General features: G+C 44.2%; 1 protein-coding gene and 1 long non-coding RNA gene across 13 annotated transcripts; both read left to right on the top strand.

The window, feature by feature from the left end:
- The first annotated feature begins 9691 nt into the window (after positions 1 to 9691).
- LOC147601098 (uncharacterized) lies at positions 9692 to 11593 on the top strand. Its single transcript, XR_015258295.1, has 3 exons — positions 9692 to 9774; positions 10057 to 10179; positions 11288 to 11593. It is a non-coding gene; the product is annotated as an uncharacterized LOC147601098 (long non-coding RNA).
- Positions 11594 to 18759: 7166 nt separating this feature from the next.
- Positions 18760 to 28613, top strand: LOC147601097 (uncharacterized). Of its 12 annotated transcripts, none has more exons than XM_086745205.1 (9): positions 18766 to 18834; positions 19259 to 19617; positions 19707 to 19808; positions 20556 to 20615; positions 21636 to 21716; positions 23231 to 23285; positions 23382 to 23603; positions 23775 to 23875; positions 28407 to 28613. In XM_086745205.1, exons 2-7 carry the CDS (start codon positions 19599 to 19601, stop codon positions 23539 to 23541), a joined length of 477 nt encoding a protein of 158 aa, XP_086601331.1. In that variant the 5' UTR covers positions 18766 to 18834; positions 19259 to 19598; the 3' UTR covers positions 23542 to 23603; positions 23775 to 23875; positions 28407 to 28613. The 12 variants fall into 12 exon arrangements, 6 of the variants coding, with proteins under 6 accessions (XP_086601327.1, XP_086601331.1, XP_086601330.1 ...); XM_086745204.1 differs by having other exon boundaries at positions 23382 to 23662; XM_086745202.1 differs by lacking the exon at positions 28407 to 28613 and adding an exon at positions 27435 to 27993 and having other exon boundaries at positions 23382 to 23662.
- Positions 28614 to 60948: the final 32335 nt, after the last annotated feature.

Here is a 60948-nt window from a genome sequence, read left to right as displayed (position 1 = left end):
CTGCCCGTGTGGCCTTGCCCTTGGAGACACATGTGTGTGCCCCTACCCCCTTTTCTAATTGTCCCTTGATCAGTGACAAGACATGGGCAGACAACCCTCTGACCAGCAATCTGTTTACATGTGAATGGAGCCCTTTATCCCCTTATCCTTCTATTTTCCAAGGCTTGTTCCTCCCCAAGGCGCTCTTACACCATGCGTTCCCCATCTTTAGTTCCTCCAGTAAATGTACTGTCATGGTTTAACCCCAGTTGACAACTAGGCACCACACAGCCACTCGCTCACTCCTCCCTTCAGTGGGTGGGGGAGAGAATCAGGAGGGTAGAAGTGAGAAAACTCCTGTGTTGAGATAAAGACAGTTTAATAGGTAAAGCACAAGCCGTGCAGGCAAGCAAAGCACAAGGGATTTTTTCACTCTTCCTCGTTGGCGGGCAGGTGTTCAGCCATCTCTAGGAAAGCAGGGCTCTGTCACACGTCATCGTTACTTGGGAAGACAAAATGCTTAACTCCAAACGTCCCCCACTTCCTTCTTCATCCCCCAGGTTTATTGCTGAGCACGATGTCATATGGTCTGGGAAATCCCTCTGGTCAGCTGCAGTCAGCTGTCCCGGCTGTGTCCCCTCCCAGCTCCTTGTGTACCTGCAGCTCAGTCACTGGAGGGGTGGGGTGAGGAGCAGAGAAGGCCCTGACTCTGTGAGCACTGCTCAGCAGTAACTAAATCATCCCTGTGTTACCAACGCTGTTTTCAGCACAGATCCAAAACGTAGCCCTGTATTAGCTATTATGGAAAAAGATAACTCTATCCCAGCCAAAAGCAGTACACATACCATAATAAGTTCTGTGCAATCCCTAAATGCTCTCCTCTGTATCTCATATTGTGTCCCACAGCCCTTTGGCCACAACCTCCTTGCATTCTGTAAGGTGATCTAGAGAACTTTTCGTGCTGGCTTACTGTGATGGGTGTAACCCTGGACTGTGGGGCTGATGGCTCTCGAGGGACCGCCCCTGGAAAAGCCAATACAGGGACTCCATTCACTGGTGTTCCCTCACCTGCTAGTGCCTTTGCTCGAATTTCTGGGGATGAGCTTTTTATTACATAATCTACCAGGGAACCAGGGTTAAAGCTGCACAAAAATGCTCTAAAACTAGAATAATCCAAAGAGTTTTCAGTAGTTTGATTCATTTGCAGGAAAATCTTTTGAGGGCCAGCAACCTGAAGAGAAGCCACTCTGCCCGTTTGGTTGATTTCAGTCGTGTTTTAAGGAAGCATGTGCAGAAGGGGCCTAAGAGAAGGAGCAGCTCTGTGCTCCCCACCCCACTCTGTAGCCTGGAGCATTTGAAATTTTCTTTCTCCATCTCTCTTGTCTGGCTCCTGTTTTTTAATTCCTCCCTCTCTGCCCTGTAGCCCATGCGATCTTTTGCCTTTCTCTGTCTCTCTCTGGATGGCTCTCTGTCGCTATTGATTAATTCCTCCCTCTCTGCCCTGTAGCCTGTTGCTTTTGTCCTTTCTCCATCTCTGGAGATGGCTCTGGCTCTGGCTCCCCGATGACCCTATTTTAGAGTTCCCTCCCCTCTTTTTTCTGTACACATTGCTATTTTTTTTCCCTCCAACTCTTTTCCAGCTCATTGTCCGTATTTCTTAATTCTTCTCCCTCTGCCCTCCAGCATGTAGCTAAGTGATTTGGTTTGTGTTGTTTCCTCCACTTTGCTCCTTCCCTCCATGCTTTGTTGTCCCAGCTCCCTGTCCTTGTTGTTTCATTCCTCCCTCTCTGCCTGTTCTTGTTGCTATTTTGTCTTTCTCCATCTCTCTTGGTCTAGCTTCCTGCTCCTGTTCTTCTTTCCTCCCCCTCTGTCATGCTGCCTGTCCCTGCATCTCCATCCTGCTCCCCGCTCCAGCGCCTCCCCTGAAGCCTGTCCCATAGCCCAAGGCCGCCCCAAAGCCCTGTCGTGAAGGCCAGAAGCCCCTGTGGAACGAGGGGCTCCAGCCAGGCGCGATCTATGGTAACAACGGTTGCTGCTCTCCCAGAGTCCCTGCTGAGGACGCGGCTGTCCGTTCCTCCCCTGGGGGTGCCGTCGACTGCCCCCGCCTCAGGCTTGTGTGCGCTGTCTCTGCCTGGCCTCACTCTCCTCATGGCGTGGGGGTGAGGAGGACAGACAGAGCACTCACTGGCTGTGGAGAGGAGCTGCTGTGGCTGAAGCTGGAGAGACCAGAGAAAGGTAAAGAAGAAACCGAGGGCCGTCTGGCTGGCAGCTGCCTCCCACTGCAGGCGAGAGAGAGCCTGCCTCTCCGTGTGAGGAAGGATCCCTCTTCATAGTCTGCAGCAGGCCAGACCGGCAACGGGCACCACGGCGTCTGTATGCGTAACTCAAAGCGTGGTATGGCTGCGTACCACACGAGCAAGAGAGGCTATGTGTCTAGGAAGCTTTCTCTTGTAAGAGCTGAGAGACACCCATGTATTCTCTTGGTGGAGGACAGCCAAGTGACTGGAGTTACAGAAGAAGAAGGGAGAGATAAGGACAAAGAAGCATCTGATCTGTCAAAGCCTCCCACCTGAGGGCTTCTGAGTGTGCGGGGGATGGTGGCCTGGAGAATGTCTGTGCTGAGTGGTGTCTGCTTGTAGGAACCTTGCTGAAAATCAGCACTAGGCCTTCTAAATAAATACTTGCAGTTTTTCTTTGCTACAAATCTTGCCGTTGCCCATTTGGGCTTTTTGCTATTTTCAAAACTATGAAGAGGAACAAGATAAATTTAAGTATGGCTTGGAGCCACTCATAACTAGTATGGCTGCGCTCCCGATTCACACATCAGGTACCAGACCTTTTATTATTTGAAATGCGGGATCTTTATTTTTGTTTGCCTTTACTTCGAGCCAAGAGAAGAGCTGTGCTGTCTGTGATGCAGATCTCGGGTCTCTGACAAATAGTTCTGTTTCAAAAGCAAACTTTGACAAAGAGCAAAGAGGAAGAAAATGGACTTTTAAGTGTGGTATTACCTCAGGAAAGCCTTGGTGTCTTCATTTGACTAAGTATTTCACTTGACAAGATCTACTTCAGTAAAAGTGGCAGGTAGCTCCTGAAATCAGCGATGATGCAGCAAGCATAAATTTGATCCTTGTAATATGTATTTTCAAATTTTTTTTTAATAGTGTTTTACTTAGATGATTTACATCTGGAGCTAAATTTTTTAAATTATGAGTCTGCTCCAAAGATTGATGTCAGGAGGCTCTGAATGAGCTTTAGACTTTTACAAGTACAACTTTCATATGAGAAAACACTGTTTCTAGGCGTACCATGGGCAAATGAAAGTGTGTTTGGTGTTTCTGGAAACAGTGCATCTTTATAGATCACTGATTCGTCAGGCTAGCCGTCAAGTGAAAAGCAAAGTTTGCTGGGAAGACAAAGATCTTTCCAGAAAGCTGAAAGGAGCAGTAGTGTTATTGCTCTGTAATCTCAAACTGTTTGATTCCTGTCTGCAAGGAAAAATATTATATATGATTACATGTTATGTATTATATTTGATATATTATATATTACTGTGTTTGATACTGTCGTGTTTGTTCTGCTTCAAAATGTGAACTCCGCAGCAGCAAGGCACAACTTGAAGCCCCATGTTTTCAAGGTTCTGCTCCTCCCTACTTTGTGGTGATAAATGTCTGATCCCTTTCTTGTCAAGGGACAGCACTGCAAATGGAAAGGTTAAAATCAGGAAAATTGTTGTGCTTTGTGGGCTTATTGCTGCCACAGCCGTTTGCAGACAGGACAGTGGGAAGTATAGGCCATAGGCCTTGTGTCATATGACTGTACAGCTGCTTCTTTCAGAACATGCTGTCCAGGAGAGAACAGAAAGTGAGAACTGAGTTGCCTTGGAGTTATTTCAGCACCTTCTCCCTTTTATTGTGAGGAGGCACTGGAATGCTTCTTGCCTCTGTCTGCCAGGGCATCCTTCCTGCACCTTCCTGCTTCTGCGGGCTGTCTGCTGGAACGTCCCTCTGCAGAAGCTTTGAGGGTCTTTGGGCAGCTTGGAGGAGTTGAAATGTAAATGTTTAAGGCAATGCTTATTTTCTGAAGTATGCATGCGTATACACTTCAGAATATATTTTGGTGTATGCAGTACTGAGAAATTAAATTCTTCTGGAACTGCCAATCACAGGCTTCAACAAGTGTCAGCGCTCCTGAGAGCCGTGCCTGGTGCTGATCTGCTGAGGCAGGAGTGAGATGCCCAAGTTTGAGAGACCCTTCTGGCTTACTTCATGTTCTCTGGCCTTGGCCTATCACCGTAAGAGGCTAGACAGACATTTTCCTTCCCCGGGTAACATACATGTTGTCTAGCTGATATCTAATTTCAGATGTCATCATAGGCCTTTGGTAGAGCCATAGACAGTGACACACAGGTCCCTATTCTGCATGAAGTACACTGATTTGACACGTTAATGTGCGAGTTGTTTAAGTTCTCCTTTGCCGTGCAGCTGTACTTGTGATGAACTTCATTACCAGCATGCTGCCTTGTCCTTTTAGCTGCCAGATGCCAAGGTGTGTCCTGGAAATTGAAGCAAGAGGTAAAGTGAGGAAGAAAAAAATCAGAGAAGAAAAGGCCAGATTTGCAATGTGAACTATGTTATCTAGCATTTCCATTTTTATCTCTTGAGGACAGCAAACCAGAACAGAATCGTGGCTTTGTTAGGAGCTGTACTGGCCAGTGACAGCAAAGTACTAAAGTTTCCTCCCTTGTTTACTGTTGTCTGGTCACTGTACATGATTGAGGCACCTTCCAGTGGCATGGTAAAAGGGATTAGCTTAAGCCATGTCACTTGAGGTTCAACTAGAACATGTTCTCCTCCACTTGTGAGGTAGACTGACAGCTGCTGTGAGACAGCTGTAACAGCTGGATTGCCTCAGATATCAGTATCTTCATAATGCTTATTAAAATAGGGCACAGGTAAGGCAAAAAAAACCAGACTCGAGGGGAAAGATCTTCCTTAACAGATGTTAACAGAAGGGGCAGGTACCTCCTGTGCTGTGGCCTTCTGCACCCACAAGAGGCGGGGAACAGACCTCACCAGGAGCCTGAGCAAGGGATAGCAGGGGATGCTATAAGAATATATAAGGAGATGGCATGCCTGGCATGAGATGAGGGGGAAAATGCCGCGGAGCAGAGGCAGGCTGGGTTGGTGAAGCTGACAGCCAGCTGCAAAAGCACAGGTTGAAAGGAAAGAATGGAGTTCTCTCATCTTGATTTCCCAAGGTTTGTGGTTGTCAGGTGTGCATTTCTGTACTTTGGCACAACCGTTTTGTTTTCTCCTGTCCTCTATTATTGATATTGCTGTGAAGAAGAAGAAACTGGAAAATTAAACTTAGAAGGTGCTTTGTTCTGTTCTCAGTGGTTCTGGTCTGGCAGGAGGACTTGGAAAGATCATAAAGCAGCTCCAAAGAAGGACATCAGCTCTTAGGAATTTGCTGAGTAACCTCAAGTTTCCTTATGAAATAGTGACGCTTGTTTTTATCTCTACATTTTTTTTTGTCTGTTTATGATGTTTAATAGGAAGTTTTTTTTTTTATCTGCTTGGAGTAAACGTTCAGGGTTTTAGTGGGTCACAGGCTAGGATGAGTCAACTTTCCTGTGCTGTTAGAAGGAAAAAAACAAAAAAGCCCATGTGAAGTTGTTTCAAAACAATGTTATAGTTTACCTGTCCAATTAAATGACAGAGACTGGCCAATTCCAAAATTTGGTTTATTAAAGCAAGCGACAAGTAAGCAAAACAGCGCTGGGTGGCCGGGGAGTCTCCTGCTCCGCCAACGGCGCACGCCGAGGTTGCAAACCGTCCCATTCTTATACAGTAAAACAATGAATATTTCGTTGACGCTTATACATATTCATTACCTAAACCCGCCTACTCTCGCTTCGTGTGTTAATTAGCTTATCAGTCCTTCGCGCTTGCGCAAATTCTTCCAGGAATTGTGGGCGAGGGTCTGCGGGGGTCTTTTGGGAGGAAGGCCGTAGGTCTTCTTCATGGTGTACTTTTCACCTTTGCTTGGAATGTGCTGATCCTACAAGTTGGCAGTGTCCTTATCAGTCTGGGCCGATTCATGTCCTTGTTAACCACCTGTTTTCCTTGAGGAAGGAGATTTATGTGATGGATGCCATCATATTTTCGAATCCTTGCTCCTCTTAATCACTCCCTCGAGATAATGTGAGACTGTTTCTCACTCCTCATGAAAACAACTTCTCCCTTCCACTAATTGCTTATTCAAACTATATGGTTAGAAAGTTACTGGTTTTATACCCTTCGTCTTCATGAGCCGCCCCCCACCTCCTTTCGCAGTCCTGCATGCCGTGTTTACATAGCTGGATGCCTGTGGCCGACCTTGCGTATTTCATATAACTTTCCATTGTTCTGACAAAGTTTGATGAACAAACAGTTCACAGTTTTATTACAACAATATGCCTTGTAAGGCACAAGAAGTCATGCTTCTGCTCTCAGTTCTGCTCGCACGGTAATTTGCCTGGAGTAGTGGTCTCTTGTGTGGGAAACCTCAACCGGAGAAAAGTAAAGACCAATCTAGTCATTACTACCTAGTCCAGACAAACTATGAAAATCTTTATTTGAAAATCCTGCCAGGAGAAGTTGAATGAGCTGATTTTATTCTTGGAAAGAATAGATGTGGTCATGTCTTAGTATTGCAGCACTCAGCTGGAGAAGGCACTGCTCTTCAAGATATTGCTCGTACATGGTAAATATTTGATTCTAAAGATTATTTCAGTAGTGCTGCTCTTCATTTTAAATCCATATCAGATTTTCTCAGTATCCTCTTTTTTAATTTAAAAAAGTAAATACCATACGCAGCCATGCAGCAAAGCCACAGATAGATAGTGCATAGCCATGCATAAAGTGACTTTATTAATTGTGTCTGCCCTAAGGCATGAGTTGCTTTGTTTATGCCAGGATCAATGCATGCTCTCAAGCTGTTTACACAAGGTAGCAACTTTTGTAAATATAGACGGAGCTAATTTTCTAATCCAGTCCTTAAAATCCTATCCACTGTCTATAAAATTGGCAGGTGCAGCGGACTGCCAGGAGGAGAGCTGACAAGCACCAGGTTCTCCGGGGGCTCAAGTGCATAGTTTCCTCGTTGGAGCAGAAATAGACCGTTACATCCTTAAGGTGAAACCTTCATTTGCTTAGCTTACTCAGGACCAAAGTAGGAGGGTTTTTTTTCTGTATTTTTCAGAAGTAAAAGGTTGAAAAGTAAGTTGTTTGGTTAAAGCCTTTCCCTAAGTGCTGAAGTTCCTGTCAGATCTAGACTTTCTAATAGAACGGTTAGACAAGCAGGCAGCCTTTAGTGACAATAATACGGATGGGAAGTTTTGCCGTAGTTGAAAATTGATGCGCAGAGTGAGGGGCACCTCTGCCGCGAGAGCGTCGCTCGCTCGGTAGCGGCGAGGGGCGGGGCGGGGCAAGGGCAGAAGGGCGCTGCCCCGGGATTTGCCGGGCGTTCTGGGGCCAAGCCCATGTCCGGCCGGGGGGAGCGTGGGCGGCCTCATCCGGCTCTCGGCTGCTCCTCGCGGGGGCCGGGCAGCCTCTGCCGCTCTAGGCGCGGGTCGGGCAGCGGCGGCTCGGGGGGCTCCTGCGGCGGCGGGCGCGTCCCGGTGCCCGCCCGGACGGGGAAGGGCCCGGGCTGCCGCCGGGGGTTCCCGGGGGGGAGCTTCGGCGTGGGGGATTTGAGGTGCGGGCCCGGCGGTGCTGGTGGGGCCGGAGAAATAAGGGTTGGAACGGCGATAAGGAAGCGATGCCCCGCCTGTGCTGGGCCCCCCGCAGAGCCGTGGGGCCGGCCCCTCCGCAGCTCCAGAGCGCTCCCCAGTCTGCACGTGGGGCCCTGGGGGTGCAGGGCGGTGGGGTGCCTGCACCCCTCGGCATCACAGATGGGGACAGAAAGCAGGCAGGGTGAGCTGGTTTGGGGCCTGAAAATGGAGACCAGGTTTTGTGTTCCTGGGGCTTGAAAAGAGGCTCATGTGGGTGATTTTGGGGCTCAGAGAGAGATGGCATTGTGTGTTTTCAGGACCTGACAGAGGGGACTAAGTTGTGTGACTTTGGGCTGAGGAACAGAGGTCAAAAGTGCTGCATTGTTGGGGCTTGAGAACAGGCTCAGCAGCAGGGCTCACACATGGGCACTAAGTGGGCTGGTTTGGGGGCCAAAATCAGAAGTCAGTTGGTCTGGTTTTGCAAGGGGGTTGGGAGGGCACTGGGGGCAGTGGGGGAAAGCGGGAGGTGGGTGGGGTGCGTGGATCCTCCCCAGAGGTGGGGGGTCTGGTCGCGTCGGACCTCAGAGTTCTGGAGGCCTGCATGCACCCAGCTGAACTCGACGTCCAAGGTGGTTTCTGAGTGGAAAGGCACTTTCCAGACCCCGTATGCTGTCTTCTGGTCCAGCTTTTCTTTGCATGCTGCTTAGAATAGTTATTAGGTAATTAAATGTACTAACTAATTAATTAATCAATATTTATACGATGTACAGCTATGATGTTTAATAGTGATACTGAAGTTTTGGCAGCGATTGATTTATGACCTTGTCAAAAACCCAGACTGTTGCAAATAACTGGACCTTGTAAGGAGAAGGAGATGGAAAAAAATCTGGAGTTTCAGTGCAGAGCTGCAGCTTCAGTTAGACAGAACTGTAGCAAGCGGGAGCTGGAATGAGACAGTGTCCACTGTTGAGAGCATGCATGAGCCAGAGCCAAAATTAATTGCAGCTGTAATGAGCAGGAGCTGCAATTAGCTGGAGCATCTATTTCCTGGAACATCCATCCGCTGGACTGTGCTCCCAGTAAGGCAGAAGAGCGGCCAGGTGCAAGCAGGGCTGGCCCCAGCAAGTAGCTGCAAGCAGCACGGAGGTGAGTTGTCCTTCTGCCAGCGAGAGCCTGGCCTCTTTCCTCGGGGACTAAATCCATGCTACTTGTCTCTATTTGCATGGATCGTCTCTTCTGTTCCCAAGGGCAGAAGTGAGGTGGGGGTCCCCTGGGTCTCATGGGGCAGCCCTGCTGCGAGGGGACATGGGCGAGGCGGCAGCAGGAAGCATTGGCATCCCCCTGATACCTGGCGAAGGGGAGAGAAGCGGGCTGGTCAGAGCTCCCAGGGTACGTGGTCTGGCCTCACTTGACCCATCTGGTAGAATCCTCCGCTGTTTTCACCGTTGGCCAGGTGTGACAAACAGGATCAATTTTGGTCTCCTCTTTTCCCAGTGTCACCTTCTGCATCGTGAAAAAATTCTATGTGGTTGATTCTGCTTGCTGCCTAGGTAGTCCCACGTATGGGGCTCGAGGAGTGGGGAGAAACATTTATGTTTAAGGACACTACAGATTCCACATCAAACACAGACAAAAAGGCAAATTTGTTGCCAGTGCAGAAAAACTGATGAAAACCGGCAGTTAACCCAGGGTGTCTCGTTCCTGAGTTGGTCCCTTGGTAGTTGTGTTTTCCTAAAGCTACTGTTACCTTCTTTAGGGTCAAGTGTTTATCTTCTGGTTGTTCATACTGATTTTACGGGCAAGTTGGAAATGGACTTTTCTATTTACATGCATAACTCAATTTTTAGTAATATCTTGTGCCAGTATAGTTAAATTTTGAGCACCTGGATGTCAGTAGAAATGTAATGACTGAAACATTATGGGAAGTCATGTTTAACCTTAATTTTTATTCCTTTTTTTTCATTAGAGCATTGATGACCTGTTATCCTGTGGTCTCAATCCAGTTCTGTTCAGTGGAGCTTTCAATCTAGGACTTCTAGGTAAGAAAGTTTGTCCTTCCAAAAAAAGGACTAATCATTTGTAGAATTGAGACTTGGAGTTGCTTAAGTATGTGATCAGAATTAAAGCCAAATGTTACTGCTGTCGATCTTTGTTTTCATTAACTTGCCCACTGCTCCCTTGTGATTTGGAGCTGATTCATCTTTTTTTTTTTACTCAAGGAAAGGCTACATATTAAAGTTAATTACTTTCCTCAGAAATGCCTAAGTTGGTTAAATTGAGTTAGGGTTGTTAAAACCATAAAAATGGCACCAGTCTTACAGGTTGGGACTGTTTCTGAATGCGTATTCATCATGTGTAAATGCCATTGGGGTACAGGTAATTTGGACTCCATGCTTTGACAAGACGATGTGCTGACACGGGGATGAGCTTCAAAAGAAAAAAAGGTAAAATGTCATGGTTTTGTTTTGTTGTTGTTTGATTTTTATCTGTGTGTTTTTTTTTTTTTTTTCTTTTTTAAAGAGTTCACTGTTGACTGGTGCTAGCCCGCAGAGCTCTCTTGCTCCCTGACCTCTCCATTTCTTTTCTTTCACTCCTCTCTTATGGCTATAATTTTCATTTGGGTTATTTTAGAAGAGCAATTAAGTTAGATGCCTGTGTAAATGTGCTGGTAATAGGAGGTCAATGCTTGAACCAGTAGGAAACAACTTGGTTACAAGTAGAACTTCTGAAGGAAGAACAACTGTAACAGAAAGCAAATAACAAGTTACCCAAAACTTGTGTATGTCAAATACATGTTTGGCAATACGTTCCAAATGGCTGGTTTGGTAAACATAAATTTTCAGGGAATTCAGGGTTGTGTGCAGTAAAACATGTCCCTGTGTTTCTGTGTCCTGCCATATAAATGTCCTGTGGCAGGGCTCTTGTTCCTTACTCTGAATGTTGCCACAGTAGCAGTGTGATATTTTGACCTAACGAATGGCTTTAGGAACAGAAGGAGAATGCCTGTTCTCTGTAAGGGTTATGAATGCAGACCCTTTTCTCTGTCTGCTGCTTTCCTGTGCAAATGTCTCCATTTTTCCTAAGGGACTTGTAGTATGAACTTTAAAGCTAACATTAGCAATGTGCCAACTCTGCTCCTATAGTTTTCCTATGAAATGTTTTAACACAAACACTAAATAAATAAGGTGTACATTGAAGCGTGTTATGCCCGTGGAAACCTGACTTCCCTCTGTTTGCTTTCTCATTCTGGAAGCATAATCTTCTGTTTTTGAGTGCTTATACTAAATGATCCTGTGAAAGTAACTTTGTATTAAAAGAGGAAATGAACTGTTTGTAAGAGGTAAGAAGAAACAGACTTTGCTTTCATGATAAAAGCTTTGTTTTTCCAGTCAGTAAGTTTTTCCAGTATCTCATTGTGGTGGTTTAGCCACACCCTCTCATTCACCCTCCCCCTACCCAGTGGGATGGGGGAGAGAAATTGAGAAGAAAGGAAAACTCGTGGGTTGAGATAAAAACAGTTTACTAAAAAAATGAAAAACTAAAAAGATGCAGCCCGTCCTGAGCAGCGATCAAGGAAATGACACCGAACAGCAAGCAAAGGGGCGAGAGCAAGATAGCAAGGTGGAGGGAATTATGCCAGCAAGCAAGAGAGAAGAAAAGGATGCCAAGGGTGCCCAAATGGGTGCCCAAATGGAATGGATGCCCCCTCCCATGGGCAACCCCCACTTGCATACTGAGCATGACATTTATGGCATAGAATACTCTCTTTGGCCAATTTGGGTCAATTATTCTGTCTGTCTTTTGCCCAGCTTCTCGCATCTGCACATCAACGAGACTTTAACGAGACTTGGAAAACCAGTGTCCTTGGTTTCATTAACAACAACTCTTATCATCAGAGTGTTTTTATCAACGTTTTTCACACACAAAATCCAAAACACACCGGCTACTGAGAGGAAAATTAACTTCATCCCTGCTGAAACCGGGACACTCATAATAGTGGTCAAAAACTTCACTGAGATACTAGCATCTATACTGAAAGCAATCAAGGTCAAAGAGGAGACATGGACAAAACAGGATAAATCGATGTTGCTTACATGTGTTTTTCCAGGATTTCCCAAGGAGCAGTAGCAGCCTTGTAATGAGTGACAACAGTGAGTCCCGATGGGGATTTGGTGAGTTATTGCTTCCATGATGTCCTTTTTCCTTAACCTACGGTGTGTAATGTTTGACTTGAATTGGAAAAAGATTTTCCAGAATGGGTATCTTTCTCATGCAAAGAATTTGCATTTTATGAAAAACTCGCCATCAGAGCAGATCTTCAGAGAGGATGTACTTGGCAGTAGAAGTCATCGGCAGCAAGACTTTTCACTCTCCTTTTTGGTAGCCTTCTGTATTGCAGATCTGGGGATTTGGTGGGTTTTTGTGTTTTGTGGGGTTTTTTTTTTTGGTTTTTTTTTTTTGTTGTTGTTTTTTTAAAGTAAAACCATACAGGCATCTTTTATCTTGCTGAGTTTTCTATCATAAATGAAAATTATTAAAAAGTTAAAATAGTATGATTTACAAAGTGACTTACGTTATTAAAGCTGTAACTACCAAATAGCTGTAGAGTACAACCTAATAGGTGTATTTAAACAGTTGAGTATTTCTTCAAAGCCTTTAAAAGGAGAGGCAACTGAATGGTATGGGGTTTTTTCCAATATTTTGATGGAGTGCTCTGCAGTACTTATTCTGTCACGCTTTCGATAGCGCGTTTCCATGGCGGTTCAGTAGCACCGCTCGGGCAGTGCAGCCGGCCAGATGTCCCTCTAATAACGTAGCGTGGAAAAAAAACCCTAGTCAAGTTATAACTGTATTTTGGAGACAGATAATTTAATGGTATCAGTTCACTGCTATGCAAGTTAAATTCATGCGAAAGGAACATCACATACTTTTGATAGTATAAACATTTTTATTTGATTTATGTGCACATAAACACACCTTGACGGCATAAAGTGAATTACTGAGATGTGTTCTTTAGTTTTAACTCCTTAGCGTTTTACACTTTACTTCCAGCTTTATTGACCAAGCAGACAAGAGGTGCAGCAGCAGCAGTGCGAGGACCGTAGCTGTTGCGGTGGATCCGTAAGCGTATGTTCTGATTATGGTACGCCCTTGTCCTGCAGCCTCGCAGAGGTGAGGCTCCCCTGCAGTGGTGACGTAAGGAAGGAGAAGACATTTTCCAACACAAGCAAGAGTGTTTACTTTTATACTGAGAGTATGTTCAAAACCATCTCAATTAGTCGTAATACTAATTTTAAGTGTTCAGGTGGTTCTAGCTTTTAAAGGATGTGCTGTATTTCAAGCTGACTCATTTACCTAGAATCCTCCTGTGGTAGTTTAGCCCTCTTCACAGTTTCTCGCTCACCCTCCCCCTACCCAGGGAGGGAAAGAAATTGGGAAGAGAGAAATTGGGAAGAAAGGAAAACTCGTGGGTTGAGATAAAAACGGTTTACTAAAATAGCAAAGGAAAACTACAAAAATAACAGAATATGAGGATATTAATATATACAAAATATACAAAATGAACAATGTACAATTTCTCACCACTTGATGTCCGAATGACTGACACAGCCCATCCTGAGCAGTGATCACAGAAGTGACACCGAGCAGCAAGCAAAGGAGGGAGAGTGAGCCAGCAAGGTAGAGGAAACGATGCCAGCAAGCAAGAGGAAGAAAAGGTGGCATATGGATGCCAAGGATGCCCAAATGGATGCCCCCTCCCATGGGCAGCTCCCACTTACATACTGAGCATGACATTTATGGCATGGAATACTCTCTTCGGCCAGTTTGGGTCATATAATTCTGTCTGTTTTTCACCTAGCTTCCTGCATCTGCACATTAATGAGACGTTAACAAGACTTGGAAAACCAGACAGTGTCCTTGGTTTCATTAACAACAACTCTTATCATCAGAGTGTTTTTAGAATCATAGAATGGTTTGGGTTGGAAGGGACCTTTAAAGCCCACCCAGTCCAACCCCCCTGCCAGGAGCAGGGACATCTCCAGCCAGATGAGGTTGCTCAGAGCCCCGGCCAACCTCGCCTTGGATGTTTCCAGGGATGGGGCATCCACCACCTCTCTGGGCAAACTGGGCCAGTGTTCTACAACCCTGAGTGTAAAAAATTTTTCCCTAATATCTAACCTAAATCTATCTACATTGTTCACATATGAAATCCAAAACACACTGGCTACTGAGACAAAAATTAACTCCATCCCTGCTGAAACCAGGGCACCTCCTTTAGCTCAGCCTACTGTCCTATCCCTTGTTCAGACTGAATTCCTCTTTCTTCTGTGCTATTTTTTACATTTGCTGAAATACAATCTGGGATTTTTGTTTTTCAGGCATCTGGTTGTCAGCGTCTCGTGGTGCTTGGTAAATCCCTCCCAGCGCAGATTTGTCTCCTGGTCACTCAGCGTGCGGAGAGTGAGGGCCCAGCCCTGTGTCTGGAGGCTCCCGGCTCTGTCTCCTGCGGGTGCAGCAGCAAGGCCTGGCTGCTGGGGAGAGCCTGGGGGCGGCTGGTGCCCTGGGGAGTCTGACACGGCATGGGGACAGAGGGGGAAGGTGGTAGAGCAGAGCCTGAGCAAGAGATGTGGCATTATCCCTGGGCACCCCCCACCTCTGTGGGGCAGAGGCCAGGGGGGCTGGAACATTTTGGGGGGCTGCCTCCTATTATTTTCCAGGTGGAGCTCCCTTTTTGGGGGAGTTTACTTATGTAGATGGCATTATTAAATTTATGAGCTGCTGGTCCGGGCAGTTTCCCTCACTTTGTGCCCTTTCTGGGGGTGAATTAAAAGAGGGTGGTTGGGAGGTGATGCTGTCATTTGGGGTACCTCAGTGTCACTGGAGGAGTGATGATGCAGTGGAGGAGCAGGTGAGTGTGGGATTGGGAGGTCATGGGGGTTCCCCCTAAAAAAAAGAGGGTCACAGCCCAAAAGTGCCTGAAAATTCATGGAAGCGGATTAAAAAAAGCCAAAAACCTGTAAATGTGGCTGTGAGGTGTTGAACTAAAGAAAAATCTTCTCATTTTCATATATGTAGAAAAATAATATTTTATATTAATGGATTTCAAGATAAAAACCTGTCTATTATATAAAGGATTTTACAATATTAAAAAAATAGAAGTAGAGATATATAGAGTTTGAAAAAGGCCAAAATAACTCTTTGTATATAAATTTAAAAATAAAGGTCTTAAAAAAATGCAAATGATGATACATAGGAAGGAATTGGAAGTAGAAAAAAGTCTGAATGGATAGAGCTACCTCTACTTACTCTGTGTGACGTAGTAAGTCTAAGTAGATGTTATATGTAATCTAAAGAGAGATTGTGTATGTGTTAATAGATAACAAAGTCTAAATATATGTAATTGCCAGTAGGTATCTAAGTCATAATAGAAAAGTCTAAAAAGGTGTTGCAGTGTCAACATAAGTCTAAATAGATAGCAAAATAGATGCATATAATAAGAGTTAATATATTCTAAATAAATATATTAAGTGTAAGTAGATGTTCTATATGAGTCTAAATAGACATAAAATATATCAGTGTCAATATGTAAAAGTCTAAATATAGGTCTGAACAGATATTACGTATAAGTGTAATTAGATAATATATATAAAATTTGTAGACAGATTCTTGTGTAAATGTCTACTATATAAGATATTTAAAATGGAAGCCCTACTTGTGGAAAGGATTTAAAAATTCCCTCCCCTCTTGTAACCTCTATGGAAGATACAATAGCACTTTGCAAAGCTGCCCCTTCCCCTTTCTTGTCTCCCTTTTCCCATGCTGGTTTGGAGTGGGTTCCCCTAAATGGGAGCTTTCTCCTGTGGGGCCATGCACGCAGAGTGGGAGCTGCTGTCATGGCACAACAATACCCCAAACCCTCTGCTTGTGGGTCTGCAAGGGGTGGGGCAGGGGTGGAGGGCACAAACCCCAAAGCAGAGCAATTGGGGGAGGGGGGGGAACCTGATCTGGGGCTCCCAGGAAAGCCAGATCTACCTGGATTGGTGCAGCCAGAAAGCAAAAGAAGACTCACGTTTTCATGCCCAAAACCAAAAGGAAAAATCCCCAATGTCTATGTTTTGGAAAAGCCCTGAAAACCCCCAGAATGTAATATCTTGGAAGAGATGAAACTTCTCATTTTTTTATATTACAGACAAGGGAAAACAAAACCAGGAACCACTCCAATTTAGGGGAAAATTGGGGTGGAACACTGTCAGGTTTAGGGGTGTTGCTGTGGATTATCTGGTGTGGATCATCCTGTAGTTTACCCCAGGTGCGTTTTTTCCTGTGGAATATCTCAGGTGGACCCCCTGGTGTAAGTCGTCCTCATACAAGTCCCCCCATGCACCTTTCTATGTACACACACCACCTGTCTGTGTCTGTCCCCTGCTTGTGTCCATCCCTCCTGTCCTCAGTGTGTGTCTCTGTCCTCCCAAATGTTTTTCAGTGAGATGTCCCCCACTGTGATGTTTTTTTTTGCCTGTGACTGGCCCACTGCACCCTCTGCCGTCCTGTCTTGTGCCCCCAGTCCTCTCTCCACCCCTGCTCTACCCCTCCGTATCTGGCTTTCCTGGGAGCCTCAAATTAGGATATTTTTTCCCCTTCAAACTGATGTTAATTGGGTTCCCCCCCGCATTGCGGACCCAGATTCAGAGTTTTGGGTTATGTTTGTGCTGCATTGGCAGCTCCTACTCTGCATGCACGGCCCTGCATTGTTGGGGCATTGGCCCCAAATCGAGATAGGAAAAGGAGAAGGGGCAGCTTTTGAAAGCATTTTTCTCTCTTCAGTAGAGATGGGAGGGAGCAAGTTTTTAAATCTTCTCTGCAAACAGGGTTTCTTTCCATTTTAAAAACCTTACATAGCACAGACACTCACACGTGTATCTATTTACACACGTTTCATATATATTATCTATTTACACTTTATATATAATATCCATTTAGACTTGTATATTTACACTTCCATACATTTACACTTACGCATCTATTTAGGCTAGTATCTATTTAGACTTCTGTACTATAGCACTCCAATACCACTAGCTGGATTTGTGCAGCTAGAAAGCACCCCCTCACATCCCCCCCACTTTCGTGCACAAAACCAAAAGCAAAAATTGCCAAATTTTATGTTGTGGAATAGTGCCAAAAACCCCCAGCATTGAATATTTTGGCAAAACGCCGAAACCCCAGATTTTAATATTATGGGAAAGCAAAAAGAAAAATGCCGCCTCAATTTGGGGACAATGTGGGGTGAAAGGCTGGCAGATGGAGGGACAGTCCTGGGGATTACCCTGCGTGGATTACCTGGTCTGTCTGAGTCAGTTACCTGGAGTGGATTATCGGTTGTGGGTCATCCCAGGTGAGTTGTGTCCGCTGTGGATTATTCCAAGCGGACCCCCGGTGTAGGTCATCCCCACACGTCCCCTCATGCACCTTTCTACCCACACCCCCCTCGTCCATCCCCATCCATCCCTACCTCGTGTCCGTCCCTCCTGCCCCCTCTGTGTCTCTGCACCCTCCCAAATGCTTTCCACTGAAATGTTCCCGTGTGATTGGTCCCCCCCCGTGCCCCCTGCCCTCCTGTCTCATGCCCTCACTCCCCCCTCCACCCCTGCTCTGCCTCCCCGTATTTGACCCTGCCCCCCGTAACCCCTCTGCCTGCAGACCCTGGGGTGATGCCTGCCCCCCACCACCCCCAAACTGAAACCTCCCACCTGCTTTCCTGCACCTCACTCCATCTCAGTTGTTTTAATTGATAATTTGCAATTGTTTTCAGTTTTATCACTTCTCTTTCTGGGCGTTTATTGTTCTCTCTTTTCCTCACAAGGGGTATTGGTGGTGGTTTGTTTCTTCTTAATTGTTAAACTGTTTTCATCTCAACCCACGAGTTTCCTCATTTTCACCCTTCTCATTCTCTCCCCCTCCCACGGGGACGCTTTTTGGTACAGAGGCCACAAATGTCACTGCCCAGGCTGCGCAGGGGGAAAGGGGCAGCCGTGCCCCGGTAAGGGGTGACCGGCGCGAACGGGAGGGAGGAACCGGCCGTGGCTCGTCCGGCTGAACACCCAGGACCGGAGCGGTACAGGGCTGCTGCCGCCTGGTGACCGAAAGCGGGTACTGCAGCTCGGAGTCGCGCATACACAGTGCCCACACGGCACCGAGCTCGCTGCTGCCGCCTGGTGACCGAAAGCGGGTACTGCAGCTTGGAGTCGCGCATACAGAGTGCCCACACGGCACTGAGCTCGCTGCTGCCGCCTGGTGACCGAAAGTGGGTACTGCAGCTCGGAGTCGCGCATACACAGTGTCCACACATCGCCGAGCTCGCTGCTGCCGCCTGGTGACCAAAAGCGGGAACTGCAGCTCGGGAGTCTCGCATGCGCAGTGCTCTGCCATTCTCCGGGCAGGCAGATGCCCGAACAGGCATGCTCGGGAGCCGAGCCCCTGCCGCGCACGCGTGTTGCTCTGCCATTCTCCTGGTAAGGCACAGATGCTCTACAGTGCATGCGTGGGTGATGCACACCGACCGCACATGCCCGGTTAAAAGCCCGGGGCCGCGCCTGCACAGGTGTTACCATCTAGCTGCACATGCGCATTGCTCTGCCCTTCTCCTGGCAGCTTAAGCCACCCGAATGCGCATGCTCGCGTGCCGGGCCCTGGCCGCGCATGCGCATTGCTCTGCCCTTCTCCTAGCAGCTTCAGCTGCCCGACTGCGCATGCCCGGGTGCCGGGCCCCGGCCACGCATGCGCATTGCCCTGCCCTTCTCCTGGCAACTTCCGCTAGCCGAGTGCGCATGCTCGGGTGCCCGGCCCCAGCCACACATGCGCATTGCTGTGCCCTTTTGCTGGCAGCTTCAGCCCCCCTACTGCGCATGCTCACGTGCCGGGCCCCGGTTGCGCATGCGCATTGCTCTGCCCTTCTGCTGGCAGGCACTGTCTTCGGCCTGCGCATGCGCGCATGCAGGTCCACTCTCGTGCATGCGCAGATGGCAGCCTTCCTCGCGCATGCGCTGTGCCCAGGAGCAGCATGGCGGTGTGCGGCCGACGGGTCCCGGCAGCGGTGACGGGTGAGTACCGAGGGCACCCGTGAGGTGAGCGAGCCCCTTTCGTGGCTGCAGCGCTGTCTCCTGCCCGCCCGGGGAGCCTCAAACCACCCGCTCGGAGCCGAGCCGGGCGAGGGCAGCCCCGGGGAGTGACCCGAGAGCAGAGAGAAGGGAAGAGGGGCAGGAGGGGGCCCCCCCTCCCGGGCGGAGACGCCGGGCACCTCCCCAGCTCACCAGAGCCCCCCCCGAGCCTCCCCCGGCCCCGTGCAGCTGCCCGCCGCTCCGGCGCGTCCCCTGAAGCCTGTCCCGTAGCACCGGGCCACGCCCTGCCCTGAAGGCTGCGAGGGGGGACCTCAGTGTATCTGGAGAATCCCCTGCGGCAGCAGGCGCTCCGGCCAGGGGCCGCGTGCGGTAATAACGGTCGCTGCTTCTTCTTTCCCTCTCCCAGAGGCGGTGTCGAGGCCGTGGCTGTCCGTTCCTCCCTTGGGAATGCTGTTGACTGCACTCGCCTCAGGCTTGTGTGGGCTGTCTCTGCCCGGCCTCGTTCTCCTGGCGGTGCGGGAGCGAAAATGAACGGATGGAGCGCTTACTGCCTGTGGAGAGGAGCTGCTGCAGCTGAAGCTGGAGAGGCCACAGAAAGGTAAAGAAGAAGAAACCAAAGGCCAGCCAGCCAGCAGCTGCCTCCCGCTGCAGGCGAGAGAGAGCCTAGCCTGCCTCTCCGGGTGAGGAAGGATCCCTCTTTGTACTCTTCAGCAGGCCAGACCGCCAGTGCGCACTGCACAGTCTGTATGTGGAACCTGAAGCACGGTACGGCCACATAGTGCGTGAGCGAGCGTGGCTACGTGTCTAGGAAGCTTTTTGTCTAAGAGCTGTAAGACACCCACGTATTCTCTTAGGGGGAGGACAGCCAAGTGGTCGGAGTTACAGAAGAGGAGAGAAGCAGAAAGCAGCATCTGACCTGTCAGATTCTCGCAGCAGTGCCGGGAGTGAGAGCTGTGGTGAGTCCCCGGCCCCTGGGGCTCTGCCTCCTCTCTTGTGTGTCCGTGTCCTTCCCTGCTGCTCCCGTGACCACTACCTTTCCCAAGCTGCTGTGATTTGTTGTTGTTGTTATTGTTTCCTTCTGCCTCTCCTCTCTATTCTTGTATACTCTTCCCCCTTTCTCTCTCACTTTAAATCTCTTGTTCTACCGCTTCCTTTTGTTTTGTATCCCTGCACTTTTGTTCTGCTCCCTCTCCTTCCTGATGGGCTCCAGCTGGGGATGGAGGTGGGGCAGCCCCAGGTGGGGCCAGTGAGGCTGAGGGTGGGGCTGGCCCTGGCCCTGCCGTATGAGGGGCCTCCAGCTGTAAAGGGGGCTGCCTGGGCATGGCTGCTGGAGGGGACTGAGGAGTGAATCACAGGCAGGTGCCTCCAGCAAGGAGTGGTTGGTCCATCTGAGCCCTCCCTGACAGAGCAGACACCAGGACGCAGTGCCAGGAGCTCCGTGCCTCTGTCGGCCACGTGTGCGAGCCACCACGTTCTGCTACATTTGTCATTCAGCCCTGTCCAGAACGTAGCTCTGGTAGAAGTTAGATAGCATGCATGGTCTTGCTAGAAATGAAGCCTTGTTTTCTTGTAGGAAGCTAAAGCAGGTGGTTTTTGATAATGTTATTGCATGTAATGACATACTTTCCTAGTTAGCTTGGTATGACACCTATTTTTTTCTACCTAGACTCCAGGAAAAGTAAGTTGAGCTTTGTGTCTCTCAGCATCTGAAGCACCACGAGCGGCAGTTGCAGCATTGGACTTCTTGGGAATAAGTGGAGCCGGTGAGCAGAGCACTGCGGCGCTTTTGAGGAGGAGAGTGCCACAGAAGAGACTGGTGGTAAGTGGTGTGATGTTGAAGGGCAGTGCTGTTTGGTAGGTTTTATTTTTGGTGGGTGGTTTTTTTTTGTGTTTTTTTTTGTTTGTTTTTTTCAGGGGAGGAGCTGGGCGAGGAAGTGCCATCTTAGTTAGCATGGGGTTGTTCTTTTGAGGATGGAATCTGATTTCTGGCCGTTTGAGAGCTAAGTTGAGGGACCACAGCCGAGGAGGGAACAAGGTTGAAAACTGCAGGGAGGGTGTAGTAAATTGATGGGAGGACGAGGGCTCCCTGGGAACAGTCTCTCTCGGGAAGGTGAAGGGGGAGACGTTAATGGTCAGTGTACGCTGGGCAAGAGTGTTGCAGCCTGGGGCGGTCTGCCTTTTATGCAGTCTCTAGGCTGGATAATGTTTGTGGGCCTGTAGAGGCGCTGGCAAGGGCCGGCGAGGAGCAGCACGAGCTTTCAGTGCTGGCACTTTTGGTGTGGCAGCAATCATCCGACGTTCGTTATTTTGAGGCCTTTTTTCCTGTGGGTGGCCGTGTGGAGTTGACAGTGAAAGCGGGAGCACTGGCGTCCAGGAAATCCCAGAGCCCTCCTCTGCTCGGAGGCAGTTCACGAGGACAGAAGTGTTGCTGTGCTCCTTAACAAACAAATATTCAACTTGGCACATAGAGGGTGAGGAGATCTCGGCTGTACTTAGGGTTGAGAAAATGTATGTAGGCATCTGTGTCTGTCCCCTGCCTGTATGTAGGACAGTGGTTCGAGTGAAACTAAAGCTGCCAATGAGTCAAAAAAAGGCCCAGGTGTCTGAAAAATGCAAAAGCTTTAAAGGCCGGTATCAACAGCTGTACCCAAGGTGCTGCAAAATACTCTGTCCTTCATGTGGTTTTAGTCCTGAGAAACCTCGCCTGAAAAGGAAGAGTTAGATTCCTGCCTAGCTTTAAACTAAGGGGTTTTTCCCTCTCTCTGCTGAATGTCTGCTGCCAGCGTTTCACCGTGGTCGCCCTTTCCTTGGCCATGGAAGTACGAGATGGATGGAAAGGAGCCGTAGCGGTCTGCAAGGACGAGGTATGTCTATGATGCGTGACTGCATTTTTCCTAAGGGACTTGCCGCATGGATTTTAGAGTGAATGTTAAGAATGTGGCGATTTTCCTTCTGTAGTCTTTTAACTAAATATTCAGACACAGGAAAAATCAAATGAGGTGTGGTCTGGAGCATGGTCTGGCCATGGAAAAGTAATTTGTATATTCTGGACAAGGAGAAAAAAAAAAAGCCACTCAATTTGGGGAAAGTTGGTGTGACCCAGTGGGAGACGGAGGGGTTCTCGCTGGGGATTACGCAGTGTGGGTCCATTGTCCGGTGTGGGTCATCTCGTGCAGGTTATGCTGGGTGAGTTACGTGCTGTGGATTGTCCTGCGTGGACTCCCTGCTATAGGTCATCCTTATGCACCTTTCTTCCTACACATACCCCTTGTCCTTGCGTGTCCGTCTCTCCCTCGTATCCGTCCCCACTGTCCCGCTCTGTGTTTCTCAGCCCTCCTGACGCGTGGATCAAACTCTACAACTCGGAGAGAGTTATAAAGCAGGCATGTTTATTTGGCACCGGGTGTGTGGGGGATTGCTGCTCCAAAAGCACGCACACTGACAGCACATTTTACCAAAAATGTATCCGGTGCAGGTACACACATTCCTAGGATTGCACAATACAGACATACATGTGCATAAGCGAGGCGGGGTTATTAAAAAACCACTTGCGTTAGCATTTCAGATCTGTCTCTGGCGGTCATTTACTTCTTCAGGGGTCTGATCTTCCTCTAGATGAACTTCAGTCATTCACCCATGCTCTCCTTTCACTTGGTGATTTCAGCAGTTTCTTAACGACTTCTGACCAACGTTGCAGCTCCTGTTATCATGTCCTTTGCTTGACATATTAGTCCTTGAGGAATACCAGTTTCTTGACAAGTACCAGTCCCTGATAAGCTTAAGTGAGTTTCAAGGCAAAGAGGATTGTTAGGCATTGTCTAGCAGACAGTTAGTCTCCTAAATCAAGCAGTATGCAGACAGTCAGTCTTCTAAATCAAGCAACATTTAGCAGACCGTTAATTCCCTGTATCACTTCCAAATGCTTTTCACTAAAACATCCCCCCCCCACGTGTGAGGTTTTACTCCCTTGTGAGTTTTTTTCCCCTGTGTTTTGCCCGTTGCGTGCCCTGCACTCTTGTTTTGTGTCCCTGTTCGACGCCCCCCTTTTTGGCGCTGCCTCCCCATGACCCCTCTGTCTCGGGATCCTTGGGGCGCTGCCTGTGTTCCCCAACTTGCCCAGTGCCCCCACCCCCAACTTTTATGGAGATTGTTTCCATTCTAAAATGAAAACACTCTAAATGCTTTCATTTGAAACTTACAAGTGTGTTCATTTGTATCAGTTGCATGTCTTGGGTTTTCTTTTGCTGTATTTTTTTTTTTTTTTGTTCCGCTTTTCCTTACTAGTGGTGGTTGTTTTTTTCCTTAATATTAAACTGTTTTTATCTCAAGACCCAAGAGCTGTCACGTTGACCGTTCTGAGTCTCTCCCCATCCCACAGGGTCAGGGGCAGTGAGCGAGCACAGTTGCTGGCTGGGGTTAAACCGCGGCACAAGGTCAGTTGCAAGCCCTGCCTGGCTGATGCTTTAGGCTGTCGATGTCATTCCTAGTGTCTTGACAGTTTGTCTTTGTTCTTTGTCGTTGCTTTTTAGTGCCTTTTCCTCTGCTGTTTTGGGCAGCAGTGGTTGTGGAGCCGCTCCAGGTAGCCACTCTCTCAAGGGCAAGGGGGTGGCAAAGCCGCAAGCTGGTGCGCAGTCCGGTCGGACGAAGGCAGCCACCTGTCACTGTGGATCGGTATTCCGGAAGACGTAACTGAAGGCCGTCTGACCGGCAGCTGCCTCCCGCTGCGTGCAAGAGACAGCCTGCTTCTCTGGGTGAGGAAGATCCGGTTTTGAAGGCGGCAGCAGGCTAGATCGCCAAAGAGTGCCGCAGGGTCTGTACACATAATTTAAAAAGGGGGCACGGTCAAGTACTGGGTGAGCGAGGCTACGTTTCTAGGGAGCTTTGTCTCATAAGAGCTGTAACGCATCCCTCTCTTTTCTTAGGTTGGGGACAGTCAAGCAACTGGAGTGACAGAAGAGGAAGGGAAGAGCAGAGAAAGAAGGGTCTGAACTGGCAAACCCTCCCTGGAGCGCCGAGAGCTGCGGTGAGTCCCGGGCCCTCGGGGCCCCTTCTCCCCTCCTCTCCATCTCAGGGCCTCCTTGGCCCTCCCCCAGCTGCCTCTCTTTCCCTTTTTCTTTCTCATGCTGCTGTGATTTTCCTGGCTTTCCTGTGTCTCTCTTCTTGTTCTATTTTTTTTTTTGTTTTCTCAGTCTTTCTCTTTCCCCTTCTCTCTCTTCTTGTACAGTACCCTTTCTTTTTCTATCTGGGCTCTTGTTCTCCCCTCTCCTCTTCCTTTTTTCCACCCTCTGGCTCTGTCCTGCAGCCCATCGCTGTTTTTTCCTTGTATTTCCCTTTGTGCCGTTCTGCATCCTTCTCTTTTTTTCTTTGCAGTTTCTCTGGTCTGTTTTCTGGCGTTTGTTTCCTCCCTGTGCCTGTACGTGCTGCTCTGAGTCCCTGCCTTCCTGTCTCTCTCCTCCCTTCCCTTTCTTGCTTTATCCCTTTGTCTTGCTTGGTGTTGCTGTTTTTCTTCCATTCTGGCTCTCACTCCATCCTGTTCATCATCTCTTGCTGTCTCTGGGCCTTCATGCTGTTCCCTGGCCCTTTTAAAGTTCATATGCCGTTGTAGCTCTTTCAAGATCTATCTCTATCTCTCCAACCCCTGTGGATCTCACAAGTGCATGCTCTCTCTCTTTCAATGTTTTTTTTTTTCTGTCTGTCTGTCTTGCTCCCTGTCTTGTCGTTTCTTGCTATATCCCTTTGTCCCGATCCTTGCTCATATTCATGTTCTTCTCTGTCCTGCTGTCTATCCAAGGTTTTTTTCCCATGCCCATCTCCATCTGGCTGCTGCCATTTTTTTTCTCTGCCTTCTCCCTTGTCCCTCTTTCTGTCTCTTTTCCTTGGTCAGTGTTTCCCCCCCGCCATTTTGTCCCGATCTCACTCCTATTCCTATTTATTTTCCTCTTTTTGTCCTTTTCCTCTGCTTCCTTCCACTTTATTGTCTGTTTGTTTCTTTCTCTGTCCCATTTGCTCTCCTGTCTTTTCTAACTGTGCTCCCCTGTACAGCTGGGTGTCTCTTCTTTCATAGAATCATAGAATCATAGAATAGTTAGAGTTGGAAGGGACCTTCAACGGTCATCTAGTCCAACCCCCCTGCAAGAAGCAGGGACATCCCTGACTAGATCAGGTTGCTCAGAGCCTCATCCAGCCTGGCCTTGAACGATTCCAGAGATGGGGCATCCACCACCTCTCTGGGCAACCTGTTCCAGTGCTCTACAACTCTCATTGTAAAAGATTTTTTTCTCATATCTAATCTAAACCTACCTCCTTCTAATTTAAACCCATTACCCCTTGTTCTAACACAACAGGCCCTACTGAACAGCTTCTCCCCATCTTTCCTGTAGGCCCCCTTGAGGTATTGGAAGACCGCTATCAGGTCTCCCCGGAGCCTCCTCTTCTCCAGGCTGAACAGCCCCAACTCTCTCAGCCTGGCCTCATAGGAGAGGTGCTCCAGCCCTCTGATCATCTTTGTGGCCCTCCTCTGGACCCTTTCCAACTGGTCCATGTCTTTCTTGTGTTGGGGACTCCAGAACTGGACGCAGTACTCCAGGTGGGGTCTCACCAGGGCAGAGTAGAGGGGCAGAATCACCTCCCTCGACCTGCTGGCCACGCTCCTCTTGATGCAGCCCAGGATGCGGTTGGCCTTCTGGGCCGCAAGGGCGCATTGCCCACTCATGTTGAGCCTCTCGTCTACCAACACTCCCAGGTCTTTCTCCTCAGGGCTGCTCTCGATCCAATCCCCGCCCAGCCTGTATTTGTGCTTGGGATTGCCACGACCCAGATGCAGGACCTTGCACTTGGCCTGGTTGAACTTCATGAGGTTGGCACGGGCCCACCTCTCCAGCCTGTCCAGGTCCCTCTGGATGGCATCCCTCCCTTCCAGCGAGTCGACGGCACCACACAGCTTGGTGTCATCGGCGAACTTGCTGAGGGTGCACTCTATCCCACTGTCCATGTCGCCGACAAAGATGTTGAACAGGGCCGGGCCCAACACGGACCCCTGAGGGATGCCACTGGTGACCGGTCTCCACTTGGACATTGAGCCGTTGACCACCACTCTCTGAGTGCGGCCATCCAGCCAACTCCTTATCCACCGAGTGGTCCATCCATCGAACCCATGCCTCTCTAGTTTAGAGAAAAGGATGTCGTGCGGGACAGTGTCAAATGCCTTGCACAAGTCCAGGTAGATGATATCTGTTGCCCGTCCCTTGTCCACCGATGCTGTTACCCCGTCATAAAAGGCTACCAAATTGGTCAGGCACGATCTGCCCTTCGTGAAGCCATGTTGGCTGTCACCAACCACCTCCTTGCTCTCCATGTGCCTTAGCATGGTTTCCAGGAGAATCTGCTCCATGACCTTGCCAGGCACAGAGGTGAGGCTGACCGGCCTGTAGTTGCCCGGGTCTTCCTTGTTCCCCTTTTTAAAAATGGGGGTTATGTTCCCTCTCTTCCAGTCATCGGGGACCTCACCAGACCGCCACGACTTCTCAAATATGATGGCCAGTGGCTTGGCAACTTAATCCGCCAGTTCCCTCAGGACGCGCGGATGGATCTCATCAGGCCCCATGGACTTGTGCACCTTCAAGTTCCTTCTTTCCTTTCTCTTTCCCTCACTATTTTTTTTCTTTTCTGGTATCTCTCTCCCACTGCCTATCACAGTTGATTTTTCCTCCAGAGCTGTCCTGCTCTCTGTCCTTTTATTCTCTCTGTCATTCTGTGCTGCTCCCCATGGTTGTTTTCTAATTTCTCCATCTCGGTCCTGCAGGCCATTGCTTGTATTCATGTTCTTCTCTGTCCTCCTGACAATCTAAGGTTGATGGTTTTTTCCCATCTCCATCCTGCTGCTGCTGTTTCTTTTCTCTGCCATCTCCCTGTCCCTCTTTCTGTCTCTTTTCCTCGGTCAGTTTTTTTTTCCCCCTTTTTTGTCCAGATCTCACTCCTATTTTTTCCTGGTTTTGTCCTGTTGCCCTGCTTCCTCCCACTTTATTTTCTGTTTTTCTCTCTGTGTCCCGTTTGCTCTCCTGTCTTTTCTAACTGCATTCCCCTGTTCAGCTGGATGTCTCTTCTTTCCTTTCTTTTTCCCTCACTGTCTTTTTTATTTCTTGGTCTTTCTCTCTCAGTGCTCATGACAGTTGATTTTTCCTCCAGAGCTGTCCTGCTCTCTGTTCCTTTATTTTCTCTCTGTCATTCTGTGCTGCTCCCCGTGGTTGTTTTTTAATTTCGCCGTCTCGGTCCTGCAGGCCATCGCTATTTTGTTTTGCTTCCATTCCCGTGCCCTGCTTTCTGTCTTTGTTTCTCTTTGCCTTTGTTCAGCCTCCCAGCATTTTTTCCTTTCCCATTCCATCTCCCTGTCCTGCTCCCTATCCCTCTTGCTGTCCCAAATCTGGGTTTGTTTACCCAGTGCACAGTACGCCAGGCTTACGCACAGAGCAGAGGTATTTACTTCTGTAATTTCTGCACAGCGATGGGTGCTAGGGGCTAAATCCACAAAGCTAGCCCACCTGCTTGTAATGCTCAGTTTAAATTCTACATTCTCTGTCTTGCAGCTGCACGCTATTTGATTGTTTCCCCTCCATCTCTCTCTGCCTGCGGCTCCCTATCTGTCTTGTAAGCCGTCACTGTTATTTTTTTGTTTCTCCATGTCACTCTGTCTAGCTTCCCAGTCCCCGTTTTTTAATTCTTCCCTCTTCCCTGTAGGCCGGTCCTGTTCCTATTATTTCACATTGTGTTCTGCCTGGTCCTCTGTCCGTATTTATCCATTGCTCCCTCTCTGCCCTGTGGCCTGTCGCACTTGCCCATTTAATTTCTGCCTCTCTCTCTGTCCAGCTCCCAGTCTCTGGTTTTCCGTTTCCTCCCTCTGTGCCCTCTAGCCTGTCGCTTTTCTCCTTTATCCAGCTTGCCGTCTCTGGCTCCCCGATGCACCTGATTTTCAATTCCGCCCCTGTTCTTTCTGTATGCATCGCTATACTGTTTGTTCTCCAGCTCTCTCTTTTTTTCAGGCTCCTTGTCCCTATTTCTTAATTCTTCCCTCTCTGCCCTCTAAGCGTGCAGCTGTATGGTTTGTTTTGTGTTGTCCCCTTGCTGTCACCTCTTCTGTCCAACCTTTGATGTCCTGGCGTCCTGTCCCTGTTGTTTCACTGTTGTTTCATTCCTCCCTCTCTGCCCTGTTCTTGTTATGGCTTTAGCTTTCTCCATCTCTCTTGGTTTGGCTTCCTGCACCTAGTTGTCTTTACCTCCCTGTCGTACTGCCCAGCTCAGGTTTTTCCTGCATCTCCATCCTGCTCCCCATCCTTCTTTGCTGGACTCTGTCCCGCTCCCTCTCCCTCTTTCTGCTGCCTCTCTTCTTCTCTCCACTGCTTCTTTGCCCACCTCTGTCAGGCTCCCTGTCCTTCTCTGTCCCCATCCTTCTCTCGCTATCCTGTTTCCTGCCTCGTGCTTTCTCGCTACGCCCCTCTGTCTTGCAAGCTGCCTCTCTTCTCTTCTCTTGTAGTGTCCCGTGCCCTGCTCTTTGTTTTTAGCAGCCTCCAAGTCTGCCCGACAGCCCGGCGCTCCAGGACACAGCTGACCCACCGTACGTTCCCTGCCGAACCAACGAGCGTGGCTCCTGGAATGACTTAGCAGTCGTTCCAGGGACGCGGAGAGGGGATCGGGGGCTGCAAGCTCCAGAGCAGACTCGCTGCTCGGACTTATGTGCGTGACTGAATAAACACTCGCTGTCTCCTTTGGCTTCATGGCTGCGTTTCTGCTCCCTGTGCCCGGGGCCAGGGGCTGTGAAGAGCCCAGGGGAGGAGGTGATGCAGTGTGGGGGTCAGGCGATGGCCCCCAGTTCCTGCCGGGCTCCAGTTGTGGGCCGGGGCTGGAGGAGCCCCAGGTGCGGGCAGTGAGGGTGATGGAGACGGCCCCTCCCTGTAAAGGGGTGGGTGCTGCTGGAGGGGCTGGTGCTGCCCTGCCCCGGGTGGCCGTGGAGGGGCCAGTGCGAGCCACGGGGGGAGTGGAGCGGTCGCCGAGCGCCGCCGGGCTGCGGCTGCGCCTGCAGCGATGGAGAAGGTGAGCGGGGGCCAGGCGATGGACCGGCGGGTCTCGGAAAAAGCCACGAGGAGCGCAGTGGCCGGGCTGGCGCGGTCTGTGTGCGGGTACAGCAAGTGGTGGGGGCGCGGCCGTGCTGCGGCGTGCTGGAGTCAGCGGTGGAGGCTGCCAGCATCCGCGCTGGGGGTTGCGAGGCTATGCTGGGGCGCTCGGTGCAGGGGTAGGTGTGCCCGCAGGAAAGGCTGCTTTTTGTGGCATGCTGGGAACTGTAGTCCTGGGGTACAGGGCTTGCGGTTGGCCGTTATGGCTTCGCAGAGCATGCCGGGAGCTGAAGTCCTGAGGCACGAGGGTCTGGTCCGCCATGATGGCTCCGCGGAGCATCCTGGGAGGTGTAGTCTTTCCACACCCAGAGCCGAGCACCCATCCTGTGTTTGCCAGTGCGTGCAGGTAGGTTTAGTTTTTGCTGCCACGCCGCCGCATTGCGCTCGGGCTTATGTGGAGCATGTGCTACTCCTGCGGCCCCGGTGTAGTTTTGTTCTCGTTTTCCTGTGGTTTCTGTGCGCTTCAAGCCGACTGAACAGAGACACTCTGGGGTGCTTCACGTGCGGGGTTTGGCACTCGCCCGTGCTCAGTGCTGCCGCCTGGCGAAGCAAACCCGGTACTGCAGGTCCAAGGCACACAGGTGCCGCCGCGCTCGTTGCTGCCTCCCGGTAACGAAACGCCGCTGCCGCCCCACGGGCACACTGCTGGCGGGCGCTCGGCGTGCAAAGCACAGAACTGGTGTGCCAGTCCTGCACAGGGACAGAGAAGCTCCTCCGCCAGGGACAGAGCAGCCAGCAGGGCGGTGTGCGGGGGGCGCTGCCCGGGGGCGGGTGGGGGCCAGGAGCAGCAGTGAGGTGAGGGAGCCCCTTTGGCCGGTGCGGGGCTGTCTCCTGCCCGCCGGCCGCCTGGGGCTGGCGGGAGGGGAAGCTTCGAAGCGCCCACCACGGCAGGGTCCCGGTCTGCTGGAGCCGGGTGAGGGCAGCCCCGGGGAGTTACCCGAGAGCTGAGAGAAGGGAAGAGGGAAAGGAGGCGGACCCCACTGCAGTCACAGATGCCAGGTGCTTCCCCCAACACAGCACAGCTCCACCTGAGGTGCCCTGAGCGCCGCTGGTCCTGTGCAGCTGCCCCCAGCTCCAGCGCCTCCCCTGAATCCTGTCCTGTAGCCCTGGGCTGCTCACCAGCCCTGTCCTGAAGTCTCTAAGTTGGCCATCAAATGCGTTGGATTCTCTCTTAGCGCAGGTGCTGTTAGCAGCAGTCTGTGGAAAGAGAGGCATCTCCAGATGCTCTTGCAGAAGGAGAGGCTTTGGGCACTGTCAATCTGTGGTTGTAATGCTTGCTGCTGATTCATTTGCTCTCCCAGAGGACATGCTTCCTCCTTTGAGAATGCTGTTGACTGCGGTCACCCAAGGCTTGTGTGGTTTGTCTCTGCCCAGTATCACTGTCTTTGCGGCACTTCATGAAGACGGACGGGCGGAACGCTTGTTAGCTCTGGATAGGAGCTGCTGAAGCTGGCGAGGCCAGAGAAGGGTAAAAAAGAAGAAACCAAAGGCTACCTGGCCGGCAGCTGCCTCTCCGTGTGATGAAGCATTTGTCTCTGTAGCGTGCAGCAGCCTAGACCCGCAGCGTGCAGCGCAGGGTCTGTACGTGTAACGCAAAGCATGGAACGGATGTGTAGTGCGTGAGCGAGCAAGGCCACGTGTCTAGGACATCTTGTCTCTGAAGAGCTGTGAGATACCCTCTTTTAGGTGGCAGACAGCCAAGTGACTGGAGTTCAAGGAAAGGAAGAGAGAAGGAGAAAGAAGCGTCTGAATTGGCTGACAGCGAGAGGTGCGGGGAGTTTCAGGCCCTCGGGGCCCCAAATCCGCTTTTCTGCATCCTGCGCCCTTTCTGTCCCTCCCCTTGCCCCCTCTGTTTCTCACACTGCTGCGCTTTTGTTTGTTTGTTTCCCTGTATTGCTTCTCTTGTCTCTGTTTCTCTGTCCTGTTCTGTCTCCCTTTCTCTTCTTCTACTACTGCTTTTTCTCTTTCTTTCTTTGTGGTTTTGCAGTTCTCCCTCTTTCCTGTGGTGTGTGGTGTGTTCCCCATTTCTCTGGTGTGTTCCCTGGCTTTGTTTTCTTCTCTGTGCCTGTATGTGCTGGCCTGTGTCCCTGCCCTCCTATCTATCTTTTTAATGTCTTCTCTTTCTCACTCCATCCCTTTGTCTTGCTCACTGTCACTGCTTTTTTTCATTATATATCTGCCTGTCCCTGCGTTCATTCCTCTTTGTTTCTTACTTGCCGCGATCGTTTGTATCACTCCTTGTCCTTATTATTTATTGCTTCACCTCTCTGTCCTTGTTTTTCCTTGCGGTCCATGTATTTTGGTCTTGTTCGCTCACTGTCTCAGTGTCCCGCTCACTGTCTGTCTCTTTCTTCCAGTATCCTGTTGTCTGGTTCCCTCTGCCTCATCTGTTTCCTATATTGCTCTCTCCTTTCTCCTGTCTTTCTTTGCCCCCCTGCCCTGCACATTTTTTTTCCTGTTTCTTCTTTCATCTCTCTGCCTTGGTCCTGCAACTCTCCTCCTCTCTCTGTCCCTCTAATCTTTCTTTCTCCCTCTCTGCCCTATTTCCTTTTTCTTTTTATCATATGCTGTCTTTCATCCTCCCTCTGACTTTTTGTTTGTGTATCTCCATATCTCCTGTGCTGTCATTCCTTGCTGTGTCCTGTTTTGTAGCTTAATGTCCCGTTATCCCCCTCTGCACTACTCCCTGGCTTGTTTTCTCACCTTGCAGTCCACGCTTGTGTTTTCTTTCTCCCTCTCTTTGTTCTGATCTGTGCGTGTCTCTTTTTTTCTGTCCACTTTTCTGGCTTGTTATCTGGTTTTTCCCCTCCATTCTTCCCTTACTTCTCTCATGCAATTTCTCTTGATCTGTTTGTTTTGCTCTCTCCTTTTTTTAATCTCTCTTTTTGTCCATCCTGGTTGCTGATCCTGTTTTTCTTCTGCCGTGTCCCAGCAGGGCTTCTCATCTCTTTTTTACTGACTTATCCATCCCACGGTTATTTTCCCTGTACCTTAGTTTATCTGCTCTTCAGTCCTTCTCCTTTGTTTTATTTGTCTCTTTCTCTTCCTGTGTCCTGTCCCTCAGGGGTGTGTATTGGTTTTCTGTATATTCTCCTCTGGTAAGGACTACCAAATTGTCGCAGGGGAAGGGTGAGGATACAGGCACAGAGCCTCAAAGTGGGCTCCCAGGATTTATACGCAGTCACAAGTAAATGCTCGGTATCTCTTTCGCACTCGTGGCTGTGTTTGCAGTCCTTTGTGCTTGGTGAGCAGCTGTCAGAGCGTCCACGGAAGCAGGTTACACAGCAGGCGTCAGGGGCACGGCTGTAGCTGCGGGCTGGGGCCCGAGGAGCGATGGGGGGGCTGGAGAGGCTGCTGGCGATGGCCCGGTGTACACTGCGGGGCTGCAGCCTCAGGACATGGTCTGCTTGGGGCATGTCTTCCTGAGAGCGTCAGGATGGTTTCAATCTACCGGTGCAACAGGCTGACAGCGAGTCGGAGTCGACACTGTCGGGGCAGCTTCTAGTGATTTCCTGAGAGCTGGTGGAGAGGAAAGGGGAAGACAGGTGGGATAGGGCTGCCTCCACCCCTCCGATTACCCGGAGACGTTCCAGCCCCTGGCAAAGGCGTTGGGTGCCTCGCTGACTCGGCAAAACTCCTTCAGCCACGCTCACCCCGTGCAGCTGCACCTAGCTCCAGCCTCTCCCCTGAAGTCTGTTCTGTAGCTACAGAATGGCTCTAAACTCTGTTTTAACAGCACCACCGGCCTCAACGCTCTCTAAACACGTGATATTCTCCCTAAATGCAGGTGCCATTAGCATGAGTTGAGGGGAGGAGCAGCGTCTCTGGCAGCTCTTGCAGAAGGAGGTGTTCCTGCCTGAGGAGAGCTACAGTCATCGCTGTGGGTAACGGTTGTTTTTTCCCTCTCCCAGAGGCAGCACTAAGGACTGGGGTGTCGGTTCCTGTCCAGGGATGTTGTCGACTGCATCTAGCTCAGGTTTGCAGGGGCGCGTTTGTCCTCGTCGTCGCAGCGGCACGGGCGAAAAGGCAGGACCACGGCCGGACGCTTACCGGCTGCGGAGGGGAGCTGCCGCAGCTGAAGCCGGAGAGGCCAGAGAATGGTAAAGCAGCTGAAGAATAAAATAAAGAAGGTCCTGACAGTAGCTGCCTCCTGCTGCAGATATGAGACAATCCCCCTCTCCGGGAGAGGATGGATCGCTCTTAGCGTAGTGTTCAGCAACTCCGCTCACCGAAGTGCGTGGCAGGGTACGTGCATGTGAGGCTCTGAATCTTGGACACCTTGTGTTGTAAGCACTGTAAGATGCCAGTCTGTTTTCTTAGCTGTATGACAGTCAAGTGATCAGAAGTATAGAGGAAGAAGGCGGGGGAGAGAGAGACGGACAAAGAGAGGGTCGAACCGTCAAAATCTCGCAGCAGCACCTGCTCTCAGCGCTGCGGCGAGTCCTGTCTGCCTGGGGTCGTGTCATATCTGTTCAGCATCACTGCCCGCACCCTCTCTTTTTCTCGCCACTGTTTTTTTTTGTTTTTTGTTTTTTTTTTTTTGCTTCCCTGCCTCTCTCCCGCTCCAATTCTCCAAGTCCACCTCTTTCTGTTGTTCTACTCTCTGTTGTTTTTTTTTTCTGTTTGCACTTGTGTCCTGTTACCTGTCCCTCTTTTTTTATCCTCTGGTTTGGCCCTATAGCCCAACACTGTTTTTGTCTTTCTCCATCTCTGTCTGTGTTCTTATCCCAAATTGTTAAATTTCTCCCCATCTGCACTTTAGCACTTTACAATTACCACCCCACCACCTTTATCTGTTTGGCTCCACGTCCCTGGTTTTTTCCTTCTTCTGTCTCTGACCTGTATTGTAGAGAGACTTCTTCCAAGTCCCTAGCTTTCAATTTTTTCCCACTCTGTCCCATAGCCCACTCTTGTGGTTTTTTTTCATTTTGTCTGGATTTGGCTCTCTGACTCTATTTTTAAATCTGTCTCTTCCTGTTTAGATCACTGAGGTGGTTTTTTTTTTTTTATTTCTCAGTTTCTCTCTGTCCACCTCTCTGTCTGTTTTTTTTTTTTTTTTTTTCAATTCTTCCCCCTGTGTCCTGGGACCAATTGATATTCTTTGGTTTTGTTCATCTCTGTCCCTCTGGTTCCCTGCCACTCCCTCCTGTATGGCCTGTAGTCCATTGATACTGTTTTTCCATCTGGGCCTCTCCCTCTGGCTCCCTTGCCCTATTTCTCAAGCCCACGTCTCTGTCCTGGGGCTGATCGCTGTCGTATTGGGGTTACGTGGCAAGGTTATGTTAGCTGTGGCGGCAGGGCCGGGCAGGGGCTGCAGGGATGGGTTCTGTGAGAAGACACTGGGAGCTGCCTCCGTGCTGGACACAGCCACTTCTAGTTCCAGGACCGCTTTGCTGCCGGTCAAAGCCGAGACCGTCAGCAACACCGGTAGCACCTCTGCGATGAATGTTTTAGAGCAGGTAAAAAATGCTGCGTGCAAGCTGTGATAGAGAAAATGCGAACCAGCCCTGCAGATGCCAAGGTCAGTGAAAAAGGGGGTTGGGCGGGGAGCACTCCAGATGCCAGAGCAGAGGTTTCCCTGCAGCCTGTGGTGATGACCACGCTCAGGCAGGCTGTCGTCCGGCAGCGCGTGGAGCACCCCGCAGCAGAGCAGGAGGATGTGCCTGAAGGAAGGCATGACCGTGCAGAGAGACTGCGCCGGAGGCGTCTCCTGGCAGAATCCGCGACTCCGTGGAGAAGAGCCTAGGCTGCAGCAATAAAAAAAGTTTGAGGACAAAGTAGCGACCGAGACTACATGCGATGAACTGACTGCACCTCTCATCCCGTGTCACCCTGTGTTGCTCAGGGCTATGACGTACAGCAGTAAGCAGTGAAGGTGAGACCAGGAAAAGGGAGAGGGGGTGGGGGAAAGCTGTTCTTTTTAGATTTGGTCTTATTTCTGTTGATTCTACTCTGACTTTGATTGACAATAAATTTAATGGGTTTCCCCAAGTTGAGTCTGTTTACGCCTGTGATGGTCATTGGTGAGCGATCTCTCTGTCTGTATGTCCACCTACAAGGTTTTTGTTGTATTTTGTCATCCTGTCTTGCTGAGGAGCGGGAGCTATCGAGCAGCTCTGAGGGCACACGGCAGCCATCCAATATTAAGTCACTGCAGTTTCCTCCCATCGGGCTCCCGGTCTGTCTTCTTGTAATCGTTGGCTATGTTTCTTGCACCCGACCACTTCTGTAATTTTCTTTCTATCTCTCCAACCCTATCTTTTTAATTCTTGCCTAAGTTGCTTCAACTCAGTAGGTATGTACATTTTTTTGCCACCTTATCCTGTTTCTCTGACCTAATTCTAATTCTTTGATCGTGTTTCTCGTACCCTGTCCCTTTTCAGATTTTCTTCCTATGTCTCCCTCTGATCAGCTCCTCTACTTTTTAAGTCTTGAGTATGCTACCTGTATCCTGGTGATTTCAAAATTTTCTTGGTATGTCTGCCACTCTCCATCTCCCTGTCTGTAATTCTTAATTCTTGCCTCTGTTTTGTGCCCTGATACTTTTTAGACTTTCTGTTTCTTTGTCACTAATTTGTTAGTTCCTGGTTGCCTATGTTTGTTGTAGGTGGTTGCTGCTTCTCAAAATTTCCTTACTGCATCCACCTCTATCTCTCTGTTTCTAGTTTTGATTTTTGCCAATGTTCCCGCCCCCCCTTTATAATTTTCACCGTTCCTTGTCTTGTCTTTATCTTGGTGTTCTGGTGGTTCCTTCTGCATTCCTTCTGCCCTCTGTCTCTTATTTACTGCCCTATCCCCGTCTTTCTGTGTATTCACATAATGTCTTAGCTCTCCTCTCTGTGTGCACTTCTCTGGCTCCACATCTCTCGTTCGCAGCATCCTGTTTTCCAGTTCCCCATCCCCCGCCTTTTCTCTATGTCCTTCCTCCTGCTTTTGTCTTTCCTCTTTCTCCCTGTGTCCTGCTGCATTTTTGGATGGAGCCTTGTAGCTAACTCACTGCTGGGATTTTTTTAATGTGCATTCATGAATAGACTTTTCCTGCCTCCTCTGTGCCCCTGGATGTGTTTGCAGCCCCTGAGGGCACAGCTTTTGGCTGAAGACAGTTGCAGGGGAGGGGGTGATGGGCTGCGGGGCTTTGGGAAGGGCCCCTGCTCCTGATGGGCTCCAGCTGGGGCTGGAGGTGGGGCAGTCCCAGGTGGGGCCAGTGAGGCTGGTCCTGCAGTGTGAAGGGGCTCCAGCTATAAAGGGGATAGAGAGGGCAGGAGTGCTTGAGGGAGCTGATGAAGGGGGACCAGCTGAGGAGTGAGTCCAAGAGGGTTCCAGAGGCAGGTGCCTCCCAGCCGTCCTTTTCAGAGCACACACCACCATGCTGTGTTGGGAGCTCAGGAGCTCTGTCCACCATGCGCGTGAGCCACCACGTATCGGGGCAGCCTCACAGATGAGGAGCATCGAGGTGTCCACTGTGTGCTGCCGAACAGCTGAGGGTAGGGCAGGTGGCACAGTGCAGGACCAAGCAGCAGAGAAGAAGAGTCATGGCGGTGAGGGTCTCCTGCCAGCACCAGGAGCTGCGGTCAGTTGCTCGTCCTGTTCTCTGCATTCGGGTTCGGGTTTGCTACCCTTCTGCAATTATCTCCCTGCCTCCTATCCTCTGTCTCCTCCTCTGTCCATCCACATATCTGTATGGCTCCCAAAAACATGTTGTCATTTTGCCCACTCTGCCCCATACTGTCTAGTCTTTAAATTTTTTTCTTATGTTTCTCTCTAATTGGAGCTCTGTCCCTAGTTTAGTTTTCCCACATTTCATTGTACCGCAATAATTAAAAAAAAAATTTTTCTATGTATTTCCCGTCTGGACGCCATTTCTTAGTACATTCCCTTGCTCTTCAGTACATAAATTTCACAAACATAATATCTTTTTCTCCTTCTATTTCACTCTCTTTTCATATTTTTTTATATATTCTTGCTCCTTGATTTATCCCCTTAGTTTTCAATTTTTATTTATATATACGTGTACCTCTGACAAGCCCCTTGGTCTTATTTTTTCATTGTTCCTTCTGGGAATTGTACTCTGTTTTCTAAATTTTGCCTTTACAGCTCCACTCATCTCGTGTTCTCTGCCTGTGTTTTTTGTCTCTTTGTGCCTGTCTTCTACCTTTTAAATTACGTTTCGGTGATTTCATCTATTTCGTTTACAACCTCTATTTGGTTCTTCCTCTGTTCCTCATCCCTTTGCATGGTAAATTTTATTTCTACTTTTCCGTTTCAGTTTGCCATCAGCGTTTATCGATTTTATTTCATTTTCTTCATCCCTGTCGCTTTTGACAGTTTCTTTTTACTTTTATTTTAATTTGCTCTCCTTACATTTTTCATTTTTTCCTGTTGTAATTAGTGCCTTTACTTTCGAAATTTTCATTCTACTACTGTTTTAGGTAGTTGTGTTTTTTAAAAGTTTTCTCTATATCGTTCTAATCTCTGACCATTTCAATTTTCTGCTTTTGTCTCTGTCCTTATTTTGTCATCTCTTAATTAGCTCTTGCATGTAGTTTGCGTCACTGCTTTTGAATTTTTGCTATGTCTCTACTAGTTTATCGTCCCTAGTTTGAAATTTTAACATGTATTTCCCTGATCTGCCTCACTTTTAAAAGCTTCTTTATACGTCGTCTTTTTTTTCACCACTCGATGTGTTTACGCTAATTATTTCTTCTCTTGTCTTTGCATCCTTGCTTTTTACATTTCTCTACATCTCTGGCTTAGTTTGTGGTCACGTCTCTTCTTTTTCTTTGCTTTTATTTCCCTCCTCCGCTCGCTTTTGAAATGTTTATTCTGTGGCTGCATTTTTCCTTCCACGTCTTTGTTTTTTGGTATTTCTCCTCTTTCGTTACTGTTGTCGCCCTTGAGATTTTCTTTCTACGTCTCCGTTTTAGTTTGATGTAACTGTTTATTTTTTTTGTGTTTATTTCCCTACTCCCTGTATTTTAAGAAAAATTACACGTTTATCTGTCTTGTTTGCTGTCTTTATATTTTGGCTTTAAATCATTTCTCACCGTTCCTTAGTGGCCCAACTTCTTCATTTTTCCTAATACATCTGTTTTAGGTAGCTGTCTGTAATTTTTTTTTTTTAAAGTTTTCGTCTTATTTTCTCTAACACACACCACTTTTCTGTGCCTACTTTTCTTCCGCCTGCTGTCTTTTAAAATTCTATTTATTTCCTTAGCATTCTCGGTTTTTAAACTTCCTTGCTAAGTGTCTTTTAACTTGCTGTCCCTATAATTTTAGCTTCCATTTTATTTCCCTATTCCCCATTGCTTTTTCAGCATTCCTTCAATGTCTACTTTTATGCCCTTTGCAGTTTTGACAGAAGAATTTCTTGTTGTTCCACAGAACCCTCACTTTGAAAATTCTGTTTCTACACTTTCTTGTTCTTTTTTTTTTTTTTTTTTTTGTTCGCCTGCACTGTATTTTCATTTTTTTCCTTATTTCCTCAATCTTCAATTGCCTTTGAAATGTTCTCTTGACTTCTGTCTGGTTTCTCCCTCTTTTTATTTTATTTTATTTTATTTTTTTAATTATGTCCTGAGTATCTCTAGTGCCCTTGCTTTTACAATGTTGTAGGTCTCTTAGGTGGACTGTGCTATTTGGGAATTTTTCACCCAATTTCATTATTCACCTTGGGTTTTAAACTTTTCTGTCTAATTCTATCCCGATTGCTATCTTTAATTTGTTCTTTTGATCCTGAATCATTTCTCATCCTCCCTCAGGGCCATCGCCTTTTAGTTTCTTTGTAGTTCTCCATTTTAATTGTGTGTCAGAAATGCGCTTTATTTTTCTTGTTGTTGTTATTTCCTGATAACCATTTGTCTTTTTTTACATACATTTCTTGTGGTCGGTCCCCTTATTTTTTTAGTTGTAATGTGTCCTTACTTAGCAGCTTTGTTTTTTAGTTATTCTTTATACGTTTCTATTTGTTTCTTGGGCATTTTTTTTTTATTTCCTATATTTGCGGTTACTCTCCTTAGCTGTTCTCACTCATCTATTCTCTTTATTCTTTTACGGTGCTGTAATTTTTTTCTTTCTCAGTCTCCATTTTAGTTTACCCATGCTATTTTTTTTCTTCATTTCCCGAATCCCTGTTGCTTTTAAAAAGCTGAGTCTCCTTTTTATCATTTTTGGTCTTCATGTTTCTGCATTTTTGTTCTAATTATTTCTTTTTCCTTACTGCTATCACCTTTAAGAATTTACATCTGTCTGCATTTTAGTCGGATGTTGCTATTACTTTAGTGCTTTTGCTTTTCAAGTTTTCTAATTTGACCTTGTCAGCTAGCGTAATCATTAATTATTTTTTCTTTATTTTCCATAGAGCCATTGCGCTTTACATTGTTTTTCTTGCTGTCGCTACCTGCTTTCTCCTTATAACCTTAATCTTATTTGCATCTACATTTTTCTTTGTACTTGTATTCTGTTTGCTCTTTAAAAAAAAAATAAATTCTTGTCTGTATTCATGCCTTTGATTTTAAAACTTTCTTTCTAGGTCCTTGTTATAGTTTGTCATTCCTGGTTTTTAAATGTTTCTCCATTTCCCCAATACCCATCACCAAGTCTTCTGTTTTTATCCGCTTCCCTGAATCTATTTGCCTGTTTTCTCTTTTATTTATTTGGTGCCTTTCCTCAGCGCCCTTGCTTTGTTCTATTTTATATGTCCCTTTTAGCTCACTGGCGCTTCTTTTTCATTTTCCCCCACTTGTTTCTATAGTCCTATTTTGTTTTAAAACATTCCATTTCTGTGTCTCTTTTATTCCCTTTCCTCTCTTTTCTTTTAATCGTGTCTTGTCCTTTCTTACCGCCCTTGCTTTTTCATTTTTATGTCTAAGTCTTTGTCTTTGGTTGTTACCTTGAACAAAAGGTGAAAGGTAGAAGATTGCAATGTGCCTTTTGCGGTGGACGCATTGTGCTTGATTTGTGCTCAACTGAAACACTTTTAAAACTAACACTTTTAAAACTAACTTTTCTTTGTCACTAATTTGCTAGTTCCTGGTTGCCTATGTTTGTTGTAGGTTGTTGCTTCTCAAAATTTCCTTACTACATCCACCTCTATCTATCTCTTTGTTTCTAGTTTTGATTTTTTTGCAAATGATATTCCCCCTCTCCTCACTTCATAATTTTCACCGTTCCTTGTCTTGTCTTCATCTTGGTGTTCTGGTGGTTCCTTCTGCATTTCTCTCCTGCCCTCTGTCTCTTATTTACTGCCCTATTCCCCGTCTTTCTCTGTATTCACGCAATGTCTTAGCTCTCCTCTCTATACACACTTCTCTGGCTCCACATCTCTCGTTCGCAGCATCCTGTTTTCCAGTTCCCCATCCCCCGCCTTTTCTCTATGTCCTTCCTCCTGCTTTTGTCTTTCCTCTTTCTCCCTGTGTCCTGCTGCATTTTTGGATGGAGCCTTGTAGCTAACTCACTGCTGGGATTTTTTTAATGTGCATTCATGAATAGACTTTTCCTGCCTCCTCTGTGCCCCTGGATGTGTTTGCAGCCCCTGAGGGCACAGCTTTTGGCTGAAGACAGTTGCAGGGGAGGGGGTGATGGGCTGCGGGGCTTTGGGAAGGGCCCCTGCTCCTGATGGGCTCCAGCTGGGGCTGGAGGTGGGGCAGTCCCAGGTGGGGCCAGTGAGGCTGGTCCTGCAGTGTGAAGGGGCTCCAGCTATAAAGGGGATAGAGAGGGCAGGAGTGCTTGAGGGAGCTGATGAAGGGGGACCAGCTGAGGAGTGAGTCCAAGAGGGTTCCAGAGGCAGGTGCCTCCCAGCCGTCCTTTTCAGAGCACACACCACCATGCTGTGTTGGGAGCTCAGGAGCTCTGTCCACCATGCGCGTGAGCCACCACGTATCGGGGCAGCCTCACAGATGAGGAGCATCGAGGTGTCCACTGTGTGCTGCCGAACAGCTGAGGGTCGGGCAGGAGACACCGGACAGGACCAAGCGTCAGAGAAGGAGAGAGGAGTCATGGCGGTGAGGGTCTCCTGCCAGCACCAGGAGCTGCGGTCAGTTGCTTGTCCTGTTCTCTGCATTCGGGTTCGGGTTTGCTACCCTTCTGCAATTGTCTCCCATCCTCTTTTCCTCTGTCTCCTCCTCTGTCCATCCACATACCTGTATGGCTCCCAAAAACATGTTGTCATTTTGCCCACTCTGCCCTGTACTGTGTAGTCCTAAATTTTTTCCTTATGTTTCTCTCTAACTCGCTCTCTCTCCCTGTTTTAGTTTGCCCACTTTTTATTGCACATCATTAATTTAAAAAATATATTTTTATGTATCATCTCCCTCCTTGACTCAATTTCTTATTACATTCCCCTGCTCTAGCAGTCCATCAATTTCACAAACTTAATATCTCTTCCTCCTTCTATTTCACTGTCTTTTCATGTTTTTTATACATTCTTGCTTTTATTTATCCCGTTAGTTTTCAATTTTTATTTATATATATGTATACCTCTGACCAGCTCCTTGGTCTTATTTTCTCATTGTTCCTTCTGGGAATTGTACTTTGTTGTTTTCTAAATTTTGCCTTTACAGCTCCACTCATCTCGTGTTCTCTGCCTGTGTTTTTCATTTCTTTGTGCCTGTCTTCTATGTTTTAAATTCCGCTGTGGTGATTTAATCTGTGTAGTTTACAAGCCCTCTTTGGTTCTTCCTCTGTTCCTCATCCCTTTGCATGGCAAATTTTATTTCTACTTTTCCGTTTCAGTTTGCCATTAGTATTTCTCTGTTGCTTTTGACATTTTCTTTTTACTTTTATTTGCTGTCCTTACATTTTTCATTTTTTCCTGTTGTAATAAGTGCCTTTACTTTCTACATTTTCTTTCTACTGCTGTTTTAGGTACTTGTGTTGTTTAAAAGTTCTCTCTATGCTGCTCTCATCTCTAACCATTTCAATTTTCTACTTTTATCTCTGTCCTTATTTTGTCATCTGTTAATTAGCTATTGTATTTTGTTTGCCTCACTGCCTTTGACATGTTTGCTATGTTTCTGTTAGTTTATTGTCCTTAGTTTGAAAGATTAACGTGTATTTCCCTAATATGCCTCACTCTTAAAAGCTTCTTTATACGTCTTCTTTTTTTCCCAACTCGATGTGTTTCCTCCAAGTTCTTCTTCTGTTTTCTTAGCATCCTCGCTTTTTACATTTTTCTACATCTCCGGTTAGGTTTGCTGTCACGTGTTGTCTTTTTTTTTTCCCATTTATTTCCCTCCTCCCCTCGTTTTTGAAATGTTTATTCTGTGGCTGCATTTTTCCTTCCACGTCTTTGTTTTTTGGTATTTCTCCTCTTTCGTTTCTGTTGGCGCCCTTGAGATTTTCTTTCTACGTCCCTGTTTTAGTTTGATGTAAGTCTGTTTATTTTTTTCGTGCTAATCTCCCTACTCCCTGTAATTGAAAAGATTTTGGACATTTATCTTGCTTGCTGTCTTTATTTCTTGGTTTTTAAATTATTTCTCACGTTTTCTCAGTGCCCCGACTTCTTCAGTTTTCTTAATACATCTGTTTTAGGTAGCTGTCTGTATTTTTTTTTTTTTTTTTTTTTAGTTTTTGTCTTATTTTCTCTAACACTCGCCACGTTTCTGCGCCTACTTTTCTTCCGTCTGCTGTCTTTCAAGAAACTCTTTATTTCCTTAGCATTCTCGGTTTTTAAACTTTCTTGCTAAGTCTCTTTTAGCTTGCTGTCCCTATAATTTTAGCTTTCATTTCATTTCCCATTTCCCCACTGCTTTTTCAGGAGTCATTCAGTGCCTACTTTTATGTCCTTTGCAGTTTTGACATAATTTCTTGCTGTTCCACAGAATCCTCACTTTGAAAATTCCCTTTCTACATTTTTATTTTTGTTGGACAACACTGTGTTTTTTTCTTTTTTTTTTTTTCATTTTTTCCTTATTTCCTTAGTCTTCAATTGCTTTTGAAATGTTCTCTTGACTTCTGTCTGGTTTCTGCCTTTACTTTGCTATCTATATTTTTTTTTTAATTATGTCCTGCCTATCTGTAGTGCCCTCGCTTTCAAAGTTTTGTAGGTCTCTTAGGTGGACTGTGCTATTTGGGAATTTGTAACCCAATTTCTTTATTCCCCGTTGGTTATAATCTGTCTAATTCTATCCCAATTGCTATCTTTAACTTGCTCTCTTGATCCTGAATCATGTCTCATCCTCCCTCCGCGCCATCGCTTTTTAACGCCACCTTTGTAGTTCTCCATTTTAGTTGCGTGTCAGAAATGCCTTTTTTGTTGTGGTTGTTGTTGTTTCCTGATAACCATTTGCCCTTTTTATATACTTTTCTTGTGGTTGGTCCCCTTATTTTTTAGTTGTTATATGTCCTTACTTAGCAGCTTTGTTTTTTAGTTTTTCTTTCTAGGTTTCTATTTGTATCCTGGGCATTTTTTTTTTTCCCCAGTATTTGCCTTTACTTTCCTAATTATTCTGACTTACCTATTTCTTCTCTTTCTTCTGTACAGTCATGTAATTCTTTTTTTTTTTTTCTGGCTCCATTTTAGTTTACCCATGCTGGTTTTTTTTTTTTTTTTTTTCTTCATTTCCCTAATCCCTGTTGCTTTTAAAATGCTGAGTCTCCTTTTTATCACTTTTGGTCTTCGTTTTTCTGCATTTTTGTTCTAATTATTTTTTTTTCCTTACTGCTATCACCTTTAAGAATTTATATCTGTCTGCATTTTAGTCGGATGTTGCTATTACTTTAGTGCTTTTGCTTTTCAAGTTTTCTAATTTGACCTTGTCTGCTATCATAATCTTTAATTATATTTTCTTTTTTTTTCCATAGCGTCTTTGTGCTTTACGTTGCTTTTCATCATTTTTCTTGCTGTCGCTACCTGCTTTGTCCTTATAACCTTAATCTTATTTGCATCTACATTTTTTCTGTACTTTTATTCTGTTGGCTATCTTTTAAAAAAAAATATATTTCTTGTCTGTGTTCACACCTTTCATTTTAAAACTTGCTTTCTAGGTCCTTGTTACAGTTTGTAATTTCTGGTTTTAAAATTTTTCTCTATTTCCCTGATACTCATCACCAAGTGACTTTATTATGTTTGCTCGGGTTTTTTTTTTTCGTTATTTCTTGTCTTTTCTTAGCATCCTGGCTTTTTAGAGATTCTTTTTACATCTGTTACAGTCTGCTGTCTCTATTTCACTAATGCTTGATGTATTTTCGTTTCTTTTTTTTCTTTATGTTTTCCCTCTATATCTACCTTTATATTGGTCACTTATTTTTTTTCTGCATTTTTTTTTCCTTGTCTGTTTTTAGCGCCACCACTTTTACAAATATCTGCCTCTGTTTGCGTTTGAGTTCTCTGACTGTATTGTGTGCTCCTTCTTCTCTTAAACCTCGGGCTTAAAAAATTTCCTACTTTTATGTCTTTCAGCATTATTAGTTTTTAACCTTTCCCACCCCCCACCTCAGTTTTCCCTAGCGCTGTCGCTTTTTAGATTTTCCTTCTCTATCTACGTTTTAGTTTGACATTGTTAATTTTTTTAATTTATTTTTCCATTAAGCCCCTTGGTCTTATTTTTTCATTGTTCTTTCTGGGAATTGTACTCTGTTGTTTTCTAAATTTTGCCTTTACAGCTCCACTCATCTTGTGTTCTCTGCCTGTGTTTTTTGTCTTTGTGCCTGTCTTCTACCTTTTAAATTACATGTCGGTGATTTCATCTATTTAGTTTACAACCGCTATTTGGTTTTTCCTCTGTTCCTCATCCCTTTGCATGGTAAATTTTATTTCTACTTGGTAGTTATGACCTGGAAAGATGGAGAGGAAGAAACAGTGGATGAACTGGCTGGCCGACTGCGGCAGTACAAGGAAAGCCTGTCTTCCTCCCTACGGGCCTGTGTCTCAGCTGTGGAGAAACTATCCCAGGAGTTCCAGCAATTCAAAGCAGATATGTCCCATTCCCCACTGGTACGGGCCAATATTTCAGCTATTAGGAGTAAACGTTTCCCTGCTCAAGAGAGATGGTTTACGCGGCGAGGTACCCTGTGGGTTACCTTGAGTGACCAAGGAGAGGACATGAGGGAGTGGGATGGGAAGCCTACCTGTGCCCTAGAGGCACGGGTACGTGACTTGCGTGGAAAAACCATTGCAAATAGAAGTTCTCCCCGGAAAATTGTTGCACCGGTCTCCAATAGGCAGAGTAGAAGGAATAGCTTTAGTTCTGACCCTCTTGAAGGGACCTCTGGTGCATATTTAAAAGAAATGAACAATGAATACTGTGGCCAGGATTAGAGAGGCCCTGCCTCCAGCCAGGTGGAGGAGAGGGATAACAGAGTTTATTGGACTGCGTGGATCCGATGGCCTGGCACGTCAGACCCACAAGAGTACAAAGCTCTAGTGGATACTGGTGCACAATGTACCTTGATGCCATCCAGATATAATGGGGCAGAACCCATTTGTATCGACACTAGCACTGTCGATTTTAGATTTTCCTTCTCTATCTACGTTTTAGTTTGACATTTCTAAGTTTGGTTTTTTTTTTTTTTTTTGGTTTTTTTTTTAATTAAGCCCCTTGGTCTTATTTTTTCATTGTTCCTTCTGGGAATTGTACTCTGTTGTTTTCTAAATTTTGCCTTTACAGCTCCACTCATCTCATGTTCTCTGCCTGTGTTTTTTATCTCTTTGTGCCTGTCTTCTACCTTTTAAATTATGTTTCGGTGATTTCATCTCTTTAGTTTACAACCCCTATTTGGTTCTTCCTCTGTTCCTCATCCCTTTGCATGGTAAATTTTATTGCTACTTTTCCGTTTCAGTTTGCCATTAGTGTTTGTCGATTTTATTTCATTTTCTTCATCACTGTAGCTTTTCACAGTTTCTTTTTACTTTTATTTTTATTTGCTGTCCTTACATTTTTCATTTTTTCCTGTTGTAATTAGTGCCTTTACTTTCGAAATTTTCATTCTACTACTGTTTTAGGTAGTTGTGTTTTTAAAAAGTTTTCGCTATATCGCTCTAATCTCTGACCATTTCAATTTTCTACTTTTGTCACTGTCCTTATTTTGTCATCTGTTAAGTAGCTCTTATATTTAGTTTGCGTCACTGCTTTTGAATTTTTTCTATGTTTCTATTAGTTTATCATGCCTAGTTTTTTAACATGTATTAACATTTTAACATGTATTTCCCTGATCTGCCTCACTTTTAAAAGCTTCTTTATACGTCGTCTTTTTTTTTTTCACCACTCGACGTGCTTACGCTAATTATTTCTTCTCTTGTCTTAGCATCCTTGCTTTTTACATTTTTCTACATCTCTGGCTTAGTTTGTGGTCACGTCTTTTTCTTTCTTTTTATTTCCCCCCTTGCTTTTGAAATGTTTATTCTGTGGCTGCATTTTTCCTTCCACGTCTTTGTTTTTTGGTATTTCTCCTCTTTCGTTACTGTTGTCGCCCTTGAGATTTTCTTTCTACGTCTCCGTTTTAGTTTGATGTAACTCTGTTTATTTTTTCGCTTTTATTTCCCTGCTCCCTGTAATTTAAAACAAATTACACATTTATCTGTCTTGCTTGCTGTCTTTATATTTTGGTTTTAAATAATTTTACATGCTTCCTTAGTGCCTCGACTTCTTAATTTTTCTTAATACATCTGGTTTAGGTAGCTGTCTGTATTTTTTTTTTTTTAGTTTTTGTCTTATTTTCTCTAACACACACCACTTTTCTGTGCCTACTTTTCTTCCGCCTGCTGTCTTTTAAAATTCTATTTATTTCCTTAGCATTCTCAGGTTTTAAACTTTCTTGCTAAGTCTCTTTTAGCTTGCTGTCCTTGTACTTTTAGCTTTCATTTTATTTCCCTATTCCCCATTGCTTTTTCGGGATTCCTTCAATGTCTACTTTTATGCCCTTGCAGTTTTTACAGAAGAATTTGTTGTTGTTCCACAGAACCCTCACTTTGAAAATTCTGTTTCTACACTTTTTTTTTTTGTTCGCCTGCACTGTATTTTCATTTTTTCCTTATTTCCTCAATCTTCAATTTCCTTTGAAGTGTTCTCTTGACTTCTGTCTGGTTTCTGCCTCTATTTTGCCTATTTTTTTTTTTTTAATTATGTCCTGAGTATCTCTAGTGCCCTTGCTTTTACAATGTTGTAGGTCTCTTAGGTGGACTGTGCTATTTGGGAATTTTTCACCCAATTTCATTATTCACCTTGGGTTTTAAACTTTTCTGTCTAATTCTATCCCGATTGCTATCTTTAATTTGTTCTCTTGATCCTGAATCATTTCTCATCCTCCCTCAGCGCCATCGCTTTTTAAAGTTTCTTTGTAGTTCTCCATTTTAATTGTGTGTCAGAAATGCGCTTTAGTTTTGTTGTTGTTGCTGTTATTTCCTGATTACCATTTGTCTTTTTTACATCCATTTCTTGTGGTTGGTCCACTTATTTTTTTAGTTGTAATGTGTCCTTACTTAGCAGCTTTGTTTTTTAGTTATTCTTTATACGTTTCTATTTGTTTCTTGGGCATTTTTTTTTTTTATTTCCAATATTTGCCATTACACTCCTTAGCTGTTCTCACTCATCTATTTCTTCTCTTTCTTCTTTTACGGTGCTGTAATTTTTTTCTTTCTCAGTCTCCATTTTGGTTTACCAATGCTATTTTTTTCCTTCATTTCCCAAATCCCTGTTGCTTTTAAAATGCTGACTCTCCTTTTTATCATTTTTGGTCTTCATTTTTCTGCATTTTTGTTCCAATTATTTCTTTTTCCTTACTGCTATCACCTTTAAGAATTTATATCTCTCTCCATTTTAGTCAGATATTGCTATTACTTTAGTGCTTTTGCTTTTCAAGTTTTTGAATTTTACATTGTCAGCTAGCGTAATCATTAATTATTTTTTCTTTATTTTCCATAGAGCCATTGTGCTTTACATTGTTTTTCATCATTTTTGGTTTTCTTGCCATCGCTACCTACTTTCTCCTTATAACCTTAATCTTATTTGCATCTACATTTTACTTTGTACTTTTATTCCGTTTGTTACCTTTAAAAAACAAAAAATTCTTGTCTGTATTCATGCCTTTGATTTTAAAACTTTCTTTCTAGGTCCTTGTTATAGTTTGTCATTCCTGGTTTTTAAATGTTTCTCCATTTCCCGGATACCCATCACCAAGTCTTCTGTTTTTATCCGCTTCCCTGAATCTATTTGCCTGTTTTCTCTTTTATTTATTTGGTGCCTTTCCTCAGCGCCCTTGCTTTGTTCTATTTTATATGTCCCTTTTAGCTCACTGGCGCTTCTTTTTCATTTTCCCCCACTTGTTTCTATAGTCCTATTTTGTTTTAAAACATTCCATTTCTGTGTCTCTTTTATTCCCTTTCCTCTCTTTTCTTTTAATCGTGTCTTGTCCTTTCTTACCGCCCTTGCTTTTTCATTTTTACGTCTAAGTCTTTGTCTTTGGTTGTTACCTTGAACAAAAGGTGAAAGGGAGAAGATTGCACTGTGCCTTTTGCGGTGGACACGTTGTGCTTGATTTGTGCTCAACTGAAACACTTTAAAAACTTTTAGGTTTGTGCAGACAGACAAGGGACTCGAAGAAGTCGCCAGCCTCACAATTCGAGAAGGAGCAGCGAGCCGTACGAGTCTGTCCACGCTGCGTACGCTTCAAAGCTAGGTTCAACTAAAACACTCCAAGAAAGCAGTCCCCAGAGGGTCCTGAAGACCACCAAAGACCTGTGCAGAAGACCGTAAAGGACTTGAAGCACACGTGTAAGTAAGACGCGAGTACTACAGTTAGTTCCAGGCAATAGAATGAATTTGTATACGCATTCTGAGAAATGTATTGCATCCAGATAGAGTTGGGCAAGATAAGGTTTGTCCGTTACGATTTGCAACACATACGCTAGGTGGAACCTATCCCCCGTGTATCTAGCGCCGTAATGAAAGAATGCCAGCTTTTTAAAACTCCAGAATCGAATCTTGGAGACTTTCTTTTGGCCGAGGCTACGGTATCGGGTTGCTGTCCCCCTTTAAGAATTTTTCCCTTAAGGTCTTCATCCCTGTGGTCCAGCAAATATTTGTCTGATTTTATTTCCCTCCCAGCCTTTAATTTGCTGTATTCGTTTTTAAATTCTATCTCGTCTTTCATTAGTGTCCTCGCCTTAAAAATTTTCTTTCTATGTGTCTGTCTTGGTTTCACGAGACCATTTTGTCTTCTTTCTCCTGAAATGTCACCGCTTTAAAAAGCATCTGTCTACCTTCGTGCTGGTGATTGTCTTGATTTTTCCCTTCTGTAATTATTTCTTGTCTGTCATTAGCGTGGTGGCTTTTTAAAGTTAATTTTTACCTCTGGTTTAGCTCCTTGTTGTATGTCTTTTTAAGTTTTTTTTTTTTTTTCATTATTTAGTTATTACTTTTTGCTTTTTAAGTTTCCTGTCTACTTGTATTATGTTTGCTGGGTTTTTTTTTTTTCATTGTTTCTTGTCTTTCCTTAGCATCCTGGATTTTTAGAGATTCTTTTTACATCTCTGTTGTGGTCTGCTGTCTCTATTTCCCTCATGCTTCTTGTATTTTCTTTTCTTTTTTCTTTTTTTCCTCTCCTATGTCTACCTTTATCTTGGTCACTTATTTTTTTTCTGCATTTTTTTTCTTGTCTGTTTTTAGCGCCGCCACTTTTACAAATATCTGCCTCTGTTTGCTTTTGAGTTCTCGGACTGTATTGTGTGCTCCTTCTTCTCTTAAACCTCGGGCTTTAAAAATTTCCTACTTTTATGTCTTTCAGCATTATTAGTTTTTAACTTTTCCCACACCCCCCCCGAGTTTTCCCTAGCGCTGTCACTTTTTAGATTTTCCTTCTCTATCTACGTTTTAGTTTGACGCTGATAAGTTTTTTTTTTTTGTCATAAAGCCCCTTGGTCTTATTTTTTCATTGTTCCTTCTGGGAATTGTACTCTGTTGTTTTCTAAATTTTGCCTTTACAGCTCCACTCATCTCGTGTTCTCTGCTTGTGGTTTTTATCTCTTTGTGCCTGTCTTCTACCTTTTAAATTACGTTTTGGTGATTTCATCTCTTTAGTTTACAACCTCTATTTGGTTCTTCCTCTGTTCCTCATCCCTTTGCATGGTAAATTTTATTGCTACTTTTCCGTTTCAGTTTGCCATCAGTGTTTGTCGATTTTATTTCATTTTCTTCATCCCTGTCGCTTTTGACAGTTTCTTTTTACTTTTATTTTATTTGCTCTCCTTACATTTTTCATTTTTTTCCTGTTGTAATTAGTGCCTTTACTTTCGAAATTTTCATTTTACTACTGTTTTAGGTAGTTGTGTTTTTTAAAAGTTTTCGCTATATCGCTCTAATCTCTGACCATTTCAATATTCTACTTTTCTCTCGGTCCTTATTTTGTCATCTCTTAATTAGCTCTTGCATGTAGTTTGCGTCACTGCTTTTGAATTTTTGCTATGTCTCTACTAGTTTATCGTCCCTAGTTTGAAATTTTAACATGTATTTCCCTGATCTGCCTCACTTTTAAAAGCTTCTTTATACGTCGTCTTTTTTTTCCCCACTCGATGTGTTTACGCTAATTATTTCTTCTCTTGTCTTTGCATCCTTGCTTTTTACGTTTTTCTACATCTCTGGCTTAGTTTTTTTTTCTTTTCTTTCCGTTTATTTCCCTCCTCCACTCGCTTTTGAAATGTTTATTCTGTGGCCGCGTTTTCCTTCCACGTCTTTGTTTTTTGGTATTTCTCCTCTTTCGTTACTGTTGTCGCCCTTGAGATTTTCTTTCTACGTCTCTGTTTTAGTTTGATGTAACTCTGTTTATTTTTTTTGTGTTTATTTCCCTACTCCCTGTATTTTAAGAAAAATTACACGTTTATCTGTCTTGTTTGCTGTCTTTATATTTTGGCTTTAAATCATTTCTCACCGTTCCTTAGTGGCCCAACTTCTTCATTTTTCCTAATACATCTGTTTTAGGTAGCTGTCTGTAATTTTTTTTTTTTTTAAAGTTTTCGTCTTATTTTCTCTAACACACACCACTTTTCTGTGCCTACTTTTCTTCCGCCTGCTGTCTTTTAAAATTCTATTTATTTCCTTAGCATTCTCGGTTTTTAAACTTCCTTGCTAAGTGTCTTTTAACTTGCTGTCCCTATAATTTTAGCTTCCATTTTATTTCCCTATTCCCCATTGCTTTTTCAGCATTCCTTCAATGTCTACTTTTATGCCCTTTGCAGTTTTGACAGAAGAATTTCTTGTTGTTCCACAGAACCCTCACTTTGAAAATTCTGTTTCTACACTTTCTTGTTCTTTTTTTTTTTTTTTTGTTCGCCTGCACTGTATTTTCATTTTTTTCCTTATTTCCTCAATCTTCAATTTCCTTTGAAGTGTTCTCTTGACTTCTGTCTGGTTTCTCCCTCTTTTTATTTTATTTTATTTTTTTTTTTAATTATGTCCTGAGTATCTCTAGTGCCCTTGCTTTTACAATGTTGTAGGTCTCTTAGGTGGACTGTGCTATTTGGGAATTTTTCACCCAATTTCATTATTCACCTTGGGTTTTAAACTTTTCTGTCTAATTCTATCCCGATTGCTATCTTTAATTTGTTCTTTTGATCCTGAATCATTTCTCATCCTCCCTCAGGGCCATCGCCTTTTAGTTTCTTTGTAGTTCTCCATTTTAATTGTGTGTCAGAAATGCGCTTTATTTTTCTTGTTGTTGTTATTTCCTGATAACCATTTGTCTTTTTTTACATACATTTCTTGTGGTCGGTCCCCTTATTTTTTTAGTTGTAATGTGTCCTTACTTAGCAGCTTTGTTTTTTAGTTATTCTTTATACGTTTCTATTTGTTTCTTGGGCATTTTTTTTTTATTTCCTATATTTGCGGTTACTCTCCTTAGCTGTTCTCACTCATCTATTCTCTTTCTGCTTTTACGGTGCTGTAATTTTTTTCTTTCTCAGTCTCCATTTTACTTTACCCATGCTATTTTTTTTCTTCATTTCCCAAATCCCTGTTGCTTTTAAAAAGCTGACTCTCCTTTTTATCATTTTTGGTCTTCATTTTTCTGCATTTTTATTCTAGTTAATTCTTTTTCCTTACTGCTATCACCTTTAAGAATTTATATCTCTCTCCATTTTAGTCGGATATTGCTATTACTTTAGTGCTTTTGCTTTTCAAGTTTTTGAATTTGACCTTGTCAGCTAGCGTAATCATTAATTATTTTTTCTTTATTTTCCATAGAGCCGTTGTGCTTTACATTGTTTTCCATCATTTTTGGTTTTCTTGCCGTCGCTACCTACTTTGTCCCTATAACCTTAATCTTATTTGCAACTACATTTTTCTTTGTACTTTTATTCTTTTTGCTATCTTTAAAAAAATAAATTCTTGCCTGTATTCATGCCTTTGATTTTAAAACTTTCTTTCTAGGTCCTTGTTATAGTTTGTCATTCCTGGTTTTTAAATGTTTCTCCATTTCCCGGATACCCATCACCAAGTCTTCTGTTTTTATCCGCTTCCCTGAATCTATTTGCCTGTTTTCTCTTTTATTTATTTGGTGCCTTTCCTCAGCGCCCTTGCTTTGTTCTATTTTATATGTCCCTTTTAGCTCACTGGCGCTTCTTTTTCATTTTCCCCCACTTGTTTCTATAGTCCTATTTTGTTTTAAAACATTCCATTTCTGTGTCTCTTTTATTCCCTTTCCTCTCTTTTCTTTTAATCGTGTCTTGTCCTTTCTTACCGCCCTTGCTTTTTCATTTTTACGTCTAAGTCTTTGTCTTTGGTTGTTACCTTGAACAAAAGGTGAAAGGGAGAAGATTGCACTGTGCCTTTTGCGGTGGACACGTTGTGCTTGATTTGTGCTCAACTGAAACACTTTAAAAACTTTTAGGTTTGTGCAGACAGACAAGGGACTCGAAGAAGTCGCCAGCCTCACAATTCGAGAAGGAGCAGCGAGCCGTACGAGTCTGTCCACGCTGCGTACGCTTCAAAGCTAGGTTCAACTAAAACACTCCAAGAAAGCAGTCCCCAGAGGGTCCTGAAGACCACCAAAGACCTGTGCAGAAGACCGTAAAGGACTTGAAGCACACGTGTAAGTAAGACGCGAGTACTACAGTTAGTTCCAGGCAATAGAATGAATTTGTATACGCATTCTGAGAAATGTATTGCATCCAGATAGAGTTGGGCAAGATAAGGTTTGTCCGTTACGATTTGCAACACATACGCTAGGTGGAACCTATCCCCCGTGTATCTAGCGCCGTAATGAAAGAATGCCAGCTTTTTAAAACTCCAGAATCGAATCTTGGAGACTTTCTTTTGGCCGAGGCTACGGTATCGGGTTGCTGTCCCCCTTTAAGAATTTTTCCCTTAAGGTCTTCATCCCTGTGGTCCAGCAAATATTTGTCTGATTTTATTTCCCTCCCAGCCTTTAATTTGCTGTATTCGTTTTTAAATTCTATCTCGTCTTTCATTAGTGTCCTCGCCTTAAAAATTTTCTTTCTATGTGTCTGTCTTGGTTTCACGAGACCATTTTGTCTTCTTGTTCTTTAAATGTCACTGCTTTAAAAAGCATCTGTCTACCTTCATGCTGCTGATTGTCTTGATTTTTCCCTTCTGTAATTATTTCTTGTCTGTCATTAGCGTGGTGGCTTTTTAAAGTTAATTTTTACCTCTGGTTTAGCTCCTTGTTGTATGTCTTTTTAAGGGTTTTTTTTCATTATTTAGTTATTACTTTTTGCTTTTTTTGTTCATTGTTTGTTGTCTTTCCTTAGCATCCTGGCTTTTTAGAGATTCTTTTTACATTTCTGTTGTGGTCTGCTGTCTCTATTTCCCTCATGCTTCTTGTATTTTATTTCATTTATTCTTTTTTTTCCCCCTCTATGTCTACCTTTATCTTGGTCACTTATTTTTTTTCTGCATTTTTTTTTCTTGTCTGTTTTTAGCGCCGCCACTTTTACAAATATCTGCCTCTGTTTGCTTTTGAGTTCTCGGACTGTATTGTGTGCTCCTTCTTCTCTTAAACCTCGGGCTTTAAAAATTTCCTACTTTTATGTCTTTCAGCATTATTAGTTTTTAACCTTTCCCACACCCCCCCCGAGTTTTCCCTAGCGCTGTCACTTTTTAGATTTTCCTTCTCTATCTACGTTTTAGTTTGACGCTGATAAGTTTTTTTTTTTGTCATAAAGCCCCTTGGTCTTATTTTTTCATTGTTCCTTCTGGGAATTGTACTCTGTTGTTTTCTAAATTTTGCCTTTACAGCTCCACTCATCTCGTGTTCTCTGCTTGTGGTTTTTATCTCTTTGTGCCTGTCTTCTACCTTTTAAATTACGTTTTGGTGATTTCATCTCTTTAGTTTACAACCCCTATTTGGTTCTTCCTCTGTTCCTCATCCCTTTGCATGGTAAATTTTATTTCTACTTTTTTGTTTCTGTTTACCATTAGTTTTTGTTGGTTTTTTTCATTTTGTTTATCCCTGTAGCTTGTCCTATTTTCTTTTTCTTTTTATTTTATTTTTTTGTCTTTAAATTTTTTTTTATTTTTTCTTTTTGTTATAAGTGCATTTATTTTATAAATTTTCCTCTTACTATTGTTTTAGGTAGGTGTGTTTTTTCAAATTTTTCTATTTATTGGTGTCATGTTTTACCATTTAAATTTTCTATTTTTATGTCTTTTCCTTATTTTGTTGTCCCTTAATTAGATATTATGTTGTGTTTGCGTCTCTGCATTTCATATTTTTTATATGCTTATGTTAGTTTATCGTTTTTAGTTTGAAATTTTAACATGTCTTTTCGTGATCTGCCTCACTTTATAAGGTGTATTCATTCATCATCTTTTTTCCCTGTCCTGATGTGTTTATGCTAATAATTTCTTGTTTTTTATTAGCATCCTTGCTTTTTACATTTTTGTACACATCTGGTTAAGTTTGGGGTCAGGTTTTTTTTTTCCCCTTTTATTTCTGTGTTCTTGTCGCTTTTGCAATGTTTATTCTGTGGCTGTATTTTTCCTTCCACGTCTTTTTTTTTTTTTTTGGTATGTCTAGTGTTTTGTTAATGTTGCTCCCCATTAGATTTTTTTTTGTCTTCGTTTTATTTTGATATAAATATTTTTTTTGTATTATTCTCCATAGTGCCTGTAATTTAAAAAACTTTGTATATTTATATTGCTTGCTGTCTTTATTTATTGGTTTTTAAATTTTTTGTCATGTTTCCTTAGCGTCCGAATTCTTCATTTTTTTTTAATACATCTGTTTTAGGTAGCTGTCTGCCTTTTTTTTTTTACTTTTTGTCTTATTTTCTCTAACACTCACCACTTTTTCGTACCTACTTTTTTTTGTGTGCTGTCTTTTAAAAACTATTTATTTCCTTAGCATTCTTGATTTTGATAGTTTCTTTCTAATTCTTTTTTTTGCCGTGCTGTACCTATTTTTTTAGATTTCCTTTTATCTGCTATTCCCCGTTCCTTTTTCAGCATTTCAGTGGCTAATTTTATGCCCTTTGCAGTTTTAAAATAATAATTTCTTGTTGTTCCACAGAATCCTGACTTTCAAAATTCTCTTTCTCCTTTTTTATTTTTGTTGGTTGACATTGAGGGTTTTTTTTCTTTTTTTCTTTTGTCATTTCTTTAATCTTCAATTGATGTTGATATGTTGTCTTTACTTCTATCTGGTTTATGTCTTTATTTTGCTATCTTTATTTTTTTTTTTAATTACATTCCAACAATGTCTAGTGTCCTTGATTTTTAAATTTTGTACGTCTCTTAGGTGGACTCTGTTATTTGGGAATTTTTCACCCAATTTCATTATTTCTATTTTATTTTGATATTGCTATTTGTTGTTATTTTCATTATTTCTGTAATCTTATTGTATTCTAACATTATGATTTTTAATCTCCTTGCTGTATTTATTTTTGAAGCATTTCTTGTATTTATTGGAGCATTTGCTTTTCACATTTTTTTTGCATTTCTGGTTTAGTTTTTCATCAGGTTTTTTTTATGCTTGTTTCTATAAATCATTTTGCTTTTTGAATGTTCTGCATTTATCTTGTTTGCTGTCTTTATGTTGTTGCTTTTTTGCCAATGTTTTTTGTCTTTCATTTGCAACCTTGCTTTTTCAAGTATCTCTACATGACTGAGTTTGTCGTCTTTACGGTTTAATTTTTCTATTTATTTACTTGAATGATCTTGCTTTTTCCTTGCTTATTCTATGTGTACTCTACTTTTATTAAAAAAAAAAAAAACCACAGTATAGTGTTTATCCAGTGCTGTGATTTTTGTAGTTTTTGTTCTATCTTGGTTTTAGTGTGCTGTTCCTATTTTTTTGGGTTTTTTTTTGGTCTATTTTGGGAATGCCCTGTGCTTTTTTCAGGTTTTTTAATGTTTATTGCATTGGTTAGTTTTCATTATTTATCAACCTTCCTTAGTGTTGCTGCTTTTTTAATTTTTTTCTACATCTACATTTTAGTTTGCCTTCAATGTTTTTTAATTTTTTGTTATTTCCCCCATCTCTGTTGCTTTAAAAAGTTTGTTTAGTTTTATTTTGGTTTTTTTTTGTATTCATTTTGCAGTATCTATTTTTATACCTTGAATTTTGTTAGCCTCCTTGCTTTTTAGATTTTATTTGTAAGTGTGTTTAGCTCCCTGTGTTGATTTCAAATTTTTTTTCATTTATTTCCATTATCTCAGTTGTTTGTTTTCTACCTTTATCCCATTTCCCATTTTTAAATTGCTCTTTCATATTTTACTTAGTCTCAGTGTTTCCTTAGAGGTATTGATTTTTCCATTTATTGTTACATTTATTTTGGTTAGCTGTCCCTATCTTTCATTTTTTCCCTTATTTCTTTGTTACCACATGTTTTTTAAATACTCTTTCTATGCATACTTTATTGCTGTTCCCTGTTTTTACACAATTATTTCTAATCCTTCGGTGCTGCTGTTAGCTTTTAAATTTTTTTGCACAGATGTGTTTTGGTTTGCCATTTTTGTCTTTTTTAAATTTTTTCTTTATGTCGTTATTCATTTGTGTAGGTTTGGGTTGGGGGGTTGTATTTTCTGGCTAGATGGGGTCAGCTGTTCCAGGTATATTCGTCTCAGTTTTCTGCACCCACACATTAGTGGACCCTGGAAAGACAAGATAGTGGTCTTGGTCTGTATCAGAACAAGTAACAACATCAGTGTGTTTGTCAATATTGTTCTGATGGGAAATTAAAAAAAAAACATTAGGTATTGAGAGGAAATGTAAGTCCATCTTAGATGAAACTAGAACAATCTCTCTAATCTCCGTAGGTTTTCGTATTTTCTGTCTCATTTTATTCAGCTTAATATTTATTGTAGTGTTTTTCTGGTTTGTGCTATACACCACTTATTTGTGATTTTTTTACCCCGTTGTTCATGTTTTAACACATTGTTTTTACATTTCAATTTTTTTTCTATTTTCCTAATCTTTTCTTTGTAAGATGCACTGCGTTTGTTTACTTTTATAGCAGTCACTGTTTTTTTTTTAACCAAATCGTTTCTTAATTTTCTTTAGTCACGGTGATTTTTGGAATTTTTTCTATGTATAGAAAGTGTTAAGATAGTGGGCTTGGTTTGTATCCGAAGAAGTAATAATATCAGTGTGTTTGTCAATATTGTTCTGTTGTTGTTAGGTGTCCCTTTTTTTTTTTTGTGCCTTTATTTTTTTTATTCCTCTTGATTTTAAATTGGTTTTTTTGTATGTTTAATCTTATCTCAATCCCGGTTGTGTTTTTTATTTCCTGTTTGTCACCAAGTTGGTTTTCAAATTGTCTTCTTGATATGTGTAATTTTCTCTAGGTAACTGTTTCTATCGTTCCATTTTTGTCTGTCTGTGTTTTTTTTTTTATTTTCAAACTTCTTACCATTGGTGTTTGTTTATTTCATTTTCTATGTCAACTTTCAATTTTATTTAATGTTTACTGTGTGCTGTCACTCTAAAAATTTTTGTTTTACGTCTACTTTTATCAGGATGTCTCTCTCTGGTTTTTCATATTCTGCCGTATGTCTTGTATGCTGTCACCTTGTAAATTTACCTTTCTCCTCTTTATTTTTATTTGATTTTTCATATTTACTTTTTAATGTTGTAGTTTGTCCTGTACCCAGTCGCTTTTTACATTTTCTTTCTGTTTCTTTCTCTGTTTAATTTTTTTGGCTGTTTTTAATTTTTTTCTTTATGCCCTTGCTATTAAATTTTTGTTCATACATTCCCTTTTATGGATTTTTTGGTCTTTATTTTTGGGGTTTTTTTTTCTATGAGTCCTGTACACTGTCACCTTCAACATTTTCTTTCTGTCTACTTTTATTCAGGTTCATGATTTTTTATTGGTTCCTTATTTTTTCATGTCTTTGTGGGTCCTTGTGTGGTTTTTTTTTTCTGTGTCTTTTTATCTGGGTCATTGTAATTTTTTTTCCATTCTAGTCTGTGGTGTACCTTGTTTTGTTTATTTTTTATCTATGTGTTTGTTTCCTTTGATATGTCTGTTATCCTTTTTCCTATTTTCATTTCTTTTTTTTCTTGCAGTTTTTAAAATTTTGTTTTTATGTTTGCTTTTATTCAGGTCCCATGTCTATTTAATTTTTTCTCATGTCCCACCTACTCTCTCAATTTTTCAATTGTATTTCCACTTCCCTGTTTACTTTGCATCTTGTGCTTGTCTATTAATTTTTTCATCTTTTTATGGTGCTGTTTTCTATTTGTTTTGTTCTATGCCCAGTTTTATCTAGCATTCTGTCCCTACTTGCATTCTTTTTTCCTTTTTGCCTTATACCACGTTGACTTTAGGATTTTATTTCTACGTCTACTTTTACTGAGCTGCATATTTTTATTTTTTTATGTCTGTCACTCACGTTGAGCTTTTAAAAATTGTATTTTTGTGTCTCAGACTGTTTTTCTCTTGTCTCCATTCCTTTTTGAGGCTTCAGAGGGTCTCCTCGGCCGGCTTTTACCTCTGGAACGTAATTTGTATATTTGTTTGTCAGAACATCTCATCGGGTCATTCCTTATGCTCAGAGATGCAATTTAGTCCCACCCTCCATTTTGTTAATCTTCCTCACGCGTCCTGTGCCATCTGTTCCAATTTCTTCCCAATACCTTTGCACCTTCAAGCCGCTTTCTATTTCTCCGGGTATTTCGGCTCCCCTCTGTTTCTCGCACGTCATTTCCTGTAAGCGTCCTTGTGTTCTCCGGCCATCCTTCAGGTATGCGGCAAGTTTTTTGTCTTTGTTAATTGAGGAGACAAGTCTTCCTCGGGCTTTCAATTTGTGTCAGAGCGTTCAATACTGTTCTTCCGCCCCATCCAGTGTCTCTGTTTCATCATCAGTTCCCCAAGGATATCTGTACTCTGTTTGGATCTCATCCCTAGTACCTCGTTGTGTCAGCGGTCCTTCATTTGCCTCTAATTCCACACACCTCTCGCCCCCACCAGAGCTCTCTCTCATTTCCTCAGCAGAGTTGCGGAGTCTGTATCTGTGATACAGGCTAGCAGTTTGGTTCTGTCTTCCCTCTAGCCATGTCTGTATTTGTTTCCTGGCCCTAAGATGCAACTTTTGTTCCGTTTTGATTTCGTCTGCAGTTGCTGCTTCCGTAAGTGGAATGCAGATTCCACAGTGAGCCTGGGTTGCCACTCCCATGGGTGGAGTGCAGTTTCTGTGGAAGCCAGAGGCGTAACGGTCGTGCAGCGGGGACAGCAGACTGTCCGTTCTCCGTTACCAGGGAAGGAGCTGGCCTGCTAAGATAACCACATAGATGCTATCCAGGAAGTAGGGACTTGTGCTTCACCCCCCAGCCTAGCCAGTCAGTCAATCCAGTTCTTGTTTGAAAACCGCAGAAGGAGGACTGCGAGGCACCTGTCAACAATGCTGTCTTTACAGTTTACTCCTTGAGGAGCTGAGCGAGGTGGTATCAACGTGGTCTAACCAGAAATGATATTCACTTGAAGGAAAAGAAATGTCACGCATCTGCTGACAGCCCCACCTTTGTGGGAGATGGGCAACACAAACAGTGGGCTTTTATTCACGGAAGCAGGAAAAATACACCCCATCAGTACCCAGTGGATAATACCCTCCTTTTAACTGCTTGTTGCATCCTCAACCGAGCATATTTTTTTTTTTCTTTTGTCTTTCACAGGAATTCTGAGTGAGCTGCACAGGCCAGATAATTAATTTGGAAGCCTAAATTTTAAGTGATCAATCGTTTTACTGGATTTATGATTGGCCTTGTAATATTTTTCTGCATCTTAGCAGTAATGTGTAACTGAAAGAATACATAACGGCCACGGCGCCAAGGTCTCATTTGATGCGACAGCATTATAGGACGTTCTTCCAGAGACGGTCACCCAAATTTAGCTACCTTAGTAACATTTGACGAACAAATTGGCTACCACAACTACCGGGGTGACTAAACTACAACATCCTTTATAATCTTCACTGTTGGATTTGGGAAGTAACCAATGGATGTTTACCAAAATGGGAGTAGGTGAATGAAAAGGACCACAAATTGGTTCGGTGTGGTCCAAAACAACCCCTCTCTGGTGTATTCAAGCTCACTTGTGGATCTCATCAGTAGCTGCATTTATTATTAAAGAAGGAGAAGGTAGTTTCCGCACTGCAATTTGAAAAATAGTTTGAGACAGCGCCCAACTGTGAAAGAAAATTCCAGTCCCAGTGGTATGTGGTTAATTTTACCAATAATTCCATTAATAGCATGGCCACAGATTGTGTGCGTACAATGCTTCGGTATCTAAAATATATCCAATCATCCCGTTAGGATCGAACCGCAACAGGACAGTATTATATCCTTTAGAGCATAGAGTTCCGGCATGGGAAAAACAGCGATAAGCGGTAAATTATCGATTTTGATGCACGTATTTTTCGAGATCAACAAGGATGCTTTTGTGAAAGTACAACTATCAGAGCCGAAGACATTTGTCTCGAAACAGAACAAACTATTTGTCATTTTGAGATTCGTCCTGACGAAAAAACCGATACAATATTTGTATGCA

Source organism: Chlamydotis macqueenii, chromosome 3, assembly GCF_036417535.1.
Source record: "Chlamydotis macqueenii isolate bChlMac1 chromosome 3, bChlMac1.mat, whole genome shotgun sequence".
Lineage (NCBI taxonomy): Eukaryota > Metazoa > Chordata > Aves > Otidiformes > Otididae > Chlamydotis > Chlamydotis macqueenii.
This window is presented reverse-complemented; position numbering and strand designations above follow the sequence as displayed.

Coding starts and splice junctions, on each gene's coding strand:
- LOC147601097 (XM_086745205.1), top strand. Junction 21,717..23,230: donor TAGCGGTCTGCAAGGACGAG/GTATGTCTATGA, acceptor CCCATCCCACAG/GGTCAGGGGCAGTGAGCGAG. Junction 23,286..23,381: donor GGGTTAAACCGCGGCACAAG/GTCAGTTGCAAG, acceptor GTTGCTTTTTAG/TGCCTTTTCCTCTGCTGTTT.